Source organism: Taudactylus pleione, unplaced genomic scaffold (genome assembly GCF_031769625.1).
Source record: "Taudactylus pleione unplaced genomic scaffold, aTauple2 ptg000367l, whole genome shotgun sequence".
Lineage (NCBI taxonomy): Eukaryota > Metazoa > Chordata > Amphibia > Anura > Myobatrachidae > Taudactylus > Taudactylus pleione.
The window spans coordinates 3,884,090-3,956,178 of record NW_028284768.1 but is presented as its reverse complement, the minus strand read 5'-3'; the positions used below and the strand labels follow the sequence as shown (position 1 = coordinate 3,956,178).

At 44.6% G+C, this 72,089-nt stretch overlaps 1 protein-coding gene across 1 annotated transcript; it reads right to left on the bottom strand.

Moving 5' to 3' along the window:
- Positions 1 to 36,834: 36,834 nt before the first annotated feature.
- Positions 36,835 to 52,507, bottom strand: TRIB2 (tribbles pseudokinase 2). Its single transcript, XM_088444597.1, has 3 exons — positions 51,138 to 52,507; positions 49,523 to 49,815; positions 36,835 to 39,240 (listed from the first exon to the last, which is right to left on the bottom strand). The coding sequence occupies exons 1-3, from the start codon at positions 51,405 to 51,407 to the stop codon at positions 38,772 to 38,774; spliced, it is 1,032 nt and encodes a 343-aa protein (XP_088300723.1). The 5' UTR covers positions 51,408 to 52,507; the 3' UTR covers positions 36,835 to 38,771.
- Between the last annotated feature and the right edge of the window lie 19,582 nt (positions 52,508 to 72,089).

Below are 72,089 nucleotides of genomic sequence, written 5' to 3'. Positions count from 1 at the left end.
TCCTCATGTTGTCCCAGGTAAATCTTTTGATGTCACCAACTCTGAAATGTTAGTGGGCCAATATGTAGATTCTAATGTGAGTCTTTTCTCATTTTTCCTAACAGAGACACAGGCGGATGAGTCTGCTCCAGAGGGGAGCCTTGGCCGACGAATTTCTGCTGGCTCGGCAGGGGAGGAACCAGTACATCCGGCTGAGGACCCTCCAGAAGCCAGTCCAGGGCAATCCCCCTCGCAGGCAGTGTCCCTCCTCACAGAACTCAATTTCAAATCGGATTTCCATACGGAGATTCTGCAGAGGATGGACGCCTGTCTGCTACGGGTGGCTGAGGCCCTGGAGCAAAATGCTGCGGCCAACGTGACCATTGGTCAGGCCCTGGCGGAAAATACCAGGGCCAACATCCGCATCGCCAATGCCCTGGAGCAGCTTGTTCGCCAGCACATGGTGGAGCCGACCTCCCTTCCTGCCGGAACATCAGAATCCTCCACCTCTGGCACAATATCAGCCAATCCTCCAAATGTGCCTAGCCCTGTGCCTAGTCCGGAGGCCACAACATCTGCCTCTGGACAGGCCAGCCCGATGACATCCCGGACCCGGTCTGGCACCCTCCCTCCCCCATCCAAACGGGTGAAAAAACGGTGACAGCAATGGCGACTTTTCCCACACTCCTCCTGTGCTTGGCTCATATTCCTTTCTGGTCAAAACTTCCCTCTCCTTTCTTGTGAAATGTTTTTAATTTTTTGTTGTACGTTTACGTCTACAGTTATGTTGGGCCAATTTGTTTGATTTTGGGACTGATCTTTGGCAAAAAAAGATGTCCCCAAATTTTTTATTAATTTAGTTTTGGTTTGACCAATAAATTGACGCCAAAAATCTGACATTGTATTGTGACATTATTGTACAAATGGGTTACATTTAATCCTGGCCCAAAAGGCAAAAACTTGCAAAAAAAACAAAAACAATTTTTTTCAAAAAAGGGCTCTTTAAGGAACGTTTAAAAATTCATATAACGTGGCAAATTCAACAGGCAAAAATAAAAAGGTGAGAAAATTAAAACATGATGACATTATTGTTACAATAGGCCCTAACCACCAAATTGAGGCCAAAATAAACCCCCACAAATGTACGCAAATTGATTGTGTCATCCTGACATTAGCAGCTCTGATTTCCACCTGCGTACGGTTTTGTGCTATCCCAAAAAACTGATTTCAAAACACATACCAAGCCGGTTTTCAATCCAACACTAATTGCTTTTCAGACCACCCGCGATTAATCGCAACAACATCGTGGAGTCCCGGGACGGAGGAGAAGACCATCGCCAATGTGGTCGAGTAATCCAAACCCTAAACTGTGCGAGCATTTTGAAGGGAAAGAGGATCATCCAGTGACATATGAGTCGGTCCGAACACATTTTACGCTCGCATCTGCTAATGTATGTACGCCCCAAAAACGCCTCGCCACGCCTGCGCTTTTCCATCTCCACCCCCGTCAACACCCAAAAACGCCCTGTTCTGTCAATCACATTTGACATGTCACTTCCTGTACGCTATTTGACGAACGAGACCAAAAAAACTCGCAATCTGCCGTACGCACATGCGCAGTGTTACACCGACGCATGCGCGGTTAGTCAACATCGGAACGCAACGAGCGTACTGCTGTTTGCGAGTGGCTCTGAATGAGGGCCTAAGTTTTCAATTACATCACTTTCTGAAATGGTTTATACACTGTACACATACTTGTAATTATCAGAAATAGTTCTTTCATAGAGAGAGGATGTGGGTTACTTACAATATCAACAGTAATGAAGCCCAATGCTCTGACTTTGTTCAAGTAATTTATGAACACCCTGTCATCACACATTGGTTTGGCAGATAAAGTAAATCATATTTCTTGGCTACAGATTAACACAGGCTGCTGAAAATCTACAGATATAACGTATTAAAGAAAAAAAACAATGAATATGCGAGGATCCAAATTGTTCAGACTTGGCCACATTGCAGCAGTGAAAATTACTTGGCTTTTACATTTAGTGTATTCAGCCAAACGTCAGTGGGAAGCAACACATTAGCCGTCTATCTTATTCTTCTATTAGGGATGGGTAGATTAAGCATTGGAACATTCAGTCATCTACTTATTGCATGTTTCCTTAGGAAAAAATGATTATTTTTTTTTGTTTAAATGCATACCATTGCCTGATTTATTGCACAGTGATAAGTACAGATCACAACATCTTTCGGAACTTCTCTGCCTAATGTTCGCCTCATTCTGCAATTGGCTACGGAATTTGGAACATTATACAGCACTCCTCCTATCATTTTCTTCTGCCTGGAAACAGAATGAACATACACCAGTTCAGTCACATATAGCCAGTAAGTGGACAAAATAAAATAATGAAAACTTGAATAAAAAAAAATCACTAAATAGGGCGACGAGCACCCAACATTCACCCAGGAGATATAGTCGGCATCCCGGCAGTCAGGATGCCGATGGTCACAATCAGGGGCGGAACTAGCGTGCTAGCCACTAGCTGTGGTGCAGGGACCCATGGCTGCCTGCATCCACAGTGCCGCTGCCCGCCTACCTGGCCCCATTAAGTAAATGGTTGGAGCCGGAGCCGGCCCGCTTCGGCCGCTCCGGCTCCACCATGACAGATACACCTGCCTTGCCCCGGCCCCTTGTTATGACACAGCGCACATGATGTCATGATGTCACGCGCGCCATGTCATAACAAGGGGCCGGGCTGCTGGATCGAGAGGAGCCGCGGATCGAGAGGAGCAGAAGAGGGAGAAAGAAATAAGGTAAGTGGCGGTGGTTTTGGGGGGAGGAAGAGGCTGTGAGACACGCTAGGGGTGGAAGAGGCTGTGAGACACGCTGGGGGTGGACGAGGCTGTGAGACACGCTAGGGGTGGACGAGGCTGTGAGACACGCTGGGGGTGGAAGAGGCTGTGAGACACGCTGGGGGTGGAAGAGGCTGTGAGACACGCTGGGAGTGGAAGAGGCTGAGACATGCTGGGGAGGAATAGACTGAGACACGCTGGTGGGGGGCTGAATAGGCTGAGACACGCTGGTGGGGGGAAGAAGCTGTGAGACACGCTGGGGGTGGAAGAGGCTGTGAAACACGCTGGGGGTGGAATAGACTGAGACACGCTGGGGGTGGAATAGACTGAGACACACACTGGGGGGGAGAGGCTGAGAAACACACTGGGGGGGAAGAGGCTGAGACACACACTGGGGGGGAAGAGGCTGAGACACACACTGGGGGGGAGAGGCTGAGACACACACTGGGGGGGAGAGGCTGAGACACACACTGGTGGGAGAGGCTGAGACACATGCTGGAGGGGAAAGAGGCTGAGACACACGCTGGGGGAGAGGCTGATACACACGCTGGGGGGAGAGGCTGAGACACACGCTGGGGGGGAGAGGCTGAGACACACGCTGGGGGGGAGAGGCTGAGACACATGCTGGGGGGGAAAGAGACTGAGACACGCTGGGGGGGAAAAAAAGGTTGAGACACATGCTGGGGGGGAAAGAGGCTGAGACACACTGGGGCTGGGGGAGAGAATGAGGCTGACACGCTGGGGCTTGACAGACTGGATTTACTGACTGGGGGGGGCAGTGAGGGGTGGTGAAAAAACAAGGCTGGGCAGCAGGACAGACACTGGATTTAATTACTGGGGGGCAGTGAGGGATGGTGAAAAAATGTTGAGGTGCGGGGTGCCAGGAATGAGCGGGGTGGGGGGGGGCCCAAAGCATATTCTTGCACCTGGGCCCACCATTCTCTAGTTCCGCCACTGGTCACAATACTGACAGCAGCATTCCAACTGTCATAATCCCAACAGATTTGGGAGGTAAGTATTAAGGTTAGGGGTAGGTTTAGGATTAAGGGGAGAGTTAGGGTTAGAGGGCTAGGGACTCTTGGGATCCCTTACCCAATCCTTGCCCAGTATAGAACTTAAACAATGAGCCAGCCAGTGTCTGTAATTGTGAAGCAACACTCTTACATCGCACTGATGATATAGAAAACACTTGGCCTGATTGTGAGTGGGACACAGAAGTGGATCGATGTTCTTTGACTGCACATGAGTTGCACCATCCATGATTTGGACACACAGTAGCAGAAGGTTATGGGGCATTTCTGTGAGATGTCTGGGAAGAGATAAGGAGGTGGCTAATCAAGCACACTTAGATGTTGGGGCGTTTTAAGAGAGGAGGGGGCCCATGTGCAGCCTCCTTTTGGGCCCCCTCCTCTCTGACTGTGGCTCCGCGGCACTAAGTGCTGTAGATTCCATCTACCATCATCCTGGCCGCTCACACTAGCTGTGGGTGGTCACCCACAGCTATACGAGCGGCCAGGAGGCTGCTCTAAAAATCAAGTAGGACGGCCCTGATTCAGAGTGAGCGCTCTGTAAGAGTGTCCGGCTCTGAATCAGGGCCTCTGTGTGTATGTGTATGTACTCTGTGTGTGTGTATGTGTATGTACTCTGGGCCTAATTCAGACCCGCTCGCGAGCGCTGAGCCCAGTGCGGGCAAGCTGTCGCTATGGGTCTCGTTACAAAGGGGGCGTGCTGTCGATGGTGAGTGACAGCACGCCCCATTTGGTGGGCGTGCCAGGGGCGTGGCTGCCCAAACGGAGGCGTTCCCATGGGAACGCCTACCATATGGGGCCGGCCCCACTGACATCACAAGTGATGTCAGTGGGAGTGCTCTTGGCTCTGATAGAGCCGAAAGCACTCCAGGGCTTGCGGGAACAAGACCCTACCACAAGGATCTCGTCGCAATCACGATGGTCGCGATGGTCTTGACCATCGCGACCATCTTTTAGGCCGCTCGCTATAGCTGTGGGTGGTCACCCACAGCTATACGAGCGGCCAGGAGGCCGCTCTAAAAACGAAGAGGTATGGCCCTGATTCAGAGCGAGCGCTCTGTCAGAGTATCCGGCTCTGAATCAGGGCCTCTGTGTGTGTGTATGTACTCTGGGCCTAATTCAGACCCACTCGCGAGCGCTGAGCGCTCGCAAGCGGGTCGATGTTGGCCCAGTGCGCATGCGCACGACGGACCCGGCTCCGTCGTACTCATGCACGAGACCCGGATAGCAACGGTCAAGCCGTCGCTATGGGTCTCGTACCAAAGGGGGCGTGCTGTCGATAGTGAGTGACAGCATGCCCCCTTTGGTGGGCGTGCTGGGGGCGTGGCTGCCTAGACGTCAGTGGGAGTGCCTTCGGCTCTAATAGAGCCGAAAGCACTCCAGGGCTTGTTGCAACGAGACCCTACCACAAGGGTCTCGTCGCAAGCCCAATGGTCACGATGGTCTTGACCATCGCGACCATCTTTTTGGCCGCTCGTTATAGCTGTGGGTGGTCACCCACTGCTATGCGAGCAGGAGGCCGCTCTAAAAAAGAGAAGGAAGGCCCTGATTCAGAGCGAGCGATCTGTCAGAGCGTCCGGCTCTGAATCAGGGCCTCTGTGTGTGTGTGTATATACTCTGTGTGTGTGTATGCACTCGGGGCCTGATTCAGAGCTCGATGTTTGTCCACTGCGCTTGTGCCGCATCTGGTGTGCGCATGCGCAAGCCACGGATAGCGACTGAACTTCAGTCGCTGCGGGTCTCGCTACAAGACGGGGCGGCTGTCGATGGTGAGTGACAGCTCGCCCCGTTCTGTAGGCAGGTAGTGGCTGCACAAACGCAGGCGTTCCCTTAGGAGCGCCTGGTGTTTGTGGGAGGACCTACTGACATCACTAGAGTCCATTTGGGCTTGCGGCAGCCGTGGCCCTACCACAGGGTCTCGTCTCAAGCCCGATGGTCGCGATAATCGCGATGGTCTCCAGCCGCTCGCACAAACTGTGGGTGGACACCCACAGCTTTGCGAGCGGCCTGGAGACGAAAAAATATATAAAATTACGCCCACAGACCCTGCGAGCTGCCTGCGGCAGCGAGCTGGTCGGGATCAGAGCCTCTGTGTGTATGTACTGAGGGCCTGATTCAGACGATGTTGGCCCAGTGCCAGAAGGCCGGAGGCCGGATCATTTTTTAGATGCCGCCCCCCTCATTCAGAGCGAGCGCTCGCATTTTGCGAGCGCCTCTGAATGAGGTCCTCTGTGTGTATGTATACTCTGTGTGTATGTACTCTGGGCCTGACTCAGACCCGGTCGCAAGTGCATGAGCGCTCACAACCGGGTCGATGGTGGCCCAGAGCGCATGCGCACGACGGAGCCGGCTCCGTCGTGCGCATGCGCGAGACCCGGATAGTGACGTGCTATCCGTCGTTCCGGGTCTCGTACCAAAGGGGGCGTGCTGTCAATGTTGAGTGACAGCACGCCCCCTTTGGTGGGCGGGCCGGGGGAGTGGCTGCCCAAACGGAGGCATTCCCATGTGAACGCCTCCGTTTGGGGCCGGCCCCACTGACATCACAAGTGATGTCAGTGGGAGAGATTTCGGCTCTGTTAGTGCCGAAATCTCTCTGGGGCTTGCGGCAATGAGACCCTACCACAAGGGTCTCGTCGCAAGCCCGATGGTCGCAATGGTCTTGACCATCGCGACCATCTTCCTGGCCACTCGCTATAGCTGTAGGAGGTCACCCACAGCTATGCGAGCGGCCAGGAGGCCGTTCTAAAAAAAAACTGGCCCGGCCCTGATTCAGAGCGAGCGCTCTGTCAGAGCGACCGGCTCTGAATCAGGGCCTCTGTGTGTATGTTTATATACTCTATGTGTATGTGTATGCATGTATATGATATTTTAGTTGAACACTTTGCCCTGTCATTTTCCTTTCTGGCATCCTGTAGATGTGCTGACTTTATTTCCTGATATTATTTCCATCTTGTTGTGTTTCTATTTGTGTGCTAACATTTGCTATCTCCCTCTGGGACAAGGCAGGAAGCATTGAATGTATTTATGCAAGTTGCCAGCAATCTGCAAGCCCAGTGCATAATAAATATAAAGCTGAAGACAGCCTGAAGCATCAAAACCTAAAGACTAAAATGTAGTACAGGAAAATAAGACATAAGAGGCGTTAAATGGCATTAGTTTTATAAGGGAGGTAAATGTTAAATATTAACTTACTCCTCTAATGTGACACTCAAAATAAATGAAAATTAAAATGTCTGTACATTTTTTAAAATTAATTTATTTTATTTAATTTACTGGGGGCATTGCCGCGTGTGTGGAAGCTATTGGATGAAGATACTCTGCATCCTCATTGCAGACAGGTAAGCTGAGCAGCTGGTCCCTAGGACCTGTAAAATGTAATATATAGTTGATCAGGTTTAAGGTGGGTACACACCAGGAAATCTCTCTGCTGATTGGCCATCGCGCCGGCAGAGCGGCCGATCAGGTAAGCTATACACACTTACTGATTGGCCTCCTGATGTGTCGACACTGATATCACAACTGGGCTGGCATTTGACATATGTCCGCCCAGCTGAGATCTCTCTGCAGCATGTGTACGGGCAGTCGGCTGACCCCACCCCCCCACGTACACACAGCAAGATGCGGCGATATACAGTATCTGCGGGCATATCGGTCATCTGCTGTGCTGCAGAGCAGATGCGATATGTCTGTGAACAACATCGTTCACAGACATTTACAGGTATACACACCCGCAGACCCGCTCTCTATATATATATTGGCCGATTGATTCAGTGTGTACCCAGCTTTAGACAACCCTTAGTACTATTGCACATGAGACACATGAGTATGTTGTGAGTGGCACTTGTGCGATTTGTCCTTTTCCTACAATACATGCAGCGCTGCTCATCCCCTCTTGCTCCTCCTCATTACCTCATAGAGTAGACCCTTTGTCAGGCTAGACCAATCAGAGGGCCTGATTCAGCATTGCAAGCTAGTGCACTGCTAAACGCAGATTCCCGATGTTAGGAAATCCGCGCAGGTGCCAGACCCGTTCTGCACTTGTGCAGAACGGGTCTGCGAGTCCGCTTGCAAACTGGTAGCAGACTGTCAGTGATTGACGGTCTGCTGCTGTTTGGGGGCAGAGAGGGGGCGGCGACAGCCTCTGTTACCCGAAATGGAGGCGTGTAACCCTCCCCTCCCGCAGCCTAACCCTAACCCTCCTCCATGCAGCCTAACCCTCCCCTCCCGCAGCCTAACCCTATCCCTCCTCCCTGCAGCCTAACCCTCCCCTCCCGCAGTCTAACCCTAACCCCCCTGCAGCCTAACCCTAACCCTCCTCCCTGCAGCCTAACCCTCCCCTCCCGCAGCCTAACCCTAACCCTCCTCCCTGCAGCCTAACCCTCCCCTCCCGCAGCCTAACCCTAACCCTCCTCCCTGCAGCCTAACCCTCCCCTCCTGCAGCCTAACTCTATCCCTCCTCCTTCCTGCAGCCTAACCCTCCCCTCCCGCAGCCTAACCCTAACCCTCCTCCCTGCAGCCTAACCATTCCCTCCCGCAGCCTAACCTTAAACCTCCCCTAGTGTCTAACCCCTAAACCTAACCCTCCCCATAACCCCAATACTTGCCATTGGTATAGCAGCTTCCGAGATTCTGCAGCCGGGATCCTGACCCTTTTCGGGATTTGGCCCCCGGGCTTGTGGGTGCCGGCTTTGTGCGTGCCGGGATCCCATCTGCGTCTGTTAATGGAGATCTGTGCGACTGAGACCCATAAGGAGTAGGCACAGCTCTGCATATCAGGGAATATACACAGTATTTCTACACAAGCAGTGCTGGAGCTCATACAGCTGAATCCCATCCAACATTGCATTAGGCCCATTTGGTTTAATTTGTGTATCCTTAAATGCTTGTTTTATATTCTTGCTGTTTTCAAATTTCTTCCATTGTCCAGTTAGTATTGTCCAGTATTGTTAGATCTCTCTAATCCCACTACCAATAGTTCCCTAAAGATAGTATTATAATCTAGAAATAGAATTAGCATTTATTACCAATGTTTGTTTTCGTTTTTTTTTTTTTACTGTTTTGCAGTAACATATATGTAGTGCTTTACATTTGTAATATAAAATAATAATTGCACCACCTAACTCGGCGATATGGTATGAATGATGCTTAACTGCTAAAGATCTCAATTATCTCGGTATAATATGGACTTCCCTGGGGGTCTGGAACTTCCGGTTTTGCCACTTGTGCATGAGCTAAACCATATAACATGCATAACATGACATAAGTGAGTTGTATCTAAAAGAGCATTTAGAACTGGCCATTGGCATGAAGCTATAATTTACTAAACAGATACACCCTTATCCTATTTAGTGGCAACACTAAAGGGAAGACAACGGGATGTTTCCCTGTGAACCCCCGTAGGCCATGTGCAGGGTGTGTATTGAATTCTGATCTCAAGTCTAAAGGCTAATCCCATAGACGGTGTGACAGAACACCCCCCTTGGTTTTTCCTGGCCCATATCTTGCTTTGTTTATATTTGTATTTATAGAGTTCTGTGATTTTTATCATTATGATTACTAGCAAGTCATAATAGTTTTATTTACATTTTCTTCCAGCAGTTTTATGTTTGTATTGTTGTTTACACTTTTTTTTATATGTTCAACCATTTTGAATTGTAACTACTAAAAAGTAACATTTTCACTGTTTATTCCATGACAGATACTTTATCCCCTTAGAAACCTTATGTACACAGTAACAGCTATTTACTAAAGCTGGGCATACACAGACATTTTGGGCGGTATTCATCAAGCATCGCATTTTGGATGCGATTCATACCGATCATCATCGCATGCATACTGGTGCTTAAGTAATGTCGTATTCGTGATGCTTTAATCAAAGGAAAGCACCCCCGATAAGAGCTGTCCTTTGCGGTGTGTGGACTTCAGGTTTATGACCCAGGAGTAGCCACAGGGGACCCTGTGAAAGATCCGATTGAAGACCTCTCGAGGAAAGTCAGAAAAGTAGCTCATAGGCTTTTATTAGGAGCTTTGTGGATATGGGAAGTGTGGTCAAACCTCCAAAATCTGCATTTGTAGAGGTTTGACCTCATTTTTCTGCATAGTGCATCCATCCTTTATCTGACAAGTTGAATCCCAACAGATATCATGGCCATACACTGGGGTCTATTTATCCACAAATTAATTTTTACTAATGTCGATAAATCCACTCTTTTCACATTATTTTAGTTTCATTTAAATGTATCAAAGGGCTTTTGGAGGAGATTCTGCATTTTTGCGAAATCTCCTACAAAAGCCCTTTGATATATTTAAATGAAACTAAAATAATGTGAAAAGAGTGGAATTTACCGACATTAGTAAAAAATAATGCCCTTAAAATTGTATCTGATTCGAATCATGACCGCATTTCCCATACTGTAATGGAAGATGCAATCAGCCCAGGGTTACTGACATTTAGCTGTCGGGCTTCATCAGCGGGGGAAGGGGGCGTGGCCCAGGTAAATGATGCAAAAATGGGGTGGGGCATGAGCGGGCCCACCCCCTCATCACAATGCCGATAATAATAGCATTGTAAAGCAGGGGGCGGGGCCACGATGACGCGATTCAGCCGGGGTTTATATGGTAATCGCGGGGAGAGGGGTAAGATGGGTCGATGGGGACCGGGAGGCTTGCCTACCTCCGGGCAGTGCTCTATTTCATAGAGGCAGCGGCCCCATACTGTAGTCATGACGTCGAGGGCTTCGGTGGCAGGGCCGGCACAGGACACACTGCCTCCCTGTTACAGCGCTGCTCAAAATGTCCCGATATTTGCATGTTTTCTGGAGCTGCGATGATTAAATGCATGTCATTGCTTTGTTTCAATGCGATATCTTCTGATACATCTAGCCACATTGTATATGGAAAAGCATTTTTATAGTTACTGTATATGTAAAAATAATAAAGATAATTAAAACACTTAGGCCCGTATTCAATTTGATGCGAAAAGCTGTTTTTTTTGCGGAAACTTTTCGCCGATGATGTCATTTTTGCCGGTTTTGATTTTACTCAGTATTCAATTAGGAAGACTTTCCACCTAGGCGGAAAGTCAATGCAATGTAATAGTCAAAAAAGTTTCGCCTATGAATACCAGGCAGAAAAAAGTGCAGAATAGGAGTTTTGGGGTGCAACGTTGCGGGAAACCCCCGTGCAGCCTTCAGACAGTCCCCCAAAGGTAAACTGTGTCAAAACGTTTTTAAAAACTCTTAAGGACACCCCAAAAAATCACTTTGAATTTGGGGGCGAAAAAAATAAATGTTGGGGGACAAAGATAAAAACTAGCGAACTTGATTCTGGGGGGGTCCCCAAGTATGCCCCAGGTGTTTTTTTCATTGCAGGGGTTTGCGGAAGGTGGATTTTTCCTGTTTTTTTAAACTTAACTTTAGCAACTTTAAAATATGCTGGCCCCCATTTTCACGTACCCCAAATTTGCTGGGATAAGTTGTTTTCTGGAAAAAAAAACGCCAGAATACTATTCTGCACCACTTATACAAAAAACGCTATTTAGCAGCTATTAAGCCCGTTTAAAAACACCAAATACCTTCAGCAAGCCAAATCGGGGGGTACCATAGGGAACCCCAATGTCAGAGCATCTTTTGGGGGGTGTCAGGCTGATTTCCCCAAATCTGACAGTACTTTCCGCTTGTTTATGTTTCGCCGGGTCCCGTTTCCGTCTACTTTCAAATTGAATAGAATACGGCGATACGCGGGCGAGCGACGCGATACTTTTCCGCCTGCAAAACACGCGATGTAGGCGAAAAGTCCGGGAGGCGAAAAAGTATACTGGTCTTAAATGTAAAAATGTCACATATGAAATATTTTACTGATGTTCCTCGTATGATTCACTTAAAACAAATAAATCAAGATCTAAGGAAAAGTATTTTAGCAGAACAAAAGCAATTGGATATAATCTAGGAAAACAGAGATGAAAATGAATTTAGGAAAACAGTGTCTGACAGCTGCAGCTAAAGCTGGGTACACACCTAACAGATATATCTGCAGATGATGGTTGTTCATACACACTGAACAACCATCAACTGTCATCTGGCCGAGGGTCCCGCTGGCCGGGGGTCACGTCGTGCCCCCCTCCCAGCAACCTGTGCAGTAAGTGTGTGGGTGGTTGGCTGATCCCCCGTACACACAGCACGTTGGACAGATATATCTGCCATCAGCTGTGCAGCAGAGCTGACGTGAAAAAAATCTGTGAATGACGTCGTTCACAGACATATCGCTGGTACACTGGTCGATGGGCACACAATATATTGGCCGATCAATTGATTGACCAATATATCTGCCAGTGTGTACTCCACTTAAGACTAGTAAAATAATGGGATGTAATAAAAAAAGGAGGAAAGATTCCCAGGGTGCAGCCATAACTCTTATTGCTGAATTCAAGGTACAGTTTATGGCAGCCGAGTTATTCCATGTCAAGTTGGCCACCAGTCCCCACCTGACCATCTATTTTCCAAAATTTAACATGAAGGTTAGCATATATGTCAGACTACTTATGGGACAAAATGTAGTTCACAATATGCATTGCAAGCAAAACTATGGCCCTCAAATGGAACTGTAACCAACTCCGCAGTGCACAATCAGCAGGTTCGGACGTTTTTCACAATTGATCCACTTGATATGGAATGACCCAGCTGTCTGCATGAAGGACATGCAGAACTAGACATGGTTCACAGTTGGGTGACATTATTAATGAAAGAAATGGAGATGTTACAAAGGGAAGGATGCAGCAGTGATGTGGGATGCAGGGGAGCATTTGGTTTTCTCCTACGCATACTCTATGTCCAGAGTGTCTAAGCGCAGAGATGTGATTGAGGTGCATTGGAGACACATACTGTAGTCTCAGAAAAGTTTTGAAAATTTATTCTCATACGTTGGACTGTGCAGGTGATATGGGGACACCCAGTTCAACTGGAAGAAAGATATTTTCATCATCCGCTCTGAACCTGTTCATTCACTGTAGGGGTTGTCAGGAGATAGAACCATTTACCAATGTGGTGGAGGTGGGTAATTCATTACATGGGTTTATAAAATATTACATGCCTCAGTGACCAGAAATTATGTCTTCAGATATAATTAGTATTGGGATTGCTGACCAGGGCTGAAACTAGGATTTCTTTCACCCGGGGCAAGACAGTAATTTGTCGCGCCCCCCTCCCCCCCCGGTAATTCCCCCATACTAATGCCCCCTGCAGCAGTGCCCCTATAGTACTGTCCCCTTCAGCAGTGCACCTATAGTACTGCCCCTATAGTGCCCATATGGTAATGCCCCTGTAGTGCCCATATGGTAATGCCACTGTAGTGCCCTTATAGTGCTCTTATAGTATTCCCCCTGTAGTGCCCTTATAGTAATGCCCTTACATTGCCCTTATATAAATGCCTTTTTAGTGCCCTTATAGTAATGCCACTTTAGTGCCCTTATAGTAATGCCACTGTAGTGCCCTTATAGTAATGCCCATATGGTAATGTCCCAGTAGTGCCCTTATAGTGCTCTTATAGTAATGCCCCTGTAGTGCCCTTATAGTAATGCCCTTACATTGCCCTTCTAGTAATGCCCCTGTAGTGCCCTTATAGTAATGCCCCTGTAGTGCTCTTATAGTAATGCCCCTTTAGTGCCAGTTTTTACACACACACAGAAAAAAATCAATACTCACCTTAAACCCCGCTCCTGCGTCCACCGCCGTCCGGTCCGCCCGACTACTCCTCGGGACCTGTATTATATGGCAGAATGGAGGCTGGACCTGTGTGTATATGGCAGAATGGGGGCTGTACCTGTGTGTATATGGCAGAATGAAGGTATGCGCCTGTATGTATATGGCAGAATGGGGGTATGCACCTGTGTGTACATGGCAGAATGGGGGCATGCACCTGTGTGTGTATATGGCAGAATGGGGGCTGTACCTGTGTGTATATGGCAGAATGGGTGCATGCACCTGTGTGTACATGGCAGAATGGGGGCATGCACCTGTGTGCAGGGGCTGGCTGGCAACTTTTAGCCTGGGGGGCAAATGCATGCAGGCGGCCCTGGCAGAGGAGTAGCGTGTAGCCAGGGTGCCCGAAGAACGTGCGTTCTATGGCGCCGCCCCCCCTCAAGTGTTTCAGGGAGGAGGCGGGTCCATATGGGATTAATGTAAGGTAAAAATAAAGATTAGGGGCAGCCCCCTGTCGTAGTGCCCATATGCAGTGCCCCCGTGTGCCACAGGATAACACCCTTATGCAGGCCTCCAGTAGTGCCCCCAGTAGTGATCCCCCCCTTTGCAGTGCCCCTTGTGCCCCCAGTAGTGGCCCCCCCTGTTTAGTGCCCCTTGTGCCCCCAGTAGTAAGCCTATTATATTGTGCCCCCAATAGTGGTACCCCCTATGCAGTGCCCCCAGTAGCAGTCCACCCCCCCTTGCAGTGCCCCCAATAGTGGTAACCCTTATGCAATGTCCCTTAAATAGTGGCCCCAGTTGTAGTCTTCCCCCTATGCAGTACCCCCAGTATTTCCCTTTATATAGAGCCCCCAGCAATGGTCCCTCGCAGTGCCCCCAGTGGTAGTCCCCTCCCCCTATGTAGTGCCCCTAGTAGTAGTCCCCTCCCCCCTATGCAGTGCCCCTAGTAGTAGTTCCCCCAGTAGTAGTAGTCCCCCCCTTGTAGTACCCCCAGTAGTAGTAGTCCCCCCCTTGTAGTGCCCCCAGTAGTAATCCACTCCCCTAGTAGTGCCCCCAGTAGTATTCCCCCCCTGGTAGTGCCCCCATAGAAATCCCCCCCTGGTAGTGCCCCCATAGAAATCCCCCCCTGGTAGTGCCCCCATAGTAATCCCCCCCTGGTAGTGCCCCCATAGTAATCCCCCCCTGGTAGTGCCCCCAGTAGAGAAAGAAAAAAAAACACCTGAAACTCCCGCTCCTGGTCCCGACGCTTCCACCGGCTCCTCTGGCCGCTTTGCATTATGGGAGAGACGTCGTCATGACGACGGCTCTCCCATTACCCACTGCGGGAGCCGGAAGATGGCTCCCGCAGTGGGAGCAGCGGCAGCCGATGAGAGTCTGACAGACTCTTAGCGGCTGCTGATTACAGCAAACACACAGCTGGCGGCTGTGTGTTTGTGCTGTGTAGCACTGACGAGTCCGGTCAGCGCTACACACGCGGTGCAGTCTGTGTCACAGTGACACAGACTGCCCGCAGCCCGCTGCCCGCATGACGCTGCGGCCCGGTGGGCACATGGCACCCTGCCCCCCGGCCCAGCCTGCCACTGCCTGTGTGTATATGGCAGAATGGGGGCATGCACCTGTGTGCACATGGCAGAATGGGGGCATGCACCTGTGTGTACATGGCAGAATGGGGGCATGCACCTGTGTGTACATGGCAGAATGGGGGCATGCACCTGTGTGTACATGGCAGAATGGGGGCATGCACCTGTGTGTACATGGCAGAATGGGGGCATGCACCTGTGTGTACATGGCAGAATGGGGGCATGCACCTGTGTGTATATGGCAGAATGGGGGCATGCACCTTATACTTGCCGACATTCAGCTCCCTCCTTCCAGGAGGGAGCTGAATGCTTGCATTCAGTGGGGGGCGTAGCCGGGCAATATTTCCATATTGTGGGTGGAGCCATGGGTGGGGCCACACAATCACGTCATTGGGCCCCGCCACCTCCTCACAATCCCGAAAACAAAGGTATTCTGAAGCAGGGGGCAAATCGTGTCATCTGGCCCCCCTACTGCAGGGGTTTCTAGTAGGTAGTCGGGGGGGGGGGGGCAGGCAGCAGCCAGGATGCTTGTCTGCCTTTCTGATTGGTCGGGAGCGGCACCCGATATTTGGGAGGCTTCCGACCAAATCGGGATGGTAGGCAAGCCTGATGCACCTGTGTGTATATGGCAGAATGAGGCCTGCACCTGTGTGTATATGGCAGAATGGCACATAAGAGAGATTATTCCTTATTGCAGATGGTGGGTGCTGTAGAGGTGGCAAGCTGCAAGTAGATATTACAAGTTGACAGATCAGAAGTTTTCATTCAAAAGTAAGTGCTAGATTTACTGTACTAGAGAGTGTATCTAAAAAAAAAACAAAAAACAATACAGGGACTTGAATTAATAGAAATCGTCCTTCCAGTCTGTTAAAGTTGAATAGAAAAGGTGGATATACTGCATACTGTAACACACATACACACATAAAATAATAGAGTTAAATCTTTGTTTTAAAGCTTCCAAATCAATTCTTGATGCTTCAGGCATGGAATAGTGTTGCATTTAGATCAATAAAGGTCTACAGAAGTTATTGCACAAAACAGGATTAATACAACAAATGTAACGCTAATTGCTGCCTTTTAGGTCATAATATATGTTATGTTGTTGTTGCGGGTGTTTCTGTTGTGTATCCCCTGCCTCTGTACAGCAACCAACACTATTGTGTTCAGTGTCAACAACCGATTATGCTTTTAATGCCTGTGACATTCCCAGGCTGTAATTAAAATGTCTAAAATTACTACCTCAATGGGAGTGTAGTGGTTTATAATGAATGGACTAAGAGGGTATAATGGCCCTTGCAGGAAGTGTGTGTATTACCATTAGTTTCCATCTAGAAAAACAAAACTCTACTTCTTGTATAACTGTAAACACAAAAAGTGTTTTGGGTTATACTTTAGAGATTTCTTTATATGCAAGTATTTGTACAGTATATTCCAGTGATATAACAAAAAAAAAAAGAAATAAAGGGAATACTAAGGACACCAAGAATTGAACTGACCAATGCAATTTTAAATCTCTTATTATGGGGCCTATTCATCATGACATAATTATCGCTGCGAGTTTAAAAAATGTTTTGGAGACATTCATCATACCTCCCTAACAAAAGTATCACTTCCCAGAAAAGTGATACTTTTCCCCATGCAGCTGAGGTATCCACAAGGATTTCCTCAATGACTGTCCCTCACTCTCTATACCCCTGCTGTGTCTCCCCTCCCACGTCCTCCGGTGTCTGGCCACAAGTCCCCCCCGCGGACACCCTCCCACGCGGGTGTCCGATCCGCCACCCCCCTCCTCGCACGGATGTCCGATCCAGGCCCTCCACCCGCTGCAGGTGTCCGAACCACAACTCCTCCCTCCCCCCGCCATTGCAGTGTCGTCTTCCCCTGGCTCACCTGTCTTCTGCCGGTGAGTACGGGCCACATGTCTACGGTACCCCGGAACTCTTAGCTCCTAGCTCTAGGGCTCTGCGGTGTGGACACAGCAGGAACGGATCTTAATAGATCCCTCTGCTGTGGCTGGCATGTAAATCTTCACAGACTGCCGTGTAAAGAGCAGCCTGTGAAGATTATTGGGGGCCGAACTCCATCTCAGGATGGCGTTCAGTAACACCACCAAAATCCAGAAAAAATGCAATTTCGGAACTTGATCTATGGCCCTGACACTTACGGTTTACAAAAGTATGTGAAAATGTACATTTTCACCTGCTTTTATAAAAAATAAGTGATCATGAATAGGCCCCTTTGTTTTAAACACAACATCGATGTTAATTTAGTAAATATACCTCAGAGGTGATTTTATGCAAATGCAGCTACAACGCCCTTCCCTGGTGTACATCCGTACATATGAATGTGAAGGACTGAGATGCCCATTTTCAGCATCCGTACATGCAGTAGAACCACCTGGTACCTCTTTAGATGCCACCATCAGTCACACATGTTGAAGGAGGAGTGTGCTACTGCTCAGACTCCAACTTCCTGTCATTCCAGGGAGGCTTCATGCCCTGTTCCAAGATGGCCACCGAGATTATCACTGAGCATGTGCAGGGACCATCTTGTGTCTTTACTATGTAGAGTGACAAGGTGGGAGACAGATGTATCCTACTTAGCTCCTATGAGAGACCCAGTTAATACCTGCATATTACGCTGTTCCAGATTGCTGCACCGCTGGTTAAGTAATTGGGGTTTCCATAGAGTCATCCGCTGGTGGGTTCCTACATTACTCTGCACTATCAACACCTGCACACACATAATTTACCATATGAGAACAGCTTCCAAAGTTAACAACTGAGCGTCTGAGCATGCAAACACTTCATTGACACGCCCATAAGATTGACCATCTCTGTGCATCTATTTAGCCACGGCCAAGGAACGCCCAGCAATTTTTCAAATCATCTCTGATTGTGGTATGTACCTAGAATATCGCAAAGGACAGCTCTCCCAATAAGAGCTGTCCTTTGCGATGGTTCCAGTCAGAAGGACTTTGTAAATATGGGGAATGTCATAAAACCCCAGAAAACGCAATTTTCGGGGGTTTTACCACATTTTCGCCCTTAGTATATCTCGCCCAAGGTGTGGAGACCAGTCTGCTGGAGAAAAAGGCCTGTCTGACAGGGCTAAGCAATTCCCTCCCGGCCGGGGAGTGTCAGTTGGAGGAGGTTCAGTTGCCACTGATTGACAGGTGGAGCTGCCAGCCGGCAGAGCACTGTACTGCCGATGAGTCTGCCAAGGGAACAGTGAGTACACGGTACTTTGCTTACACCCTGCACAAACTATTGGTAGCAGAGCATATTACCCTCTCACATAGGAAGGAGAACCAGTTCAGCATAGTGAAACCAGCCAGAACTGACCTATAAGTCCTAATAAGGGGTACCTCAGAACAGACAAGTATAATTCCTATAATAACGCTCAGATTGTGATAGTAAAAGAGGTCAGGATACAACTTTCGCAAACAACACAAAGTTTATTTGAGCTAAAATTTCCCCGAACTGTGAATCTGCTGACTTCCTTGTATGTGCACCGACAACAGCATCATTGGTCAACAAGTATAGACTCTATTGGGGAATTAGTATAGTCCGGACTACGTTCTTTTCATAGGAGTATAGTGTATTCAGTTCAGACTAATTACTCTTACACCTAGGAATAGATGGTACGAAGCTGAACTAGATGTTGCAAAGTGTTTACGCAAAATGTTACAGTATCAGAACAGGTAATATGTCACTGTAATTGTTGCCTTCATGGGATACTAACATTTGAATTCCAATAGCACCAGATCCAGAGTTCCTGTATAATAAACTGTTATGTTGTAAAGTGTTACTGTGTTTTCATAGTAGTAAGGGTTGTATGGAACTAACCATTCATTCATCCTGCAAGCCTACGTTACAGCGTTCCTGCAGAGTAAATCATTTTTGTATGATGATGACCCTCCTTACCTCTTTGAACCGAGAGGAATCAAGCAAACCATTTCAATCTGGTAAACTCAGAAAACCTCACATTAAACTTTTAATACACCTGTCCATTGTAAGTGCAACAGTGTCTTTCTGAGAACACGCTGTGTAACGCATGGACTAAAGAGTTTTTCGGGTTTTCGCACACGCAGTAGCAAACAATCACTCAATTCCACCAACATCTGTTGTGATGTTGTGATTTTGTTGTGATTTTGATGAGGTAGACGCTAGATTTAAAGTGGCAATTAGTTAGCAAGAAAGAACAACTGTGTTTTGCCGTACAACTAATTGGCCCTTTAAATCTAGGGGCTATCTTGCTGAAATCACGCCAGACTAACAATTCCCAGCCTAATGCATATGTGCTTCAATCTACTCCGAATCACAGTAGATTCTAAAACGTCCTAGTGGCAGGTGACAGATCGATCTACTATAATGCAGTTCTAACTTAAACTAAGCAAACGATTATCTATAAACACACAGACAATAAAGGTGGTGTTTTATTAGTCAGCCTTTTTATTTATTAAATAATGAATAAACTATATAGGGGGTGGTGCCAGAAAGAAATTGCCAGCTGACTGGTGCCAAAGCCTGCTGGCAGAGATGACGACAAATACTTGCAGGACCCTTTCCCTACTCAAAGGCAAACTAAGGTCTCTAACTCCCCTACCAGGGGCGTATCAATAATGGGTGCAGGGTGTGCGGTGCACACGGGCCCCTAGGTCCATGGGGGGCCTGCACCACACACCCTGCACCCATATTACTTAAAACTTACGTCTCCAAGGTCCTGTGCTTGGTGTCAGCGCTGTACAAAAAGCCAGAAAAATGGCCGCCGTGGCCATTTTTTCTGCGTTTTGCACATGCACAGTAGACTCCGGGTGCACTCTAGTGCCCAGAGTCTACTAATGCTCCAGTGGCTGGCCAGCCGCTTTAGTCGGCTGCCGGCCGCCAGGAAGAGAGGAGGTGGTCCTGGACGGGGAATGCACATGGACCCCCTCCTCTCTAAAGACACCCCTACCTATACATTAAAGGCCCAGTTAGAAGCAGTGCACGCTAGCGCACTGCTGAATGCAGATTCCCTATGGCTGGGAAATCAGCACATGAGCAGTACTGGTCCTGCGTGATCGCACGCAGACCGGCAGCAGGACTGGCAGTGAATGACTGTCTGCAGCCGTTCGTGGGCGGGGAGGGGTCAGCGGGGAGATGCCCTAGAAGAGGAGTACAAGCAACAAGCAAAGCTCTCTTATGAATAGGCCAGTATTTGAGACAGCACTTTTGGTTGCTATATGTTATTTTGTTTTGTGTTCTTATTTGCTATTGATTGAATTTAAACAACTGTTATTTATTTTGTATCAAGAAAATATCGGTTATATTAAAATGATTATATTACTTAAGTACATACAGTATGGCGCAAGTAGTGTAGCTCAAAAACTAGAGCTATTAAAAATATTCTGAAGTCATATTTGTTTCTCTCTCTCAAATTAGTAAAGTGTGACTTTTTAGAAAGAAAACAAATGAAAAGTAATTCTTTGTCGTACAGTGTCATTAATATCCCCAATTGAAAATAAGATCATTTTAAAACTGTTGCTTTTATCTTCCTTTTTTCTATTACGCCTTCTGGTGGAAATAAAGGACTTAAAATGATCAGAATCTCTGTGAACTGTACTTAAGAATGAAATAATAATCCGACAACAATGAAGACTACTTTGCAATGTCTGTTGCAATGGATAAGGTAAATCAGGGCGATGGTGACTCTTTGAAAGCCGTACTATTCAACTTCACTTGATAAAGGTTGGCTGGATTCTCTTGCAAATAAGCGTGCCTTCAAAATAGCCTTTCTATCCAGAAGTGAGCGGAATATTTAGCAAAAGGGAATTTCGAGAGTTGTGAAATATGGGTTAAAAAAATGATGGGATTCCCTCTTTATCTCAGTGTTCCAAGATGAAAAAAAAACACAGTTGTGACTCACATCTGTATTACACACTATAGTGTTTCCATGACGACCATGTAAAGTCATCCCCATGGATCACAAGGTTAAAAGACTACATAAATTACACCTAAACCATTTTACTTATTTAAACAGTGGTAACACTGAGACACTATGGTCCCAACACGTTTGACATATATTACTAAAAACATTTTTGTAAATCTAAAGCAATATATTTTCACTTTTCTGTACAAAACTGAAACTGCGTCTGCAAAGCTTCAATGTGATCTGACCTAAAATTCACCAAATCCATTCCTTTCAGAAATTAAGTAGGGTTTAACCTAGCTCTCTGAAAAAAAAAAAAAAAGTGTTTATCCGTAGGAGTTTGAGCAAAGCCGTAATCTACTAAAAGTGCCCGAGTCAAATTATTGCAGCGTTTTCTCTGAATTTCTTGCTTCCACGTACACATTTGTCAATGAAAGTAAAACAAAGCAAAATGTCTTTAGATTTGGGTAATTTGAGAAAATAAACCATTTAAAATTGATCACATATTACCAGAGTGGTCAGTAATATTAAATGTATAAAAATAGTGCGGGTTCAGAATATTGTGTCGACAGCTAGAATGCTGGCATTCATCACTTGGACATGAGAATGTCGGCAGGGTCATAATGTAAACTTGTCAACATGTCCGGCATTTCAACACTGGTGAAATTTCGACATGCTAACAAAGTCGACAACCGGTGGTGCGACAATGTGGCTGCTCCAGCAGTTGCGGAGGTAGGTACCCTAATAAATCTATCGCTAACCCAGTAGCTGCGGGTAATGTTCCAGCATTGCGGCTAATGTCGCAGGTTGCAGCAGACGTTGCAAAAATGCGGTTATGGCGGTAAGTATGTCTTTAGCCCTAATCCTAATGTCAGCATTTTCAAATTGTCAACAGTGTGAACATGATGACATTTTGCAGATGTCGACATGTTAGCTGTCGTCATTTCAACAATGTCAATGTTATAACTGTCAACATTGTGCTGTCAACATTACGAATGTCAACATTGAAATTATTATTATTAATATCTCCCCTTAGAATGTAAGCTCTCACGAGCAGGGACCTCTTCCCTCATGTACTTCTCTTTACATTTTCTTCTACTGTTTACTCCCCATAAGGGCACCTAACACATGAATGCCAACTCCCGGCTGCTTATTGTGAGTGCTTTAATCGCTATGGCAGCAATGTATAATAATTGTGTCCTTGTCCTGCACTGTAATGTACTGTAAGTTACTTGTTTTTTGTTCACTTATTAGTTTTATGTACTATGTAAGGCGCTGCGGAACACTTGTGGCGCCAATAAATAAGGATAATAATAATAATAATAATAATAATATTACATGTGTTGTTAAATGTCACTAACAGGAACATTGTATGTTTTGTCACAAAACACAATTATGGCTGTAGCTTCAGTGATTGCTACCACTTTGTATACAGGACGGAGAGTATAATAAGTTACTGGTACTAAATAGTATTAGAACGATGTATTACTGGCTGCTTGCCTGGCTACAACATGACCATGAGCGATCCACCTCCTTCAGATTATTGTCATTAACTGGATTGTGAATGCCCTCCTGTCTTTAATTATATATTATAGAGCATTGAAAGTAAAATGTATTATTTATTTTTTTAATAGGACATTGTTTTATGTTCCACATCTTTAGGAATAAACAACCCTGAAGTGTGCAGTGACATTTTGTAGCGGTGCTTTTTACGCAGCAATTTTCTAGGGGAGAGATGTATCAAGCCTGGAATGGAGAAGTGGACATTTGGAGAAGTTTCTCATAGCAACCTAATTCTTTTGGGGCAAGAATAGTATGAGACAGCTTCACATACTACTCTGGAGTAATTGGAGCCCATTCTTCCAGCGAGATTCCATCCAGGTTTTTCAGGCGAGTCACAATTTTCAAATGATGCCACAGTTTCTCCACTGGATTGAGATTGGGGCTTTGACTGGGCCCTTGCAGGACTATCACCCTCTTGCTGTTGAGCCACTGTAATGTTAGTTTGGCCTGGTGTATGGGAACATTATCCTGCTGAAATATAGTCTTTCGCAAAAGCTTCAGGTTTTTTTTAGCAGAACCAGTTGCAGTTCCAGAGGTGGGGGTGCAGCGACACCAACTGCCACCCCAAACGCTGCCAAACATTGCAGGCTGGGATTCACTGGCAGTTGGTGTGACTCCCCTTTTAGAATTTTGGACTGTGCTACATCCCACCTCTGGTGCCACCACTGAATATTACCCTGTACTTTGCACCTATCATTGTTACTTCCATTTTAAGGAGCTGCCCAGTCTTTGCTGAGGAAGAGCCACCTGACAGTATAATGCTACCACCACCACCATGCTTCACTGTAGCTAATGTGGTGTGGTCAGTGGCTTATTGGTTTGAATTGTGGCTAAAAAGTTCTATCTTGAAGTCAGATGGCAACAACATTTTTTTCCCACATCACAACTGGGTCACTCTCTCATAATTTTTGGCAACACTGTTTTACAGTGTTCATGCTGTGTAATTGTATAGCTAGCCAACAATTCTGGGCACATCTAAATTCAACTATTGTTTAAGTGAAAAGCAACAGGCAAGTCTGGCAGTGGCAGAACTAGGGGGGGTCGGGCAGGGTGCGTGTCCTGGGCGCCACGGTCCGGCCCGCCCTAGTTAGCCACCAGTGTAGCGCCGACCGCAATGAGTGCGGTCAGCGCTACACATTTACACAGGACCGGCGCTAGGCTTCCAGCGCCGGTCCTGTGCTGCACAGCTGAGCCCGTTCCCTCCCCCTGAGCGCTTGCCCAATAGCACCAGGAGGCGGGCTCAGGCTGTGCATAACACATGCATCGCCGCCAGCGCTGACGGCGATGCGTGTGTTAAACAGCAGCCAATGAGAGTCAGATAGACTCTCATTGACTGCTGCAGCACCCACTGCAAGAGCCGGACTTCTGTCCGGCTCCTGCAGTGGGTAATGGGACAGACATCATGACGTCTGTCCCATTATGCTGAGCGCGCCAGCCCGGGAGGACTGGCGGGCGGCGGCGGGAGTGGCGTCGCGGACTGGAGGAGCAGCAGCAGCGTGGATTCAGGTAAGTATGTTTTTATATATATGTTTAATAACCTGTCAGCACTACTGGGGGCACAACGGGGGTGGCTACCACTGGGGGGACCTCTACTGGGGTGGGGGCACAATGGGGGGGCTACTACTGGGGGCACCATTATTAGGAGGACCTCTACTGGGGGTGGCTATTACTGGGGGCACCGTTATTAGGAGGACCTCTACTGGGGGGGGGCTATTACTGGGGGCACCATTATTTGGAGGACCTCTACTGGGGGGGCTATTACTGGGGGCACAATTATTAGGAGGACCTCTACTGGGGGGGCAATTACTGGGTGCACCATTATTAGGAGGACCTCTACTGGGGAGGGCTATTAGTGGGGGCACCATTATTAGGAGGACCTCTACTGGGGGGGGGGCTATTACTGGGGGCACCATTATTAGGAGGACCTCTACTGGGGGGGGGCTATTACTGGGGACACCATTATTGGGAGGACCTCTACTGGGGGGGCTATTACTGGGGGCACTTAATCGGGAGGGGGAACCTCAACTGGGGACCACTACTTGGGGGGGAACTGCTACTGGGGGCATTATAAAAGGGGCCTACTACTAGGGGCACTGCACTGGGGGGACCACAACTGGGGGCAATAACAGGAAGGACCACTACAGGGACCACTGGATAGGGGGGGTTACTACTGGAAGCCTGCATCAGGGGGACCACTACTGGGGGCACTGCATGGGAGGGGGGGGGACTACTGCTGGGGGTACTATATAAGGGGCTTACTGCTGGGGGCACTGCGGGGACCACTACAGGGGGCACTAGATATGGGGGATCACTACTGGGTGCCTACATAAGGGGGACTACTACTGGGAAACCTGCATGGGGGGGACTACTGCTGGGGGCACTATATAAAGGGCACTGCATAGGGGGGGACTACTACTGGGGGCACTATATAAAGGGCACTGCATAAGGGGATACCACTACTGGGTGCACTGTATTGTGGGGACTGCTACTGGGGGCACTGCATAAGGGGGAACACTACTGGGGGCACTGAGTAAGGGGAACTAATTGGGGGCAGTACAAGGGGGACCACTTCTGGGGATACTGTATAAGGGGCACTACTATGGGCCTGCATAAGAGGGACCACAACTGCATACTGGGGGTACTGTATAAGGGGTACTACTGGGGTTAAGGTGCATATGGATAGGAATGTTCAGCATGAAATTAAAGGGGTGTGCCATGTTGACACGCCCCATTTTTAAGTGACCACGCCCATTTTTTTTCCACGCGCGCCATTGGCGCGCGCACATATCGGGGTGGTGGTGGGGGGGCTCCCTTTTCAAATTTGCCCTGGGCTCCAAATACCCTAGTTACGCCACTGAAGTCTGGTTACATGTACCACAGAATAGATATTAGGGTATTAGTAATGGCAGTCTGTTAGATTATGTAATTATAGATTGTAATTGTAGCGGTACAGAGGAGCTGATTCAGAGGCGCCTGCACGATGTGTATGCAAATTGAATAGGCTGTGCAATCGTACAGCAATGCATTGGCACACCCAGTGATCACATAGGGGCGTATACAATTGGGAGCGAGGTTTAGCGAGTTAAAAACCTCGCGCTCCTCGCTCCCAATTCCGGAATACTGAGGGTATGTGCGCTCCCGCTACCCGCGGTATTTAATTAAAAAAATAGTGGTTGTGGGGTTTTCAGCTCTGAAAACCCTGCGCCGTGTTAAATGAAAAAAAGAAAAGAAAACACCTACCTGGCAGTGGCTTCCCCTCTCTCTTCTTACTGGAGAGGAGGCTGCTGGGAGATGTAGTACTCCCAGCGCCCATTCCGGGGGGGCCACACACACCGCACTGGGGATCACACACATACACACACTCACTCACTCATACACACTTACATACACCACACACACTGACATACTCACCGCTGCTGCAGAAGAGCCGGCTCCCGACACTGGATGAAGAAGATGCAGAAGACAGCGCTTCGGAAGGTAAGTAATTAAGGACTAATTAAGCTATTTGGATACTTCCAATTGCTTTATTAGTCCTCAGAGGGGGGGGGGTGCCGCGGGGGTCTCAGAGCTAGTCCCGGTGATTTTACCTAAAATCATTGATTTTAGGAATAATCACACTTGCTCAGGAGGTGCGTGAAAAAAAAAACCTCCTGGTGTGTGTTTTTTTAAAAACCCGCACCTGCAGGAAAAACCTCGCAGGTGCGTTTTTTTTGGTGCGGTTTTTTTTTTGCTATTCTCGTGCCCAATTGGATATGCCCTATAGTGTATGCAGACACCCACCAGCCTGTCTTAAGACGCCCACGTGCACAGGGCCACCATCAGGGGGGACCGCCAGGCCTCAAGTCCTGGGCCCGGAGGGAAGGACAGAGAGGGGGCCCGGGTTGCAGCGGTGCTACACCACACCAGCAGACAGGGATACAGCGAGAATTCATACAATCAACACCTACGGCAACAAGCCGGCCTGAGATTGCAGAACGGCAGCCAATCAGGATCGGTCGCTCGCGGATGGCTTTTGAAATGCTGTCAGAGCTGCTGTATATGAATTCTCAGGGTCTGCCATTCCTGGCTGCCGATGCAGCAACGCTGCCACCCAGGCCCCCATCTCTGAAAAGGAGTCAGCGCTAATTCTACCTGGCTGGCTGCACCAGCGCAGCCAGCTGAAAAGACAGGTACTCCCTGACCTTGTCCTGTGCTCTCCCCCCTGATTCAGCCAGCCTTCCCTGTCCAACCCATTGCTTCAGCCAGCCTTCCCTCCCTGCCCACCCCCCTATTACAGCCTTTTCTGCCCTGTGCTTACCCCCAAGGCCAGGCAGCCTTCCCTGTACCCCCCCTAGTCAGCCAGCCTTCCCTGTCCAATCCGCTGCTTCAGCCAGCCTTCCCTGCCCTGCCCTGCCCACCCCCCTATTACAGCCTTTCCTGCCCTGTGCTTACCCCCAAGGCCAGGCAGCTTTCCCTGTACCCCCCCTAGTCAGCCAGCCTTCACTGCCCTGCGCCTACCACCTAGTCCAGCCAGCCTTCCCTGTCCCCCCCTTAGTCAGCCAGCCTTCCCTGCCCTGTGCCTCCCCCCCCTAGTCCAGCCAGCCTTCTTTGCCCCTCCATCCAGCCAGCCTTCCCTGCGCTGTTTTTTTCTGTGGATCCAGCATTTTCAGTGTAATATATATATATATATATATATATATATATGTGATCTAGCATGTCAATCTAACAACAACCACAGCGCAAAGTTTGAGAATTTTTACAGGCACCAATTGATGTCCCCCCCCAGTGTAGCTCCGCCCCCCTGCCTGTCTTGTCAGTACCAGGCCCCACAATTTCTGATAGCAGCCCTGCTTGTGAACGTCATGTCCAGGAAGAGTATGCAACCATCGGTACATCGGATGCGATTGCAGCGCTTGAGATTGACCATGCCCCGCCGCAAGCACTTTGAGCACTTCAGTATAAAAACCAGCCAGGTGACGTATACTATGATGCTGTCTTATAATTATGCACACCTCTAAAACGCCATTGAGATGCTCAGGCACGCCTGCGTTTGCACCTCCACTCCCCCGTTTTTAATGACCAGTCCCTGTTACCACCGACAAACGGCTTCCCCTTTCATTCACTCTGCTGGGCTGTCTATGTGCAGCGAGCGAATGCATTGTGAAATTTCGCTAAGGTATGCGCACACCTGCGATGCATACACACTGCATACCATCGGTAGCAGCGAGCGTTTGCATCTTACTGAGCAGGTCTGAATGAGCTCCAGAATTTCTTATGCTGGGTACACACTGGCTGTCATATGTCTGTGAACGACGTCGTACACAGAGTGACATATCTCATCGGCTGTCTTCTCATTGTGCTGTGTGTACGGTGTGCGGGCGGTCAGCTGCAGAGGCTCCTGGAGGGGTCGCGACACAACTCACGGCCAGCGGGACCTCAGATGATGGCTGTACAGTGTGTATGAACAACCATCATCTGCAGATATATCTGTCAGGTATGTACCCACCTTAACATTGGATTCCTTGTAAATAAAACAATTTACAAGTACAATTTACAGAAGGTTGTTATTGTTGAAGCCGGAGAGCGCTACTACATGTTGTATCGTTCAGGGAGGGTTCAATTCCTAAGCAAGATGGCTGCCGTCTGTACTACGCATGCGCAGAGCGAACTTGTCACTGTGTTAGAGTGCCACAATGGGACACGGATATGTCCCACTTAGCTCCAGAGAGACCCCGCTATTACCGCATCACCCACATACTGTCACTGACTGGTGACCTGTATGCTCTGCTCTATGCTGAGAGTCTGTATATGCATAACTGTGAGCACAGCTGTACCAATCACATCACTGCTGAATAAATCTCCCTACTGGGTAAGTACTGGGCTGTTCCCTGACTCAGAGCATTCGCTTATTTATACATACACATTGCCATATCACCGCCAATAGTACACACATATTCCAAACGTTATGTCTTACAGTAGGTTATGTCTTTAAGTAGGTTAAGTCTTGCAATAGTTTATGATCGTCCCAAGGTGGTTTACTAAGAATGAATATTTATTAGTTTCATATTAAAATTATTATGATTCGTAGCCTACATTCAGCCTCCTGGGTTAGGTGTATGTTAGGTGTAGATAGCCTGAGGTTCTCTTATTTCTTTTTTTACAGCTCTAGATATTCTTAGCTTTGTGAAAATCTAAAAAAAAAAAATCAATCCTGTGGGATAATAATTGAGTACGATCCTAAAATGATGTGAGATGTGTAACTCAAGACCCTTTACAATCCTTTGCATGTGTCCCCTAATCAGCTTTTTTGCTTTCTCATCTTCTTGCCTATATTGTACATTACAGTTCAAATGGGCATTGAATTAAATAGATTACATAAGAAGTGCTGTATGCATTAAAAATCTTTGTGGTGGAACTATCTATCTAGATGTAACCATCTATAATAGGATACAGTTTCATAGAATTTTCACAGAATTTAGTTCATGCATTATTTCTGATGTAATTTATTTAATCCAAAGCCCATTTGAACTGTAATGTAGTAATGTATAGCCACTGTATTTTAAATCAATGGTGGCACAGTGGTTAGCATTGATGCCTAACAGTGTTAGGGTCACGGGTTTGAGTTGGGGTGGCCAACCCGCGGCTCTCGAGCTGCATGCTGCTCTTTTGTGTTTCCCTTTCGGCTCCCAGCTCGCAGACCCCCACTGGTACTGAGAACGCTGGTCTCTGAAGTGATCAGAGTCTAAAGAAGCCTCTGATCGCTTCAGAGGCCAGCGTTCCCAGTGATGCAGTGCGCAGGTGACGTCAAGACATCACCCGCGATGTGAGGAGCCCGCGTGCCTGCTAGATCCAGTTAGATCCAGCAGGCAGTGGAAAAGGCAGCAAAAAGATGATGGGACTCGGAAGCCCTGATGACGTAGAGCTACAAGGAGCGTTGTAGAAGGGGCACAACTACTGGGGGCATTGCTTAATGGGCACAACTACAGGGGGCATAGCTACATGGAGCATTGCATAAGGGCACAGCTATTGGGGGCATTGCATAATGGGCACAACTACAGGGGGCACTGCATAAGGGCCACAACTACTGGGGCCATTGCTTAATGGGCACAACTACAGGGTGCATTGCAGTAGGGGCCACAACTACTGGGGGCATTGCTTAATGGGCACAACTACAGGGGGCATTGAATAATAGGCACAGCTACAGGGGGCATTGCATAATAGGCACAACTACATGGGCATTGCTTAATGGGCACAACTACATGGGCATTGCTTAATGGGCACAACTACTGGGGGCACAGCAGAAGGGGCACAACAGAAGGGGCACAACTACAGGAGGCATTGTTTAATGGACACAACTACAGGGGCATTGCAGAAGGGGCATTGCTTAATAGGTACAACTACAGGGGGCATTGCAGAAGGGCCACAACTACTGGGGGCACGGCCTAATGGGCACAACTATAGGGGGCACTGCTTAATGGGCACAACTACAGGGGGCATTGCAGAAAGGGCACAGCTACATTGAGCATTGCATAAGGGCACAGCTACAGGGGGCATTGCAGAAGGGCACAGGTATGAGGCATAGTATAATGGGCACGCTACAGGGGGCATTGCATAAGGGCTGCAACTACTGGGGGCAGTGCTTAATGGGCACAACTACAGGGCCTTGCTTAATGGGGTAACAACTACTAGGGCCTTGCTTAATGGGCACAACTACAGGGGACATTGCATAATGGGCACAGCTACACAGGGCATTGTATAAGGGCCACAACTACTGGGAGCATTGCTTAATTAGCACACCTACAGGGTGCATTGCAGAAGTGGCCACAACTACAGGGGGCATTGCAGAAAGGCACAGCTACAGGGGGCATTGCATAATGGGCACAGCTACAGGGGGCATTGCATAATGGGCACAACTACTGGGGGCATTGCATAATGGGCACAGCTACAGGGGGGATTGCAGAAGGGCCACAACTACTGCAGGCAGTTATTAATGGGCACAATTACAGGGGGCCACTGCATAATGGGCACGACTGCCTGAGAGCTGGGGGGATGATGCCTGCATTCATGCTTATGGGGGCAGAGTGGGGCTGTTGATATAACTCTGGGGGGGGGGCTTGAGTGACACATGAGCGGCAGCTGCAGTGGCATGGGGGGCTGCAATGACACATGAATGTGGGCTGGGAGGGGGTTGGAGTGACGCATGGAGGAGCTGAGGTGTGTATTATGTGAATCTTGCTCTTTCAATGTATTTTATGTGGTTCTGGATTTTAAAGTGTATTTTATGTGGATCTGGCTTATTTCTGTGTATTTTATGTGAACGTGGCTATTTCAATGTTTTCTATATTATCATTTATTTATATGGCGCCACAAAATGTTCTGCAGAGCCTTACAAAGTACATAAACAAGTTGTAGACAAGCGACTTACAGAACAATACAATACAGGACCAGGACATAGATAATATATATTGCTACATTAGCGACCATAACACCCAGATAAGCAACAGAGCATAAGCAGCCAAGTGTTAGGTGCCCTAGTGGTGAGTAAGAAGTAGATGACACTAAAGTAGGGAGAAGCACAAGAGGGTAGAGGGCCCTGCTCATAAGAGTTTACATTCTACATTCTATATTGCTCTGGTGTTTTCTTTCACTTCTACAGTGAAAAAATTATATTGGCAAGTTTATGTAAATTGTGTATTTTCAATGTGCTTGGGCTCACCGCCAACGTGACTGAAAAGAGGGGTGTGACACAAGGTCATGCTCCTGCGAATGCCATAGGTGTGCCCACAAAAACTGGGGCATGGCCTTGTGACAGTTAAGCCACGCCCATTTTTTTTGCACACGCGCATGCAATAGGCTCTTTAACTTGACCACAGATATTTTTTGGCTCTTAGCTTCTGACTGGTTGGCCACCCCTAGGTTTGGGCATGACCATGGCTTTCTCTGTGTGGAGTTGCCATGTGTTTCTTATGCTTATGTGTAATACCTCTGGGTGAATCAGTTAACTTTCATGCCAGACAAACTGATACAATAAGTTGATTTGTCTTTAGACAAAATAAACCCGTGTGTGCACCCATAGGGTAAGGGCTCTACTGGGGGAGGGACTGATGTGAATGATATTCTCTGTAAAGTGCTGCATAACATGTAGGTATTATTTTAAATTGTTGATAATTGATAACATTTCCTTTACAAAATCCAAGGGGATTTTGTAAAGGAAATGTTATCAATTATCAGCAGTCCCTATTGATCTATTCTTGGCATGAGTTTAAATTGAAACAGATTTTAGGGCCCAAAGGGGAGAGAGTTCCTGTGATAGTGCCACATATGCACATGATACTCTTCTTGTCAAGAGTTTAAGGGAGAGATGTACTCAGCTTTGGAGAGAGATAAAGTGGAGATAGATAAAGCACCAACCAATCAGCTCATGTCACTTTACAGGCTGTGCTTGACAAAATGACAGCTAGGAGCCGATTGGTTGGTACTTTGGGAGGTATTCATTAAAGCTTGGAGATAGATAAAATTGTGAAAGATAAGAACCAATCAGCTCCTGTCATTTTTCAAACAGCCTGTAACATGACAGTTAGGAGCCGATTGGTTGGTACGCTCTCTGTTCGATGTATCTCTCTCCAAGCTTTCATGAATACCCCACTTTATCTCTCTCTCTCGGAGGCTTAGTACATAGATCCCTTAATCTCCATCCACTTTCCAAGGTTTCGTTTAGTACATAGACCTCCATATCTCATGAGAACCATTGAAACCAGGTAGAAGATACTGGGCTGTTATCCGTAACAAGGGGCATACAATCATATACAGATGTCCTTGGCAGGATCTCGCAATCTCTGTCATTCCAGTGGCATGTGGTTAGGTCAGCAATAGGGATCAGCTGTGGACAGGTAAATAATTTTCTTCTCAAATATGAAATAGAAAGTATCTTAATTACAAGAAAAAAAGTCAATTTATTACCTCTGTCAAATACTTTAAGATTTACTGATGCCTTAATTGAATGGGACAAGGACTCTCAGAATGTCATGCAATACTGTAATATTATCTGAATCATTTTATTTATTTTACGGTCTCCACTGAAATTTAAATTTCAGTTCCTATTTATGTTTTGTAATACAGTACCATCAACTGTCTGCAAATTGACAGTAACTAACTCATTAACTACAATATAACAGTAACCAGAAAGTACCCCCTGTAGCCAGTGCTTTAACTAAAACAAAGAAAGTTGAAATATTGATAATTTTTTTAAAAAACAACAGTGAAATACAGAGAACTGTAAGAAAACAAATGAACCAAATAGGTTCTAGCAGGGCTTTATCACAAGCCTGAAATGCCATTTATATGCTTTGTTTAGGCTGAGACTCAATTAAACTGAACGTTTTATTTTTCTCATTTGATGAGTTTTACACTGGTTGATACAATTTGAAGATTGATAGAGTCGCTGTACTGTACATTCTAATTTTTTTCTCTTGAATTCAAATAGAAATTAGATTTCATTTCCGAGGAATAGCAAACAGACATATGCATGATGCATAAAAGAAAGATATTAACATATACTGTATATATATATGTTTCTCTTGAAATTTTTAAGCAGTAAATATGTTGAACCCATTAATCACTATATTAGACAAAGGTCAATGGGGGTTCCAAGTGTTGTTGCTATCAAGGATGACAGCTCATTCGGTGCCAAGTTCACAGCACACACCCCGTGGGATCAGTGTTCTATCCCAATCACTGCCAGGTTGGATGACATTGACCGATAATGGAACAAAGAGTCACAGCTTGAAAAGTACTGCTAACGTTTTTATCCAACACATCGCCAACATGCATAGGCCAGCCTGAGGCTTCCTCTAGAATAGCTATAGTGAAGAGTCCTTTACATAAATAGATCCTCCAATAATCAATGCTGAATTCATATAACACAAGTAAAAAAAAAGCAAAACCCATGCAGTTCTGTACCAATGGAGACCATTAGGAATCATTTGGTAGAGGAAGCAGTGTGATTTTGTTTGGAGGGAATGTTTCTGTGTATTTGTAGTTTACTTAAAACCTTATGGGGAGTATTGCTCCAGATTACAAAATGACTTTTACTTAACCAAGATTCTAAAGGGGTATATTATGTACCAAAGTGCAGGGTTTTAGAAGTGTTGTTGCCCATAGCAACCAGACTCTACTTAACATTTATCTAGCACCTGCTAGAACAGGGGTGGATAATAAGCGGCCCTCCAGCTGTGGTTGAACGACAAATCCCAGCATGCCTTGCAACAGTTTTAGCATGGCCAAAAAAGCTAAACTGTGGCAGGGCATGCTGGGATGTGTAGTTCTACAACAGCTGGGGGCCACTTACTGCCCACCCCCTATTCTAGAAGAAGAGAATAGCGAGAATCTGATTGGTTGCTATGGGCAACATCTAAACTTCTATAAACCCGCACTTTAGGAAATCCTCCCCCAAGTGGAACGCTTTTACATGACATGCTTATCACATCAGAACCTGAATAAATGTGTTAAAAGTTACTGTATTTTAAAAAGGTATTTTTTGTACATATATATTTTTATATAATATGGAATTATTACGATACAATAAGGGCAGTTGTAAATCCAAATCATTTTACAAACAAACGATGGTGGGCAAAAGGGCACCATTTGCAGATCGGTCACATTTGTTTCCTGTTAAACATATATCCCAGCGGTATATATGGGGATTACGTAATAGCTTGAGAGACGCCGGCATGGGCACATTTCTGGAGAGCCTTTGCTTTTTTTAAAGCAGAATTAATTTCAAAAAGGCAAAACCAAACTGGTTTGGCCTACGAAAGGACTGTTGCTTTAAAAATACAGGCAGACTTGCTGGACTCTCATAGGATATTACATAAACACCTATATGGGAGCACGAGATATCTTTTAGTAGTCCCTTAAAGTATTGTAACCAGAGACAGCTCCTAGTTCTTTCCATTTGGGGGCTGCCATGCAGCCAGTAGCGGCTCCAGGCACGGGCAAGCCGGTCCGTCGCCCGGAGCGCTACTGTTTCCGGAGAACGCAGGAAATGCCCACCTCCCTCCCAGCGCTATAGTACATATTTAAGCTCGGGGAGGGAGCGGAGGAGGGAAGGGGCGGCAACACAGGACGGCGCTGGGCGCAGTACAGCCTAGCGCCAGCCCTGCATGCAGCAGTCTGGTCAGCGGCCTGGCTGGCTCCTGCTCTCGAGTGCCTGGCAGGTGTATTGTGCATGAGCAATGAATTTGTGCAGAAGCAGCAGCTTGTAGGGACTGTATCAGTTGCAACCCAGGTAGAGCTGACATCAAGCAGTAGAGCGAGTTCACATTGGAAGCACTCTCTCTCTCCCTCTCCAATCACGGTCCAGACTGGAAATCACCTCCCCTGGGACTGCCTGTGATTCCCAGATAGTGCTTCTAATAGGAAGCCAGTGCCAGGGAACACTCACTGGGGTGGCGGATTTTCAGTGGGAGGGATGCAGCCTAGATAAAAATCTGCCTCTGATTGTAATAAATGACAAATTATCAATACAATAAAGAGGTGTGTGTGCGCATGAGTTGTATATTAGTAACACATTGTTACTAGTTTGACTGGAGCAAAGTAGGCTATTTTGACTTACAAATGCCTGTCCACAGCGTCCCCTGGGTAACACGACTAACATGATTTTATCAGATGACGATAAACCATTATATATGTAGTTTAATATAAAATTACCTGGAGTATTGTTTTTAAGGTTTGTAACATCTTTAAAAAAAACACTAAGAAAAGAAAAAAAAAAAATCCATAAAATTTTAAATATTCATTAGCCATTAATATATACCTCTTATACAACAGATAAAGAACTAATTTGAATAGCAAAAAAAAAAAACACAACGTGGTTTCAGTTCTTGTAAATGGGAGCAATATAATCCTCCCGCCCCCCTCTTACTAATAGATTTCCAATCGGAAATCTTTGCGAGCAACATTTCCACAAATTCCAGATTAAGCAGACATCCAGAGAAAAAAAAATAAATAATATTCCAGCAGGATGTTAATACACATAGCTCACAATAACTTGAAGCATTATCAGCCTCCTGCCCTTTCTTCATTGAGTGGTTTAAAATGACATGCGTGTTGACATAAGTAGTGAGATTCTCTATAATAGAGAAGAACCATAGTTACTATTTAATGACTGGGGCATGTCAATAAGACACTGGTGGGTAGGGCTTAGTTAACTACATTCAAGACAATGAGAGGTGCACACAAACATTTTAGCATTAATAGGACTTACTGAACCTCGGTTATGGTGAGAAGACGCCAAGATGGAAAAAAAAAAAAGAAAAAAAAAAAGAGGGGGTGATGCCTCAAACCTTCTAAAAGAGTGAAGTGGACAAGTAGAGAAGTTGCCCATAGCATCCCATCATCTTGTAGCAAGCATTTATCAAGTACATTCTATAAACTGTTAGATAGAAGATGATGGGTTGCTATAGGAAACTTCTCCACTCTTCAGAAGGCTTGATACTTCTCCCCCAAAAGGTGTATTACATGGTATACATCTCCTTTGTCACGTGCCAGTCAATGTAACGAAAATCCCAGAAGAAATGCCAACATTCATAGGCACTGTGAATGCAGGGTGTGTTCTTATCCAATATCTGATGAGGATTTGGCATTTCTAGGAGAAGCAACACTGATTGGATTAATTTTCTGCACATTCACACAAACTTAGAGCCACGATTAGTGACAACCATCAAAACTCAGACCTTTTATTGTACTGGCCCAGGTACACCATTCACATTAGACGAGAAATCCAGCTTTACATTACAACTTTGTAAACTAGGAATTAGGAGGGTCCCTCTTCTGAAACACCCTCCTGTGTGCTCTTTGACATGGGGGTACAATTAAATATGGACCCAGAGGGCCCAGTTTTCAAGTAGGCCACAAGCAGGGTCCTCTGTGTGCTCCACACCCTGCTGCGGATGTTAGTTAGTAGTTAAAAAGGTCAGGGGTAGGCCTAGCCGTACAATGGTAGTACAAGATGGAAAAGAGAGCATAGCCTTGGTTTAAGGCACATTCAAGAATCAGCCCCTCCATTTTGGGGTTCAAGATATAATCCTGGACCCCTACAGCTCTTAAAGTATCAATGATGAGTTATTAAGGTACATCACTGCTTCTGTTTAAGTGCAGCCCTTATGCACAGGATACAATGGCATGCATGAAATCAAACCTCCATTAATTATGAATAAACTGAACAAATAAAAACTTGAAAATTAGTTTTAGTTAAATATGCACAATTTATTGAAGAGATTAGGACAAAAACATTAAACCAAATACATAACATTCAAAGCACCAGAGGCGTAACACCTCACCATGCATTTTTTATCACAGTCAGTCACTCAACTTACAAGTAACTAAAAGATGGGAGAAATGAAATGGGCCTTTGGGGTAAAAAAAATTTAAACAAATCTAGAGTTGGAAAGTCCTTCTCACAGCACCTTCTTCAGTGTTATTTACCACTGCTTTTATTATAGATACCAATAAACAAAACCAAGATTAGCTGCAGTTTTGTCATATTTTAGTCAAATCTAAAATGATAAAAAGAAAAAAAAAAAAAAAGTGTAAATTGTCCGTAATAAAATGGTGGAATAATGAAAAAGAAATTAAAGGTGGTCTTCCCACAGGGCAGGCAAACCGTGTCCCAGAATTCATATGCCAAGTAGCTGTACGCACATGCCACATACTACAAGTAAGCACAAATTCAAGTAACATTTACATACTTACAGAGTCTACATGTACCTACCCCAAAAAAAAAAAAAAAAAAAAAAAAATACAACCATTTCACAGAACAGATACAAGCAGTTTAAAATCAGAACAACTGAGGTACAGGAAAACACAAATATTTATGCTTATATTTTTATTATATAGCAATAGAGAGGTGGCGAGGGTGGGAAGAAATGCCAGGTTTCATTTATTACAAGCTATGGAGGAAAAAAAAAAAAAAAAAAAAAAGAAAAGTGGCAAAATACACACAGAAAAAGTAGTAAGGTGTACAGCATGTAATAAGTCATTGTAAGTCAACCCGTAATTTAATTGAAGTACTGGCTTAATACATCACTAGCGTGACATTTTCATGAAAATAAATAATTCTCGACAATACAAAAGGTACACTTTAATGCATGTCCATGCAGGGGTTACGGGAAGGGGGTCCTTACTGGGTAGTCATAAGCTTATAAAAACTATTTTCCTTGAAATGTTACCTTAAAATAAACTCTCCCTTGCTGAGGAATTATTTCAATGAGGAAAAAAAAAAAAAAGAAAAAAAAAATCATAATATGGAGAAGACCAGTTATTTGAATACCATCCTTTACAAAATGGCTCTGCAGCTTATTTCATATACGCTCCTGGCTGTAAGTGCATGATGGCAAATCTGGAAGCCAGTATATCAAACCCTGTTTATTTTTCCAATGGTAACATTGTCCTGCCATTAGCATAGCAATAATGCATCTGGAAGTTTGAATTATAACAGCTTCCTGTAGCAAACCATTTAACAGAAAACAGAACAGCTTGTTAAACGAATTACTTCCCCTAAAGGGAACAAAAGCATTAAAATTTCATTTCCTGACAGGAATATTAAGTAGTTTGCAATTAGACAAAATAAGAGCTTAAAATTGATAGAAAAAAAAAATTATACAAACACTTATTCTGCGTTTAGCACCCACTTTTTAAGTCAGTGCATCAAACTTCGTTTTACCTTTCTATAGCTCACTGTACCATTTTTGGCACAAGTATAAAAAAAGTAATAGCCAATTGTACCTTCCCTGAACAATGGCACAAGAATATTCTGTAACAGTGCGATGCCAGGATGTGCGTGGCAAAACATTTGACAAATTTGCTATTAACAGGAGTGACAAAGCTGCACTGGAATTGGCTTGTGCAGCCTCCTTGGCTCCAAACTGGGTGAAGCTACAATTGATCCATGCTAATTATTTAAGAAAACAAAAAAACAAAATAAAAAGAATAACTGTATAGCAGCCTCAATGCTACATGTGTAGAGTAGTTCCTTGCAGACTTGTCTTCTCAAATCCAAGAAGCCCTAAGTAGCCTTTTGCAAACTACAATTCCAGGACAATACAGATTTTTGAATACTACAGTCCAGAAGGTCTCCTTCATGTGGCCATGGTCAGCTCAAGTACCGAAAGAAAGTTTTGTGCTCAGTTAAAAAATGGGTCCGTTTCCTCATCCATATTGACATCAGGCACCATTTGATCTGATACTTCCTTAGCACCAAATCCTGAATTCAATGCATTGAAATCTGTGGAAAACCAAGGATGGTCCAGAATTTCTTGAGAGGTTAGCCGTTCCGATGGCTCCCGACGAAGTATGCTACGTATGAGGCATTTTGCCTTGGGTGATAGGGTCTCTGGAATGTTAAACTGGCCACGACGTATTTTGCTGAACAGGGAACTTGGCTCGATGTCGTGAAATGGATATCGTCCAACCAACATGGTATAGAGCATAACACCCAGACTCCATACATCCGCAGCTTTGCCGGAGTAACTGCCACTTGTATTTAGGATTTCTGGACTTACATAGGCTGGGCAGCCATGTTTGTCCGACAGAGAGTCATCATTTCCCGTTAGAACGTAAGCATCCTCCAGACTTTCCAGTTTCACTCTAGTTCTGGAACAAAACAAAAAATACAAAAAAAGTGTTAAACACAAATTAAAACAGATTCATAAAACAATAAAAAAAAAAATAATAATTAATGATTAATCCAAAACTTATGAAGAGCTTTCCTTACTTAAGAGGAATGTATTCAGTCTATTATATAAAGAAAAGATGGACTAGGGCATTATTAAACAAATAAGCAGTTCTACATTCCGAAACACTCCTAGAGCAAGCATAAAATAAAACCATCAACTAAAAAAAAAAAAAAAAAAACACCCTAGGTAATAAAAAAGGAAAAAAATAAACCCTGCACATCTAGATCAATACTATGACTGTTTGATTAGATTTTGTTTCTGTCCTGAAGTCATGAGCATGTCAAAAAGAGGAAGCAATTGAGCCTGTGAATGCCTTCCCATTAGTGGTGAATGAAACCGCAGAAGCTTATGTCAGTCAGCCATGGCACTTCGAGACAGGAAATGCATCGCTGTATCCATGGAAACAGACAGGGAACCCCATGCAAGACAAAGGCACTTTGATAAGCGAATTCAATCACTGCATTCAGCACTCTTACAGCAACAAAAACAACTTGATCAATGAAATGGCTAGAAAACTATTTCACAGATCAACACCTCTGTTTATGATTCCCTGTTACCGCAGACCACACTTGGGGCCTCATTGTTTTGTTATTTCTCTTGCGCAGGTACTCTATTAGTTAAAAAGGCTTTTGTTAACATGAACATGTTAAAATAAATCCCCTCTCCGCATAGCCCCAAACACACCATATTCACAGAAAATGCATGAGAGGAGAGAGATCTTAGCGGAATTATTTTTCCACGGATTTCCCTGCCTGTTTCCCGGGAAACGCAGACGTAGGTTCTGTCTTCAAGAATTACTGCTGTAATTCTGTGGTTTTCCCCCACTGGTAATAGAAAACATTTTGTATTCAGCTTCATCTCTAAAGTGCTGTTAATGCTTTTCCATGTTGCAACTCTTGAAAATCAAATGCCAAATACAGTTTGCATCATTAAAAAAAGATAAACATTTTTTGTTTGTGTATTTCATGAGATTCCTCTTTTCTTTGCTGGTGAACAGAGCTCTAGGGGTTACAGTTTGATAGAAGATTTCCCATACCTTTCATAAGTACTTTTGTAGGAGGTCAACTACATTTTTTTACAGTATAGGATTATGCAGCTGTACAGATTATGAAAAGAGTCCTATATATGAATTACAGAACAGTCAGACAAGGCCAAGTACACGATATAGCGGACTTAACCGATTTCCCAAAGTTGGAAGAATATCCTGGGGATTGGAGAGTCCGTGAGTAGGGGGTGGGGCCAAATAGCGAGATTCTATGAGAAATATGGGGTGTTCGTGCAAATTACCACGAGGGGGTGGGACTTAATGAAGCGAGCCGTCCGGCTCCGCCCCCACCACCTCTCACCTCCTTCTCCTTCCTGGGAGGAATACTTAGAAGTCGGCAAGTATGCATCACTGGCTGTTTTGAGAGTTGTAGTGCTATTTGTTACTTTTCTACAGTATCGTTCTGTTCTCTGTACAGAGCTGCAGACCACTTGTGGCGCATGATAATTTTATTAATAATAAAATGAAAAATAATTTTAAAAAAAAGTACTAAAGTGAGGGTCTAAAACTGCAGTCCTCATGGGTAGATAACACGTAACCTGTGGCTAAGTCACATTCTGCCCGTTGGCAAGCGCAAGCAGAAATCAGCTACTGTAATGGGCTGAAAAACACACAACACAAGCAGCCGACCACAGCTTCCATGCGATTCTGCCCCTAAGTAATGCAACACACCACACAATAGACCTTATGTAAGACAAATCCATCAATACGCCTGACCTACTTGGCATCTGCTGAACATACACACACATATATATTGGAGTTCAGCTTCATAGGAGACATGTCTTTCTGTTTTTTATCCAGGCTTGGTTTCCCAGAACCTGTATAAAAGGGACTATTCAGGTTCAGTACATTGTAAGTACAAACCGTCCTTGCAACTATTAGTGTAGGCGAAATCACTTACAGGTCTAGCTCATGTGCATGTATAAGAGGCAATGCAAGTCAATAGATTTCAGTGTGAGGATTCAACAAGATGGATCAGATTACTTTAGAATCGAATTGTAAAGTGCAACAGTGATTATGAGGAGCCCACCCATTTTATAGCTTAATTATCCAATTTCTATAAAATGCAATATGGGGGAACCAAAAAAACAAAAACAAATAATGTAGAATTAAAATGAAGTTTAATGTAAGGAATAGGTAATTTATTTAGCTACACACCTTCCAGTATGGATTATTGGATCAGTACTATTAATGTTTATGTACTGCAAGTTAAAACAATTTCCAGCATCTCTCAAATCATAATAAAACTGCCCAGGAACAGATTACTCAGCCTAAGCATCAGGCAATGACAAATACAGACATATGGTTCTCCAACTTAGCCGATTTCCAAAATCATAAGGCGCAGAAGCGGCAGCCTAAGAGCCCACACACTAAGCGGCCCATATACTGTGCGATTTTGTGCACGATGTGGATGATTTCGATTGATCGTAACGATCATTTGTGCACAGTGTGTTTTTGTACGTTTACGATGCGTGTCCTCGCCGTCATATAGCTGGATCGTAGATCTTACGGAAAAATGGTAAGATTACAACCTATCGTGTACGATGTGACACACATTGTATGCCGTGTGTCACATCGTACACGATACAGATGCATGTAGCACGGACCAGGGAGATCCGTGCTACATGCATCTGTGTCATTGACACAGACCACGGTCGGGTCAGGGAGATCAGTCTGTGCTGCTGTGTATTTCAGTGACAGATGCACGTAGCACGGATCTCCCTGGTCCTTGCGTGCATCCGTGTCATATCGCACTCGATCTAACGATTATGCAAATCATTCGATCGTGCACAATATATTGTTCACTTCAGCTGCCGGGGTGCGTTCAAGGGCGATTGCATACGAGATCGCATCGTATGCAAATCGCACCGTGTATGGCCGGCAACAGCTGGCAGACTTTGGCTCAATTGGGACGGCCAAAGATCCAATCCGGACCAAAAGTCAATTCGGATGTCTGGCTTTGTGCTGAAATGCAGAGTTATTTCAGGACTTTAGTAGAACAACTTCATGGCCCATATAAAACACAAAATGTCTTGTGGCAGCTCAAAAACGGTTTTTCTCCCTTTCCATAAACCAGGAAAGATATATAAAAATAAGTGGCATCCAGTCGTACACTAAACTCATTATTTCTTATAATGGTTTGAAACGGCATACGGTCAAGATCCCCCGAGACAAGAGATCACCTGTCAGAATCCCGGCGCAAGCATTCGGAAAGTAAGTAGCAGGGTTAGTATTATAGTTAGGCACTAAGGGGTGGAGGTCAGGTTTAGGCACCAGGGATGGAGGGTTAGGGGTAGGGAGAGAAAGACGAGGGCTAGGATACCTACCTATAGGTGTCTGTATTCTAACCCTGTCGGGATGCCGGGGGCCGGACGAGGGGCCATATTTTGTCAGCCGGAATTTCGGGCGCCGGCGCTCCGTACCCAACCCGTTGAAACAGACTCCTTACAATATTGAGAAATCAAGGTGAGGGAGTTGTAGAGAACAGTGTAAGGGCACAGGAAGATGAATCGGTAAAACAGTCCTCATACAAAACAGATATATATATATATATATATATATACACACACACATACACACAGTATGTGCTTTAAAAGCAGGACCATGAAACCTAAAAATCTAAAGTGGGGTTTTAAAACAGCTACGAAACGCAATCATATCTGCTGTACAGTCGAACACAGTTCCGGTTCCGTTCAGTGGCATTTCTGAAGGACATTGGCTGTAAATATATAGATTTTAAGCTTGTGAGCAGAGCTCTCCTAGCCTCTTTGTCCGACTATAATTACCCAGTCTTGTTTTCTTACTGCTTTGTTCCCGATTGTAAAACGCAAGGGAATATGTTGGTGCTATATAAGCAACGGTTAATAAATAATTAACTACACCTATTACCACTTCATCCGAAACATCTTCAGCTCTAAATCTCCTGAATCCGCAGCTATTTCAGAAAAGACAACTTATATTTTTGTTTTGTATTTCAATAGAAATAATGGTGTATGGCTAATACCCCCTTTCAGATCCAAGATCCGGGAAATTGCAGGGTCCATCAAACCGCAAATTCCTGAGTCTCAGCCCGACCCTTATAAAAGAGCAGGGTCATGGACCTGGGACTTTGTCCTGGGTTCTTTGCAATCACACATCGCTAAAACCGGGGCCAATGCACAGTCACATGCAAAAACCCGGTGTTTTGCTTTGTGTGTGAAAGGGGTGTAACTGGCTGAGATCACCCAGACTTGCCAGGGAGTACCCGATTATCTACAGCAGGTGTATGTGTGTGAAATGGTAAATTCTAGGTTTCATTAATGTAACCACAAATATAAATCTACATAAGGGCAGAACACCCACGGCAACAGCCTATGATTATAACAACACATTGGGAGCCCATTTGTTAGATCATAAGATACATTACATGAAGCAGGGAAGTCTTACCTGGGATGTAAACAGATTCTGTAATGCTGCCCATCCACTAGGCGATGTTGACTGGCGATTGCATGGTAACGGCATCGTTCTCATGCAATCGCTTGCAAATCGGGCAGTGAAATGTTAACGACCAGCGATGCACCCGCCGGTCGTTTAACATCAACGCCCGAACATGGTGGTCAACCTGACGACCGCCGTCAGGTTGCCATGTTCGGGGATGATTGATCTGCATACACTGAACGTCTGAACGTTTAGGGTATGCACTTCACCCCTAGGGGGACGATGGCACGATTATGACGTTGTAATCATGCCGTCATCGCCGCATCTAATAGTGGAAGGGCAGCTTTATTCTGAAGGATCCTAAAGGTATTGTATGGGGGTATAAAATGGAAAGAGCACATGTGTATATGTGGAGTTATCCATAGGTCAGGGTCATGGAGTAGGACTCACATAGCATGGGTGCAAGAAGGAGTTATCAGCGCATCTGTTGTTACGGAGGGTTTTCAATATTGAAGAACCACCATTCTAACCTAAAAGTACCATCTCAAGAAACCAAAACACTCCAACAACCATGCACAAAATACATAATGTAACTACGGCTGCAGGAGGTGTTTGTTGTACTTATGTCCAGTATCCACAAAACAGAATATAAAAACAAAAAGTAGATACAAATACTATTTAATGCTTCCAGCAACATGTAAACCTTTTCAGATTACATAGAAATAAATAAATAAAAAATATACATAACCCGTGTGAAAGTGGATAGGATAAGGCGGCAGTGGGGGGCGAGCACATCAGAATGCTGGCTATGCAGAGCACAGGACACAACCAGAATGCTGAGCAATGGTCAAATTTACACATTGTTCCTATAGGAATGTGCTGATGTGACAGGTTCAATCACATCCTTTATTCACTGCCAATGCCCCCCCCCCCCTACACACTTTGGTTGTTTATTCATACACAAGCATTGCAGTTCCATATAAATAAATGTGCACTCAGCAAAATGCAGCTCAACCACCTTGTGCAAAGTCTTAAAGAGGGGAGTGTACAAAGTTGCACGCTACCATCCAAATAAATAAGAACATGCCCTATGGCATAGCTGTGGCCATTCTGTGTGGCAGCTACTATGAAAGGACTTCAGAAACACTGCGTTGAAATAAAGTATAGATATAAGATGACATTATTTTAAAGGAGCCATGCTATCTCTGAATATCCCGCAATCTATTTTTATTTTAAAAAGAAACTGTCACTTAACTTCTGAAACTGGCCGCTACAGTACCATAGCTGCATATTCACCAGTATAAAGTTGGTTCACCAACCATCTCTGTGTAAAAGAAACTCACAGACAGCACTATTTTATTTATTTTTTCCCCCTCGATATATGCACAAAATGAAAAAACAAAAAATTTAAGTTTCTATGAATGGAGACTTCTTGTAGTTTAAAATCTCATGTAGAACCTCTGTTTAAAAAGATCAGACTAGCAATTCAGGCTGACCCTGCACAAGCCTTGGAATGCAAAATTTTACTTGAATTATAAATAAATAAAACACATGATGTGATAGACCAGCCCATGTATTGACCTGAAGGAAGTAGGCAAACTAAGCTGGGATGCCTGCAGCAAAGGAATTGTCTGGTCTTCTGTACCAAACAAGGTTCACACACATACATGGGAACAAGCTTGCAGGCCACCCACATGCTGTTCAGGGCAGTTAAGTTTAATGTTCCTTATTTAACATAGAACCAATGGTTGAAAAAAAAAAAAAAAAAATGAAAAACCCATAGAACTTTCTCAGATCAGGAAACATACACAGAAAAAATAAAAAAATAAATTATCCCCTATTTTATGTAACCCAGATTACATTATATTCTTCTCTAAAGCCGATTAACAATTTCCTCTAGCTCTGTATGTGCTCTATTCAATTTGAGCAAGGTCGAGAGGTTAGCAATACCATAAGCAAGATCAGCTGACAGACATATAATGACACAAGAAAAGCATTGTTAACAGCAGAGTAATCCAGAAACCTCTCGCCCTGGGCTTCACACGGAGAAAGTGCAGCAGGAACGTTATTGGTTAGACATAATAACATTACACTTACTGCAGCAAAATTCTGCTGATCACCATCATCTAAACTTATTTATATGGCGGTTATGTGGAATTGGTGTTTTAGTCCTGCTTTACAATGTTATACATGCTGTAATATCTAAGGGAAAAATATGGCCAAACCAACTGGACCGCGAACGGACAAACTGGTAAATTTGATCAGAAGATGACATCTCGAGGGGAGATATATCAAATTTTCCAAAGAGTGGAAAAGTTGCCAATAGCAACCAATCTTATCAGTTTATAGAATGTACTCAATAAATGTTAGCTATGGGCAAATTCTCTGCTCTTCCAATTTCAAAAGGCTTGACACACATCCACTTTGGCCTCTAGGTGTCCGAATAGTTAGACCACACTAGCAGGCCTCAGTTAAGCCAAATGTTATCTGAATGGTTGGGCTTAAGTGCCAAACCCTCCGGATCATCCAGCAACAGCAACCATGTGTGGCTGGTGCCAAACCTAAAAGAAAGAGGATCTTAAGGGAGGACAGTCTTGAAATAAGAGCAGATACTCCAAAAGTATAACATTATAGTAAATCAACACCAGCTTACCGTATATATTGTAAAAGAATATTCTACTACGGAGGCCTATATGAAGTAATAGAAGAAGATCTCATTGTGGTATCTGAATACAAAATTGTACCAATCTGGCTAGTCCAAATCCTGCTTAAAGTAGCATTAAGACACTGCTCAAGCCCTCAAAATAATCTAGAATTTGGCACATTCACAAAATGAACTGTCAATAAATATATATGAAAGTATTCCTAGAGGTCTTAAATTAATGTGTTATCGGTTTTGAAGCTAGTTCTCTTTCTAGTTGAGATCAGTCATAGTTACGGATAAGAACTACCTAGAGCAATAATCGGGCACTTTGGGTTGTTCTAGGACACACTGGCCACAAATCGCAGCATCAATACCACCGATCCCAATCTCCATCTGACCCGGCTATTAGAGGCAGACTATAATTTTGTTAGGACGACCACCAATCTATCCTAGTTGCATACTTGTGCAGTGTTCCCTTTTTGTTAAGAAACATGAATGCTATGCTCATTTGGATGAGCCCTTGCGCGTAAAGATTGTCTGATAACAGATGGCAATAGCATACATTGTTGCACATTAAATATCTGAAGTTGTTTTTAAACGCTATAACAAGCAACTCTTTACAAGCTGCCTGGTCCCATGCTGCTCTGCTAGCGTCGGGCGTCAATGCAACTAGAATTCAGCAGCAGACAGTGCTGATTAATTTCATATGCTACACTTGCATATCACTTGTCACTACAACTTCGATGCATTTTCGGCAACACCTCAAAAAAGATGCCCAGTACTAGCAGTCTCTAGCAGACCTGGCGTACAAAGAGGGGCTATTTATCGCGACTGCAGCAAAGATGTGCAAGGACACATCTGAGAGATATTATATTATATATACACACACGCTTAAAAAAAAAAAAAAAAAAAAAAAAATGGTCTCAAGATGACCTAATTGTGAGAAAATTTAAATAATGGTTTTGTGGCCATATAAAAGTTGCAAAAATTAAGAATTCGGCATTTGAACCCAGTCGAACAGGTATAGTCTCCGTAACCAGTTACCTTGTTGTAGTTGTAAAGCTTGCACTGAATTTTACCACCACCATAACCCTCATCACACTGCTCTGCACATCCTCTGTGTGTGCTATAGACACTGAAATGGATTATACAGTCATAACAAAAAGTGAATTTTGCCTAGTCACTGTTACTACACATTATAACTGTCTCAAACTGGTATGCAATGCGATTCAACAAGACCTTAGAAGGACAGCCTCAAAAAAAAAAAAAAAGTACAATAAATATTAAACACTTCAAATGCTTGGAAAAGAAGAAACCATATGAGCTTTTAAGGGTGGAGAGAGGGGCCACAGCATTCCCCAGATTTGCCAGGAGACCAGAACAGTCTTTACCTTAAACCTTTGGATTGTGAGACATGTGTGCTGCTGTATAAACAACCACCTGCCACTTGTGTGACTAGCTACACTTGCTGTTGTCCGTCACACTCAGTCTATACACAGGCAGAGGTGTAGGATAATATGACTGGTGGAACCGCGAGTAGATAGGTTGAACTGGTCCTATAAGGGGATGGACGATGACTAGCACTTACAGAACGACAGGCGGGTTGGCCAACACAGTGGATCGCACTCTCATACAACCAATGACAAGGCAGCATAACTAGCGTAGCACTACCCTAACGTTGTAATCCCTCTAGAACAGTGGTTCTCAAACTCGGTCCTCAGGACCCCACACAGGTCACGTTTTGCAGGTCACCCAGCTGGTGCACAGGTATATTCATTACTTACTGACACATTTTAAAAGTTCCACAGGTGGAGCTAATATCTCACTTGTGATTCTGTGAGGAGACCTGGAAAACATGCACTGTTTGGGGTCCTGAGGACAGAGCTTGAGAACCTGTGCTCTAGAAGTTCTTACAATTATGGCTGTAGCACTGAACATTTTGATCATCCACTATTTAAAAAACAATGATATTGCAGTCTTTTTACTGTGCATAATTACTATATGAAATATATCAGACGTTGATGGGTCTGTGCGCATACTTGTCATCCAATCAAAAGACCTTAGAACACTTATTTGTGGATGCCTTTTAGTGTCGTTATAGGACCATACTATACTCTTGAAATGTGCTCCTACTCTCAAATGTTCTGCATTACGTGTTCCTAGACTGAACAAATTTACTTGGCTTCAGGACTGATAACAGCACACTCAAACAGGCACATTAGAGAAATCCATCACTTGCACAGATAAAATAGATCAAGAGACATATTGCACCATTATATTTGACCACATAAGTGTCAAATCCAAACAGTACTAAAAAGATTATTGTAACAATGTTCCCCAATAGAAAGTATAGCATCGTTCAATCAAAAACAAACCCAAAATCATATCATGAGTCCCAAACTAGGGTGCCGTCACAAAGGTTACTCAGGACACCTGGAACACTTTGTTCCCCTACATTTGTACAGTCATTGGTTTGCCTACCTAGAACATAGGATTATTTGGCTATATAATATTAGGATATATTGTAGATTTTAACTTAAAAAGCCTCCACCTCAATCCAATTTGGTTAGACATGCGCGAGAAAGCATCATTCTTAGTGCAGGCATAATTAGTTCATTGTCTAGGGATCTTTAGCTATGACCGCCTTGTACAATACACAAAGCGAAAAATGATTTCCCTCCTCACTATAATCTACAAATGAAATAGTTTACAAATATGGTATTTCACACTCCTGCACAGTTTAAGAGGTTATGCAGATCCTGGCTCTATATATCAGGTTACAGGCTACCAAGTTATTAGAGAACAATAGCCCTAATACCACTCTAGATAATGCTAATTTGTTGTGTACTTGTGGATGCTGAGCAAAGAATTGTTTTAAAATGCACATCATAGACTTAATATAACCAGTGAAAACAAAGCAATATTACTGGACAGCATTCTACATGTAAAAGATTTTTTGTTTTAAATACTGCGTACGCCAGTTACGTGACTATATGAAAACCGAGGCTAAAAAAAATAAATTTTTTTAAAAAAAAAAAGAGTTTAATTTTTTCATTGTTAAATATAATAAGATGTTGCACTTTGCAATCTTACCTTTCTTCATCATTGAAAACAAATTTCCTAAGTTTAAGGTCTCTCAGTACCACCCCGCCATTGTGACAGTGTGCTACAGCAGACACGATTTGATAGAACAGTCTGGACGCCTCTTCCTCTTTGAGCTTTTTGCAGGTACGAACAAAAGAATGCATGTCCCCATGGCTTTTTTCAAAGAACACGTAGGCTTTAGCCTCTCCAAGAATGATTTCAGCTATTTGGTTAATGTTGCTGTGTATAGGTAGACAGAAACAGGGCGCTAAGGACTCCTGATAGCAGCGTATATCAAAAACCTAAAACAAAAACAAGAATCCAAAAAGAGTTAAGAAACCATCAAAAGAAAAAAGGAAAAAAAAAAAAAATATACAAGATTAAGAGAAATGGAACGCAGATGGAATCCCTACATGTATTAGAAGTTCTAACAATTAAGTAAGTAATGTGGCAGATATATGAACAACGCATCCTTAAACTATATGGCCCCAACCATTGCAGGGCTATGGGATTATATTACATGTTTTACACAACTAAAGCTCTAAAAATTATCTTCTCTTAAAATGTGAATTTTTTAAATTTTGCATTCAATTAGAGCCTAGGAACAAGGGTAACTTACACATTTAGAACATGCAATTTGATTTAGTTATGTCAACATAAAGTTGCGTTGTGTATAACAATAGAAACACGGCCACCGAGGGAAGCTTATGCAATACAGGACTCTATTTCAACAAACTTTTTTTCACATTTATGAAAAGGGAACAGAAATACAAAAGTGAATGACAGGCATTCATAAACACTGTAAAACATGACTCATTCACAACTGGTGATTAACATTAGTCTCCCCCTATAAATACATGCACTGCATTACATAAAGTATTCCATTGAATTGCTTCAGAATGGATTGCCATATTAGCCTCCATAGGGAATTATGTGGCTGTCTACAGTTTGCAATTACATCATTCATGCCCCATTGTTTATGAATGAAAGAAAAAGGAGATTAGATGTTGCATTTGCACAACATGTCTTTTTGCGGTATACTAAAAAAAAAAAAAAAAGAAGAAGAACATTATATGATTTTTGTTGTTTTTTTTTTTTTTTATGAAGACCGAGCACTAAAATGACATTGGCAGGGGAAATAAACTTAGTTCCCATGTATGTTCCAAATATTGCAGACACAGCGTTAATGGAGCCAAGTACTTGAACAGTAAAAGGGAAGCTATTGATGATGGTCTGTGTACAATGGGGTCATTTTATCTAGAGGGAACTGGTTGGATGCCACCAGGTACTGCTATAAAGGGGCTTTGTGAACACAGCTCGAATACAAATAAATGAGATCAAAGCTATTACTTTTGTTAACTAAAAAGGAGTTAGGTGCACACCTGCAGACTCTTATTTGGTGGAGAAAGGGGGGTATTCCCAAATGTATTATACTAGTGTGTCTGAACCTTTCTACTCCTCATTGACTGATCTCCTGCCCCTCCTCCACCCTAATGTAATGTCTACATTTATTTTAATGCAAACATAATAGGACAATAAACTAATGAATTAAAAAGACAAAAAACTGCTACATCATTACAAAAGCAATAAATACATATAGAATAAAGAACGGTTGGAGAATTACCTTGCAGAGCAGCTCCTCTCCACTATGTAGATGTACTGCTCGGAAAACGTGGTCTCCCTCCACAGGCTCTAACAGCAAGTATTTCCCAATGCAGGAAACGCAATGCGACGGGTTGGGAGTCTCTGGGGGACTTGGGGAGCCGAGGTTGGGGCTGAAGCTCTGGCTGGGTTCTGTACACCGTATGGACGATACCTCTTCAAAATCCTGTGTTTTATTCCGCGATCTCCCATACCTTGTGATTGTAATAGGGTTCGACCTTTGTATGTTCATGAGTATGAGGGAGCAGCCAAAACCCAGACTGGGGTGTATGGAGGATTTTGTGCTTTTGTTAGTGATGATGGAGGGGATCTTTCCAAAAATCACCGATCAGCAATGTATCAAGGCAGCGTCAATGTCGGGGGAAGGGGGTTGTGCAAGAGCAAATATAGATCTCTATCAAGTGGAAGAATAGAAGTTGGGGGGCAGCCTGTTAGAGGGGAGAATAGCGCTTTGGGGGTAAGGCAGCGGTCAGAGCGCTCACCAGGTGCGTTTAGAACGTTGCGTTTAAAAGTTGTTACAATGTATCAATAACGTTCTAAAGAAGACTTCAACGTTCCATCCGGTTCTTGTGCAAACACTAGCGCTCTAACAAACAAAACAATACTATACAGGAGGTGAATATTTTATATTAATATAATTCCTTTGAAGAAAAAAAAAAAAAAATACGGCTTTCCAGAAAAATAAAATCTTTATTTTTTTTTCAACTGCGATTTTTTCTTCTGCCACATAATAACGCGACTTTTATTGGGAACAATAACAAAGTTGACTTGGTGTTAACTGTAGATGGCGTGCGGAGCTCTTTCCGAGGACAATTCGGATAAAAGGGAAATGAATGGTCTATGTGCTATAGAGTCCTGTAGAGGAGCATAGTAGGATTAGCAGCAGTGGGTTAAGCAGGAGCACAAGCCATGCACCGACTGAGGGTGGAAGAAATCAGATGGAGGATGAACAATAGCCCGATGTGCAAGGTTTTGCAGCCCTGGGAAAGTTCAATCAAGGACAGAGGAGATCGATGGTCCTTCCACTAACACCATGGGGTGGGTGCATGTAAACTCCAGCAGAGGACAATTGCAGCTTGGTGCTTTGTGTCCGGGATCTGAGATGATTGCCTTGCAAAAAAATAATTATTACCCCAAAGAAAAAATATATAAAATGCTCTATATATACATAAACCAGCTTCTGCAGAGGTAGCAGGGAGAGGAGAAGAAGGGATGGCTGCAGCCGATCCCTTTCAGCAAGACATCATCTTCCACGGTTCTTCTACTTACGTGGCCGGGAAGCTCTCCCTTGTGCCTGAGTGGAGTGTGCTGTGCCTGTCCTCTGACGCTGCAGCCTCACTACTCAATGTCAGCGGCGCTGCTCTCGGTGCAGGAGCTGGGCTGAGCCACGGGGAGAATGGAGGCCATGCGCGTCTCTGATAGGCGCGGCTAGCTGTCCATCAAGAGCGGAGTCTATCCAATACGGTGGAGGTTCACAGAGCTCATGCTCCGCCCTCCTTCACTCATCCTGGGTATGTGCTGCTAATCCTGTGGCTGCTCCAGTTAGAGAGCTAAGGAAATAGAGCATGTGTATCCCTCCGCGGGGGGTGAGATGTCTCAGGTGTTTTTCTAATGCTTTCTAGGCAAAGCAAAACAAAAAAGTGCAGTGGTTCGTTCATTCTTAAGATTGGGTAGATTTATCTAACAGATTGCAAGCTTTGTGCTCCAGCAAAGCATCCTCTTGCAAATGTGAGCTATCTGCATGGACTTCAATTTTATATACATGTACTATATATATATATATATATATATATATATATATATATATATATATATATATATCTATCAGAAGCGTTTTACTGAAATTTACATGTAAGTTACAATTATTAATACAAAAAAAACCTATTATATTTGTCTGAATATCTGTAGTGTCTCCAGCAGGGGACTGTAGAGGGGTTTTATACACTCATGTACAGTGAAAGCTAGCAGTATCCATATATTGTGATGGATCTATAGGTTAAAACGAAAAAAAAAAAAAACACATTTCAACTTCATACATGTATGATGCGTATGTAAACACATACACATGTGGGTAGTGAAAATGCATGCATAGCAAATGTACAATGTTTCTAAATGAAACAATAGGGTAGTGTACAAACAGTAATATAGGAATTTCTGTTTTGCCACCTACTGACAGAATTACTGTACCACCCACTAATACATTATGAAAAGACAGTTTGTGACATTCATAATTTCTGCATCCGCTGTTTACAGGACAGACACTCTTTTTGCTTTGTTGCTCAGTCTTGTTCGGGTATTTCACCTCTTCAAGAACTGTTTTGGCTGTAAAACAGGGGCAAACAATCAGTGCGTGATCCTGATACAACTGGTAACCCTAGAGGGGAATTGGGATAGCTTGTTTCTTTTGGCAATAGAGCATAAAAGAGTCTGCTGTGGTTGGGATGCTGGAAGGTGTTATTACTGTTCAGTGCATTCCCATTATGCTAGGGACAGACTACAAATCCCAGCGTATCACCCTATTGACTGCTCTATTTCTTAAGGTGCATACACACAACATGTAACAATTTTTTTGGACGATTTGTCGTTAACGACGTCGTTATCGTTCAAAAAGTCATTTAGTTTCTGAGTTATAACGATGAACGATAATCGTTCAAGCACGCTCCATTTTGTAGTTATCGTTCATGGTCCATTTCAGACTGTCCAACATGACGATTTTCATTAAGGGAAGGAACATTTTTCGTTCATCGTTGAAAAAAATTGTTCATTACACTTCAAAAATCGTTCACTTTTTCAAGGGAAAATCTGACAGAAAATCTGAACGAAAATCGTTGGCTACAAAATCATTACGTGTGTATGCACCATTAGGCTATCAACTTAGTTGATTAGTTTACAGTTTATTAAGGAAAGCATGTATTTGTTTTTCGTTCAATAATTCATTTATGTCCTGTTAAAAAATTGGGTCAGGTTTAGGATGCGGGGTGGGGGAGGTTAGGTTTAGGCACTAGTGGGGGAGGTTAGTGTCAGGTAGCGGCCTATGATCAGCTGTTACTCACCTCAGTGCCGGCTTCCCCTGACCTCTCGAGCGGTCAGACACCAGGTGCGGCGGTGAGTGGCGCACTGAGAATTATGCCTGGGGTCCGCTAGGACATCCATATGTTGCTCTGTTTTTTCCAGTACCGTCATGGACAAAGCCATGACAATCTACATCACCTGATTAGCCTTTCACCCAATGGTAGCATTGGTTGCTGTCAGCTGACACTAGCCTCCAATGGACTGCTACCAGAGGGTATTTAGCCGGGCTCTGGACAACAGGAATTTGCCTGTACAACATCGCTACTTCCAGTGAATACTTGCTGTTGTGGCGTTCCAGGTTCCATGCTCCTTTCTTCTAGCGATTCATTCCTAATGTTATCTTCAGTGTGTGTACTAAATATATCATCTGAGTACAATCTCCTAAGTGTCGTCTACCAGTGCCAGTTCTGCATCTGAAACTACAGTGTGTGTACTCAAGATGTCATTCGAGTACATTTCCTAAGTGCCATTCTTCTGTACCAGCCTGGATCAACAGTGTGCGTACTCAGTCCGTCATCCAAGTACTGACTTCTAGTGCCTTTCTCCAATGCTTTACCTGGATTGTGTTCCTCTGTTTCCCACTTGTGCCGGATACCTGACCAAGGGGCCGCAACCTGCTTACTGGGTGCAGCTTAAACCCAAATCCCGCTTGGAGGGGTCACTGGTGAACACCTGCCAGCAGGTTAGACTCCGCGCCTTTGCCAACATTCGGTACTTGTGGATGAGGAGGACATGCATCCAGGCCCCTCGCCTCTGGTTCCTTTCCCAACCTGGGACCTCGACTTTTAATCCCTCAGCACAAGAACTCTATATCCCATACTGTACATGACAGTTAGGTTTAGACACCGGGGAGGGAGAGTTAGGAGAGAGGGTTAAGTGCCGGTATCTTAACCCTGTAATCCCGTACCCAACCTCTTGGAACCCCAGTGCTTACAATGAACACACAGAGGAAGGCTACCACAATGTCACAGTACCAGGCTGACATATACTTTTCAAGGAGAGATTCCATATGCAGCCTGTTAGTTGCTTTTGCTAAGCTTTTCTTGTCATGTTCAGACTTGTGTGGGAAATTACTGGTGGACCCCATTGCCGGTGGGACCCCACATTCTCTGACGATTTGCTATTTACAAAGAGAGAGCAGATTAAGCAAAGAGCTTCATCTGTTGCTCCCCTACTAGCTGCCGGTTTGAAGAATAGAGTTGTCGCTCCGCTGTCCTCCTGTATATAGACTCACTGTAGACTACCCATGCAGTTTACTCTTATTCTTGTTTGTTGACACACTATACACAGTACAAATATTTACTTTCAAAGTTGTTGGCTCCTGACATTTGCCGATGGCTCCTGGCTGTCGGAGGAATATGTTCAGCACTGCTGTAATGTATGTGTAGGCACTCCATTAGCATAATAGACAATAATTTTGCACTGCATTGGCTGACCTTGCCTCCTCCACGGGATAACTAGATCTCCTTAGCTTCTTGGTGTGATCCATTTTATTTCATGAGCTTCTAAAATTGGTTCCCCAGTGGGCTCTTCATGACCCAGTCCAAGACTGCTTCTCTCCCCAACCACAACACTCTGGGCTTTATTCAGAGGCGGCCATACGGTCTACGACCACACGGCCGCCTCGATGTTTGTCTAGTGCACATGCGCACGAGGGAGCCGGCTCCTTCGTGCGCATGCGTGAGACCCGCTATGACCGACAGAGCCGGTCGTAGCGGGTCTCTTTGCAAAGGGGGCAAGCTGTCGATGTTGATCGACAGCTCGCCCCATTTGGAAGGCGGGCCGGGGGGGTGGCAGCCCAAACGGAGGCGTTCCCATGGGAACGCCTGCCGTTTGGGGGAGGCCCCACTGACATCACTAGTGATGTCAGTGGAGAGCTTCCGGCTCTGACAGAGCCATAAGCTCTCCTGGGCTTACGACAAGTGCGACCCTACCCTAGGGACTCGTCGTAAGCCCCGATGGTCGCGATGGTCAATGACCATCGCGACCATCACCCTAGCGGTCGTTAGAGCTGTGGGTGTTAACCCACAGCCTATCGACCGAAACAGAGGCGGCCGGTCAGGATGCAAGCGGCCGCCCAGTTTCTGAGCGACCGCTTGCATCCTCCGACCGCCTCTGAATGAGGGCCACTATGTCAAGATACTGAACCTACCAAGAATGTGCCAGTGCTATAGCGATCTAATGAAAAAGTATGAATACATTTTAAAGCCATCTTTTACTTCTCATACTTTAGTACTTTCTGGAATACGTTCCATATACCCCAACCCTTCCATTTCCATTCAGTAGTTCAATGTCTAGTCCAGTGTTTCCCAAAGTCATTCCTCAGTGAGCACTAACAGTGCAGGGTTTCCATTTTTCCTAGTTGGTCCACAGGTGTATTCATTACTAGCTGACACATTTTAAAAGATCCACATGTGGAGCTAATTATTTCACTTGTGATTCTGCCAGGAGACCTGGGAAACATGCACTGTTAGTGCTCCCTGAGGAATGAGTTTGGGAAACACTGGTCTAGTCTTAAGGCCGGTGAACACTAGACGGTGTCTAGAGTGTACTGACCTCGTAAGCGACGGGACCTGGCGGGGTGCCGGCAACGGCAAGTGTGTATACAATTTCCGATGCTGGCAGTGATGGCGTGAGCCATGCTGCATTTGGCAGCATGGCCCTCACTAATGATCTCACTGATGACGCACGGGAGGTCCATATATGGATGAACAATCTGTACTCTATGTAAAACACCATTATCTAGCTATCCCCCTATTGGAATACGTTTCACTGACTAACATGCTACATGAGTGCCCTAAGATTGAATTTGGCCTGGCATTAAATGCATTTGTGCAGTAATGAGTACACAATGATTTTAAAAGATTGAGCGTAGTTGGTTTAAATGTATTTTGAGATCTCAAAGTATTGAAAAGAGAGATTGGAGAAAGGCAAAATTGCAATCTTGTTTTAAAGTTGGCCACACACCTAGGGATTATCTTTCTAAAACTGAGTACACACTGGAGCGATATCGGCCCGATATGTCATTATTGTCCGAATCAGAAGGAAATATCGGCTGGATTGTTTAGTGTTTACGGCCAATCTGCACGCTCCCATTGTCGTTAGCAATATCTTCCCGTCGGCTGTGCTGCACAGCCAATCGGACGATATCGTTTTTTTTTTTAGTAGGTTCTAACCACTGCACACCGGGAACACCCCACAAGACCTGCCATTTGGAGATGCTCTGACCCGATCATCTAGCCATGACAATTTGGCTATTGTAAAATTTGCTCAGATCTTTGAGGTTGCCCATTTTAATCTCTTTCAACAAATCAACTTCAAGAACTGAGTGTTCACTTGCTGCCTAATATCAGACCTTCCAACTATACCGATTTGGCCGGTACAGTACCGTTTTTTTATGGTCTGTACCGGCAAACAGGGTCTGTACCGATTGTACCGGATGAGTAGTACAATCTCCTGAATTCTATAGCAGCGCTGCAGGGACATAGACTCCCGCAGCGCTGCTGAGTAACAGGCGGCTCCGTCTGACCTCAGTCTCAGCTGTTTTTTTGGAGCTTCTCCAGTCAAAGTCTCGCGAGATGACGTCATCATCCCGCAGGACAAGGACAGAGAGCAGTGAGGTTGAGCTAGGGCTTCTGCATGATCACATACCCGCCCCCTTTATAATTTACCATGCCCCCTTTATTTATGGCCATGCCCTCTGTACCTGATTCTGTATTTGAAATGTTGGAGGGTATGTAATATACCCCACCCCTTGACAAGTACCATTGTAACAAGATAATCAATGTTATTAATTTTACCTGTCAGTGGCTTTAATGTTATGGCTAATGGGTGTATAAAACAACAAATAAATAAATCAATAAGGATCAATCCAACATAGACTTATAAGTGACACAGAGTATAAATGGACAGCCAAATATTTCAATCAATCTTGTTGCATTACACAGCCGGCCAGAATTACTTTTACTTTGGATACTAAAAAGTTTATTGTCACTGAAGACTAATTAGGCTTTCTGTAGCCAAGAGCACTTAGCAGCCTAAAATAAAACCATTATCTTGACTTGTTGAGAGGGGTACGTGGGAGTGTAGTGGTGCTGGTAAGACACTCCGTTTGAGTAAAAGTCTTATTCCAGCACATAGGACACTTGATTTTATAAGCAATCAATTGTTCAAATATTGTAATGCTACATTTATTGTTACCATTTTAATGCAGAAAGGAAGGAAACAGTTATATTGGTGCCTTAAATGCTGTTCTATCAGCAATGTAATTGGTTGGATAAGCACACACATTAAATTATACTTAATTTGTGTGTGATATATAAAGAGTTTTTAGTCCGCTTTGGATCAAACAAGGATCCTTACACCTGCTGAAGCGTTTCTCCAGCAAGTATTGTGGTTTCATCAAATCACACCATTGCTTTATCCTCCTTACTCCCTTTGAAAGTGGGTGTCCATGTGCTTTTCCCATTGACTTTCCATTAAAAGCGCAATGAGTAGATAGGCATAGTTCCATTACCGCCATTAGGAACCCCAAATATTCCAGTTAACGACTATTAAAAGATAAGTATAATGTAGTATTAACTTTATTCCTTAAACTCTAACTAAAACATGTTTTTTTTGTAGGGCTCCTTAATGTCAAATAGTGACTTTATGTGCAATTAAAAGGCACATAATAACTAATCAATTTAATAATTTAATACATGTTGCTATCCACTTCACTGTTTATTGTTGAATATCAAATATATCAATATTTATATACTGTCAGGAAATATCAATTCTAATATATCAATATAGTTGTTAGAGAGAAATTATTATGAAGATTCCAATAGTATGTTATGAATTGAACTGATATGAAATATCCTGTTGTGAAACTACAAGTCCCAGCATACCCTCCCACTGATCAACTGATAAAGCATGCTGAGACTTTTAGTTTCACATCAGCTGGAGCGTTGGCCAGGGCTGTTATAGAAAGATGATCCTGTATTGGCTTAGTGCTAGGGATAGCCTAGGGAAGTCGCATGTGTGTGTAAAGATTGCTTGAAAACCTAACAATAAATCACCAAGTTGTTTTAGTCTGCTGTGATAGGTGTCATTAAGTAGGAGGAATCTCTCACTCCCATCCGTAAGCCAGCTTCTTAAAAACTCCTTGGGAAGGTGCTGTAATGTGTTTATTTATAATACTGTTTATTGAATAATAATTCTGCACTTCTTTAATGTATAAACAAAATATTTTATTGATTTACTTTTAATTTCTCCTGTCCGGGGGCGGAACCAGGTTCTTGAAATCATTAGGCCCCGCCAGCATCAAAATGCTATGAGTCGAGGGTTCTTGGGAAGAGGGGGCTAAAATGCCCCAAATCACGCCCTATTGGCCCCTTCCCCTCTCTATGGATCTGCAATACCAGGTATTACCTCCCCATCACACACTTTTCACCGGAAACTCGATGGGATGTGGGAGATCCAGTGGTCCAGGGGACTATCAGGAGTCGTCTGCACTCTCCAGAAGAGTAAGCAAGCGTGTTTTATTGTAATAAATGTCTCTTGAATAACTTTAATCTGTGCTCAGTACTGTAGAAATGCCATAGGTTCAGGAACCTTAAATTGCATTGCTTATACAGTAGATAACCTGCAATCCTGCTTTTCTAAACTACAACTTCCAGCATGCATTGCTTTGTTTGACAACATATAATTATTGAGATCTGTATTCAAATGTATGATGCAAATTCTAGGACATACCTCAATGGAAATGCAAAAAGCCAGCACTGCTAAAGTTTCTGATGTAATACTCTGTAACGGGAACTTGCTGTACATAGTTCTTGAATCTTGTGTTAATATTTACTTAAGCATTCTTTTTTTCACCTGTGTTGCGGTACAGTTTCTTATTTAAGCTATGAGTGTGCTGATTATTTTGTAAATGTTTTATGTATGTATCCACAGCCCTGCTGCTTCCCAGCCTGAAGTCACATCCTTTTGATTCTGTAATCAAGTTACACTTACCAGGTTTTCCAAATGTCACATCTGTCAGCTACTGGCATCCAGCAAGCCTGTGTTATTTACTACCTAACATGAAAGAATAGTCATTTATTTTTTCTCGTAGGAAGTGGTGACTACAAATCACCCACATCTGAACGCTAATTTGTCCCTATTTAACTGTGGTCACGTCTCCAGTTAGCCAATGCTAGCACACATAATATATGGACTGCCCTACACCATACAGAAAAAAACAGTAGGGGTGGTGTATCAAACTTTGGAGAGAGATTAAGTGGAGAGAGCTATACCAATTAGCGACAAACTGCCATTTGAAGGATTGTGTTTGAAACATTACAGTTAGGAGCTGATTTATTTGTACTTTATCTCTCTCCAAGGTTTGACACATCTCCCCTAGTGTTTGGGGTATAGTCTCGGTAGAGATAAGAACATTTTTCAAAACTGTTCTTGAAAATATTCACCTTGTTCTGCGGTTTGTCACCAAAAATAGTTGCCCCCTCTCCTGGAATTTCCGTGAGACTCATAATTTTGTGGGAGTTCCCTCAGCTTCCTGTTTAGTGGGCAACACTCCTGCATTCCTCCCACTTCTCCCGTGAAGTAGGCATCGCAATGGACATGATGGCGCGTTTCACTATGAATCGTATCGTCGTGTTCCTGCACCTGAGCAGTAACACCCCTCCTCCACTCACCTGGACCTGCTGCAAGACTAGTCCTGCCATTTGGCAAGTATGGTAGCAAACATTTGGCAAGTATGGTGCATAATTTGGTCGTCGATACCAGGGTGAGAAGGACACTCCGGGGGCTTGCAGCTGGGATAGGGTGAAGCTGAGCACCCAGAGCATCCAGGCACCCTGCCTGCCAAATACAGGTGCCACGAGGCAGGATGTCAACCCCTAGGCCATGCGCCAAGTCAGTGGCACCGTTGGCCCACCTTTAGTTATTATGCCCTGATCCTCATCATCCTTATTTGTTCCTCCCTATGATAACCACAAATAATACAGGTTTTGCAGCCGTACATATATATTTTTAATCATTCTCCATGCGTTCTCAAAATGTACACAATATGAATAGAGATGAGATAACAATATTAAATTCATTCTGCGGTGTTCTGTGGCTAAGGTCACTTCTGGCACCACTTTAGGCCAAATTCCACGTTTGTAACATTTAAATTATTTTCAGTCAAATGAGGCAAATATCATATATTTCTACATTTTATCTCATGTCATCATTGAATTTTAGAATCCCCATTTCTGAATTACTGCACTTGTACCTGTGAGTCCCAACCATCGAGAGCGGAGACAGACCCGGGTACAGGGGGTCATGGCCAAATCGCAGAGGCATGGCCATGCCTCTATAAAGCAATATGATACCCTAGGCGGAGCACCGCACGCTGCTCAGCCAGGGGCAAATCCAGTGGGGCGAACAATGAAATCACATCATGCAGAGAGAGGAGGCTGCTGCTATTGAAGTCTGCCGACTTGCTGGAAATTGTGATTATGATAATTGTGTTATATTTATTGTTACTGTGTTATTGCTATGTTCTTCAGCTGTCATTTCTAGTTTGACACCTGTATGAACAGCTGGCTTTGATATATTGCTTTTGCCTGTGCTTGGTAGAGATTGCCTAAACTGTTGGTCTAATCTGAGATAGTAAATAGCTACAATCTATGTGTATTTGTTTGTAAATGATATGTGTTTCCTTTAATAAGTATTGCCCTCACATTATCTTCCCCCGGGGGCTACGTAAATATTCAGTTCTACTCTCATCGATAATGTGCTGTTGATTTTTGTTGTAATTACAGTATTGTTAATTAATCGCATTACACAACACACCCCAACACTCTGTAACTAGGACTGACACAATGCAGCACAATCTCATAGAATTAAATTATGTTGCTTTTTTAACACCTGCTTTGGTGCCCGAGTGTTTATGAGGAAATGAGGAGGGTGGGGTGGATGGAAGTGATAATTGAGTTTTCAGTATGAAATGGAAGACCACTCACTTGCAGTAATGTTCTCCTATGAGTTCTCCACTTTTGAGACGTTAGAGTTACAAATATATGTTTTACATTTTTCTTACTGTATAACCAATGGTATTATATTTGAAAGGGTTATTATGGCATTTCTGTATAGATTTCTGTCAACCTTTGTAGACTGCACAAACATTTGTGATCTTTACAAAAAAAGTAATACATAGAGGTAGATCTCAAATGGATTCAAAAAGGGAGAAAGGAAGAATAGTGTTGTTTTGAAAATGGCGCACTAAATTGTACAATATATTTAAGCTAAAATGTAACTTTTATTATTTAACTTTTATTACAAAACGGAACTAGTATTTATTAGATAAAATGTAACTATTATGTATTAGAAAGTTAAGTTTTAGCTTAAATGTATGGGGAATCGGTATGATATCCCGGCTGCCGCATGGCCGGGAGTTCGAATCCCAGCAGCGGCAGCCCGACAAACCAGCAGAGCCCGGCAGCGGAAGCCCGACAGCGCTGGAAATCCCAATCTTCCTAAGGTGAGTATCTACTAACCTAACCCCCCTAACCCTCCTTAGGGGTGCCTAACCCTAACCTCCCCCCGTGCCTAACCCTAATCCCCCCTCTAAGTGCCTAACCCCCCCCCCCCTTCCCCGCTCCCTAAACCTAAGTCCCCCAGGGGGGTGCCTAACCCTAACCCTCCCTCCCCTTAACCTAAACCTAACCCTCCCGGGGGGGTGACTAACCCGAAGTCCCCCCCCCGGATGTCCTAAGCCTAACCCTCCCCCCCCGCGGCTGTCCGCTTGCGGCGCCCGCCATCCCTTAGGGATGCCGGGCGACTGTCTCCCGGCGTCGGGGAAATGACAGGCGTCTAGATAATAGACAGCCGGCATTTCACCCTCGCCGGGATATGACAGTCGGGAAGCCGGCTGGCGGTATTAAGGCAGCCGGCTTCCCGATTTTATACCATATATTGTACAATTTAGTGCGCCATTTTCAAGTCAACACTTTTCTTCCTTTCTCCCTTTGTGAATGTCTTTTGGTAGCACCCCTGACATTGCGTGGTATCAATGTGACAGGGTTTGATGAATATTTTTCTATATACATGATAATATAATGTGTACAGGTATATATTCATCCTTTTTTTCCAAAACGAGATCTCACATGGAATTTACATTTCTGTCATGTCATGCGCTAATTGCTTAGCATGTGCCTGATTTGGCAATGAACACAGTTAGCGCAACCACTGTCCCTTTGTACGTAGCGACTGTGCTAAAATATGCAAAAGCCGTGGGAGGCGTCTTAAGTAAAAAGACGCCCACTGCTGGCTTCTGTGGTCCAATGCTGCCTCTGAAGATGAAGCCATTGAATTAACTGCATGACCATCAGACCATACTTACCTACTCTCCCAATTTGTCCGGGAGTCTCCCAAAAATCGTGTAGCGCTCCCGGCCCCCCAGAAAAGTAGGTAAAACTCCCGCCAACACACTGGACCCCCCTGCCAATCCCAGACAAATCCTGCAGCTTGGGGGGGCGATGACGTTGCCGGGTAGTATCTGCCCCCCTCTACTGCGCCACGCCCCCTTGCTTTTTCGACCTGTCTGCCAGAATGTCGGTAAGTATGGATCAGACATCAAAGTAACTCTCAGGATTTCTAGGGAAAATCAGGCTGCCGCTGGCTTTGACATGCCCAGATAATGGGGCTGACCGCCCCCTCCATTTTTTGTAACACTTCCTGTTGCCGCCTGGTCGCTGGCTCCAAACGCCAGCAGCATGTCTATCATACTGCGGCACTGCGAGTGTCATCGCAGCCCCAGATCACAACGAGTGATATAACTCGTTGCCTATGATATAATGGTGCTCCAGCCAATCAGCTCCCAACTGTCATCTGTTTGAAAAATGACAGTTGGGAGCTGATTGGCTGGGGTACCATTTATCATACACAATGAGTTTTATCACTCGCTGTGAATGATAAAACTCGTTGATAAATGAGGCCCATAATACACAATACACCAGGTTCTTCACATAAATGCAAAGATAATATTTTGTATGGGTGGAGTTTGTGCAATTTTATATGGTCTTGTAGAGTCTTTTTGGACACATGCTGTTGTGCATAAGAAAGTATGAGACTCCAGAATTTGTACAATTCCATTCAGCATGTGGGTTCCGTGTCACAACAGAGCCAGGCAGCACTATCTGTATACTGCCAGCACCACATAGGCTACCAGACTCGTACTGAAAAGTGCCTGGGGCTCTTCCTAGCAGTTATTTACCAGATCACAACATTGATTCATTAATTCATTATGATTGTTTCTACAGCATCTTTAGTAATATACAAGTTTAAAAAGGATGTTTGCATTCATAATCAGTAGTTATTTAAAATGTTTTCTTTGCTGTGCCTGCCATGCAGATTTCAATAATCTTACATTATCCTCTTTGGTGACTTAGCATGCCTTGATTTGCCCTGACATGTCTAGATTTTCACCAATGTCCATGGCTCTAGAGATTGCAAGTTGATGGTTTTGGGAAAGGACTAGTCTGCACTGGGGGTGATAGTAACAGATGGGAGTAGTGAGAGCATTGTTTACTAAGTACTGAGGGCCTCATTCAGAGCCGCTCGTAAGCGGCCGCTCGTTCACTCCGAGCGATGTTCGCACATCTGCGCATGCGTATGGGTCGTAATGCGCATGCGCCAACCAGTCAGTGCGGTCGGAAGTCGAGCGCTCGCAAAATAGCGAGTGCCTGCTAATTTGAGTGACAGGATGAGGCGTTTGTGGGTGGTAACAGGGGAAGGTGCTTGAAAACGGGGAGTGGAGATCCGAATGCAGGCGTTACAAACGGTCAAAACGGGTGTTTTAAGGGTGTGCATAATTAACAAAGCAGCGTCATCGACCACGTCACTTGGCTGTTTCTTAGCCTGAACTGTTCGCATGATTGCGGTAGGAAAATCCAACCACAAGCACTGCGAGCAGTTAAGACGCCTGTCGATGTACTCGATTAATCTAATAAATAGCGGATATGACGTAGGATGCGAGCGGCCAAGGGTCGTCTTTACAAAATAGCAAGCGCATGTTTCATTTGCTCGCTCAGACATAGAGGCGTCAACAGACCGCAAAGAGCGAGCGCTCAATTTAAATAGCCGGCCCCTTTTTCTGAACGAGCGAGCGCAAATAGCGTCCGGCTCTGAATCAGGCCCTGAGTCTGCATAACATGGCGCCTAGTTTTGTGAAGCAGTGCAAGAATAACATTTTAATTTTGAGACCTGGAGAGGTGCCATGTTAACCTGAACCAGTGACTTCGTGCATAGACAAACATCATTGTACAACTTGATTTTTCCATCCATTTCAAATCAGATCGATCATTTTCCACCTAATTCCAATTTGGGTGAAATTTTTTCCATTCCCGTTCAAAAGCCAGATGACAATAGATAAGGATCGCTGATCAGGATTGGTCCTAGCATGGAAATCATCTTAGAGTTTTGTAAAAAATAACAGCAATTTGTCCGATGTAGGATATGTACAGTACTATATATAAGGGCTGCTTATCTTGTTGTTTTCATGATCCATCCATCATTTGTAAAATCTGCAGCTTAATTACAGTTACCTTGTTAGTCTTAAGGTGGGTACACACTATACAGATATATTTGCAGATCGAGTGATCTGTAGATATATCTGCAGATGATGGTCGTTCATACTAGGGGTGTGCACCGGCCACTTTTCGTATTTTGTGTTTTGGTTTTGGATCTGGATCTTTCTTCGTGTTTTGGATCTGGATTGGTTTTGCCAAAACCACCCTTCGGTGTTTTGGGTTCTGGGTTTTGTGTTTTGGATCTGTATTTTTTTTTAAAAAAGCATAAAAACAGCTAAAATCACAGAATGTGTTGATTTTTCTGCTCCTATGCTATTATTAACATCAAAAACCTTAATTTCCACTCAATTCCAGTCTATTCTGAACACCTCACACCTCACAATAGTGTTTTTATGTCCAAAAGGTTGCACCGAGGTAGCTGGATGACTATGCTAAGCGACACGAGTGGGCGGCACAAACACATGGCCCATCTAGGAGTGACACTGCAGTGGCAGACAGGATGGCAGTTTGAAAAACTAGGCCCCAAACTGTACATAATGTAAAGAAAAAAAAGAGGTGCAAGATGGAATTGTCCTTGGGCCCTCCCACCCACCCTTATGTTGTATAAACAGGACATGCACACTTTAACAAACCAATCATTTCAGCGCCAGGGTCTGCCACACGACTGTGGCTGAAATGATTGGTTCGTTTGGGCCCCCACAAAACAAGCTGGCAATTAATCTGTCCCTGCACAAACTGGCTCTACGGAGGCAAGATGTCGTCCTCATCCTCCTCATTCACCGATTCCTCACCCTCTTCAGTGTTGTGTACATCCTCATCCTCACAGAGTATTAATTCGTCCCCACTGGAATCCACCACCACAGGTCCCTCTGTACGTTCTGGAGGCTGGTCTCCCTGGAAGAGTTGATAATTCATTTTTATGAACTTCATCTTCTCCACATTTTGTGGAAGCAACCTCCTATGCCTTTTGCTGACAAGGTTCCCGGCTGCACTAAACACTTTTTCGGAGTGCACACTGGAGGGGGGGCAACTCAGGTAAAATAGAGCCAGTTTGTACAGGGGCCTCCAAATTGCCTCTTTTTCCTGCCAGTACATGTACGGACTGTCTGACATGCCTACTTGGATGCTGTCACCGATGTAATCCTTTAACAGACAGACGCACGCTTGTCGCTGCTGCTTTGAGGATGCAGGTGCGGCTACTGCGCATACATTTCACACACAAACACAGAAAAAAAGATTATTTTAATTTGGGTGGAGCGCACTGTGGGGGTTACACCACCCTTTAACAGACAGACGCACGCTTGTCGCTGCTGCTTTAAGGATGCAGGTGCGGCTACAGCCCACACATTTCACAAAGACAGAAAAAAAATTTTTTTTTTATTGTTTGTGGAGCGCACTTTGAGGGTTACACCACCCTTTAAGAGACAGACGCACGCTTGTCGCTGCTGCTTTGAGGATGCAGGTGCGGCTACAGCCCACACAATTCACAAAGACAGAAAAAAATAGATTTTTTTTATTGTTTGTGTAGCGCACTTTGAGGGTTACACCACCCTTTAAGAGACAGACGCACGCTTGTCGCTGCTGCTTTGAGGATGCAGGTGCGGCTACAGCCCACACAATTCACAAAGACAGAAAAAAAAAGAATTTTTTTATGGTTTGTGGAGCGCACTTTCAGGGTTACACCACCCTTTAACAGACAGACGCACGCTTGTCGCTGCTGCTTTGAGGATGCAGGTGGAATCTAGACGGGATTTGGAACCGGGGACACACTACCTCCATCAATTGTCTAAATCCCACTGCACTAATGGCGGATACCGGATGCACGTCTAACACCAACATAGCAGTCAAGGCCTCAGTTATACGTTTTGCTTCAGGATGACTGCTGTCGTACTTCATCCTCCTCGCTAGGGACTGTTGGAGGGTCAATTGTTTAGTAAAAGTAGTGGTGTTCCTACTTCCTCTCTGGGATGATGAACAACTCCCAGCAGCAGCACAGCACTAGGAGGAAGTGGTTCTTGATCTTTCCCTATTTTATTTTTATCGGAGAAAGTTTGGTCCTCCATTTATGTTATATTGATATATACGTGCGGCTAATGCGCACACAAACACAGAAATTTTTTTTTTGTTGTTTGGAGTGTACTTTGGGGGTTACAGCACCCTTTAACGGACAAGCTAGCCGGCCCTTTATTAATGGGACACAGGCGCACGCTTGGCGCTGCTCCTTTTTTGATGCACGTGCAGCCACAGTGCACACAATTCACAAACACAGGAAAAATATATATATTTTTTTGCAATTTGGGGGAGCCCCCCTGATGGACAGAGCACCCCCTGGACAACACTACAGCACCCCTTTAGGACTGGGACACTGCACAGGACTTTGGAGTGGACACAGCCCCTATGGACAACTGACTGCACAACACAGTCCAGCCAGCCCCTATGGACTTTGAAGGAGTGGACACAGCCCTTATGGACAACAGCAGCACAGCACAGCACAGCGCAACACTACACTGCACTACACTACACTACACAGCCCAGCCAGCCCTAACTCCCACCCTCCCTCTTCACTGTCCACAGCCGAGTGAGAAAATGGCGCAGACGCGGGTACCTTATATAGGATCCAAAACCCGCGAGACCCGGAAGGCGGGATGATGACGTTTTGTTTGATTTCAGATCCGAGTCAGGCGGGAAAAGTCGAGCGTGACTCGGATCGGCCTCGGATTGTGGGGGCTCGGGGGGGTTCAGATTTCAGAAATCCGAACCCGCTCACCCCTAGTTCATACACACTGAACGGCCATCATCTGTGTCTGGCTGCGGGTACTGGTGGCCAGGGGGCATGTCCCGCCCCCCACCCCGTGGCTGGCGCTGTGTGTGTACGGGCAGTCTGCAGACCGCCCATACACACTTGCCAATGGACAGATATGTCTGCAGACATAGCTTTCCATCGGCTGTGCAGCACAGCCCATGCAATATGTCGGTGAACGACACCCCGTGGCTGGCGCTGTGTGTGTACGGGCAGTCTGCAGACCGCCCATACACACTTGCCAATGGACAGATATGTCTGCAGACATAGCTTTCCATCGGCTGTGCAGCACAGCCCATGCAATATGTCTGTGAACGACGACGTTCACCAACATATCGCGGGTACACACTGGCCGACGGGCAGCAGATATATTGGCTGATCAATTGATCGGCCAATATATCTGTCAGTGTGTACCCAGCATTAGTGATCAATATATAGATGTTTAGACAATCACTGACATTGTGATCAGCTTATGTTGAATGCAGCTCAGGGTAATACATCACAGCCATTCACATCTTCTCAGCTCTCTTCACTAGTGACATGGTCCTCTCTTGGCTGTTCTCCCATTGTTCCAACCTATCCTTTTGTGTCATAAACGGTGTCACAGGTGATCACCAGACAATAGCTGCTAGTGGGCCACATAATTTAAAACAGCAGTTTCCCCAATTTCAAATATGGGTGCTCACAAAGTTGCCATTGTCATTATGGGGGTAAGGGGGCACATTATGGGGGTACGGAATACGTACATTTTCAGTAGCGCAGTGTAACTTTTTCTGGTTATCACCAGACAATAAATACTAAGGGGACTCATCATTTGAAAGAGGGAACCCACTCTTTCTAAAATAGGTGCCCCTGATTTCATGAATGCCAGGTTGTGGGGAGATTTTCCCCCATCCCTGAACTCCATGATTTTTCTGTAGTGCATGGGTTTTTGCTTGGTGATCACACTGATCACCAGACATAATCTCTATGGGGGCAAATAGCTTGAAAGAATGGGCGCCCCTCTTTCAAACAAAGGTGCCCCCGTCTTTCTCTAGACTTAAAGTCCCTCCCCCCATCTCTGACAATATATTAAAGTTTAAGAAAAAATAAGTTACATGACACTCGTCATACCCACATTTGTGCCCCTTATACACAATGCCCACAGTAATAGTGCTCCTTACACATAATGCCCACTGTAGTGGTGCCCCTTATGCAGTGCCCCCAGTAGTGGTAGTGCCCCTTATGCAGTGCCCACAGTGGTAATGCCAATTATGCAGTAGTGGTGCCCCCAGTAGTGGTGCCCCTTCTACAGGTGAAGACCATCACTAGCCTAGCTATAGTATCTGCTGTACTGGTGTCACTGGGGACCTTTACACCTGCTTTTCTTTCTGCAAACCATTCTTCTCTATAAAGTAACTGAGAGTGAGTGCTACAGTGGACCAGGAACATGAGAGCAGTCATTCTGGCACTTATTATTGGTGCAAGAACTGCCTTCTGCCACGTTCCTCCCTTTTCTCACCTGACACACAGTAATATAGATAGACTGAAGCTAGGTGAACTGGTGTGTAGCATGCGCAGTGATGATGCACAGCACAACTCATTCAGTGCACAGTAAAGGTGCATATCCACTACACGAGTGTAGAACGACTGTACGATAACATCATAATCATTCAATTGTTCCTTTTATTGTGCAGGGGATAATGTGCCCACACTGAACGATATGTCGTTCAGTGCGGGCACCCCCCTTCATCCCCGAACATGCATAACCTGACGACATCAGCAGGTTGGCCTGTATGTTCAGGCGATGACAGATGCCAACAACGACCAGCGGGAGCGCGCATCGCTGGTTTTGCCGGCATATTCACTGCACGATTAATGAACAAATGAACGATAACAATGTCGGAATCGTTCATTTTTATCATGTAGTGGATGTGCACCTTTACAGTGACTGTATACTGTATGTGCACACTGTGCCATTGCTTGGCTTTACTCTGTACAGATGCAGCAAAACAGCAGAGATGTGCGGTTCGGTTTTTCGAAAAATACAAACACACCTAAAGTTAAGTGGTCCAAGTCAAATCGAGTCCAAGTTTGGAACCACTTTGGGGTTCCGAGTGCAACCGAGTCCCGGCTCGGGTCTGCTGTCAGTTCGGAGCTTGGATTTAAAACCGAACTCGGATTTTGGATTGTAAACAGGTCCAAAATACATGATTTTAGCTCTTTTATCGATTTTTTTTTTTTTAAGTGATTTTTTAAGGAATCCCAAACCGAGCCCTCACACATCTCTACAAAACAATGAGTAAATTTAGGTCAGCGGAATAAACATACAACCAAAAGAAAGTTCCTGGGAAAACCGGCGTTAAAAAATCAAGAAGGAACAATGTTTAGCCCATCCCCAGTCTTTCCAAGTACACTATGTAGACAAAAGTGATTGGACACTGACAGCAAATAGATCGACAAGATTAATTTTATTGACGTCAGTGCTTTGTAGGTGCTCCACGTGCAGTGATTACTGCAGACACCCTTCCTGGTAAACTGTCCACAAGTTCCTGGACAACAGCAGGCGGTATGTTTTGCCATTCTGCCTTAAGTACGGTGACCAACTGTGACACTGAAGAAGGCAGAGTCGGCCTAGAACGCACCCGGCGCTCCAATCCATCCCAGAGGTTCTGAACTCGGAGCTGGCCAGTCCATTCAGGTTACCGAAATTTCTGTATACCAGTCCAGCGTTGCAATGGAAACACAACAGATGGCTTTGTCGTCCTGATAAACATCCGTTGTTTCCGTAGAACTGCATGGGCCTCCCTACCAAGTGGTCGAAACTGCCACAGTAATGCATTTTGTTTTTTTGGGGGTGTCCAATTACTTTTGTCTACATAGTGTAGTTGTGGTCAGAGGTCAAGCTTGGGACCATATAGGGGAGCTGTAGCACATTTGCTGAACTCCCAGATGTATTTATTCAGTATTTTTTTTTGTACCCTGCACTTTACTCCAGCCTTATCTTTTTTTTACACTGTGTATGATATATTATTAACTTTTAGTTAACTTTTGTATTATTTATATGTAATGTAGTGTTTATATTTTGCTTTTTTATTCTATTTACTTCTATAGTTTGTTATTTTTATCTAATTTATTTTTTACAATTTGTTCAACTTAACACAAGTACAATGCATGAATCCGCATGTAAAAATAAAGCCCATTCTGTTATATGGGTCCATACCCAGTCTGCTTGTAGCACTTTACACTGTGTTGAAAGCATGTCTCAGCATACGAAAAAGTTTATTTTTTCCTTCACCAACAGAGATTCAATTAATCTCTGCTGATATGCAGTCAAAGTAAGGACCCCCGTGACTATCCACCACCTAGACATGTCGTAGCTAGCTGAGTGGCCAATAGGAATTCTGGGCAATTCAGTTCATTATGGCAGAACTCAGAGCAAAGGAGTTTGTATAGTTTATTGTGGGACTTTTTAATTTCACGTGGAATATCTAACACTATGGAA

Bases quoted from the DNA above. Each gene is read 5' to 3' on its own strand.
- TRIB2 (XM_088444597.1), bottom strand. From the start codon at position 51,407: ATGAACATACAAAGGTCGAACCCTATTACAATCACAAGGTATGGGAGA. The intron at 49,816-51,137 runs GTAATTCTCCAA...TTTTTGTTTTAG, and splicing joins GAGAGGAGCTGCTCTGCAAG to GTTTTTGATATACGCTGCTA. The intron at 39,241-49,522 runs GTAAGATTGCAA...GTTTTGTTCCAG, and splicing joins GTTTTCAATGATGAAGAAAG to AACTAGAGTGAAACTGGAAA.